General features: G+C 48.8%; 3 protein-coding genes and 1 long non-coding RNA gene across 8 annotated transcripts; 3 read left to right on the top strand and 1 right to left on the bottom strand.

The window, feature by feature from the left end:
- The first annotated feature begins 1,868 nt into the window (after nt 1-1,868).
- DHRS13 (dehydrogenase/reductase 13) lies at nt 1,869-6,990 on the top strand. 2 transcript variants are annotated; one of them, XM_051992286.1, is made up of 5 exons: nt 1,869-2,238; nt 2,422-2,540; nt 3,104-3,227; nt 3,470-3,781; nt 5,082-6,990. In XM_051992286.1, exons 1-5 carry the CDS (start codon nt 2,112-2,114, stop codon nt 5,441-5,443), a joined length of 1,044 nt encoding a protein of 347 aa, XP_051848246.1. In that variant the 5' UTR covers nt 1,869-2,111; the 3' UTR covers nt 5,444-6,990. The 2 variants fall into 2 exon arrangements, with proteins under 2 accessions (XP_051848246.1, XP_051848247.1); XM_051992287.1 differs by having other exon boundaries at nt 2,150-2,238; nt 2,396-2,540.
- Nucleotides 6,991-7,105: 115 nt separating this feature from the next.
- FLOT2 (flotillin 2) lies at nt 7,106-30,929 on the top strand. 4 transcript variants are annotated; one of them, XM_051992283.1, is made up of 11 exons: nt 7,106-7,221; nt 13,704-13,785; nt 16,728-16,818; nt 25,246-25,369; nt 26,921-27,039; nt 27,135-27,248; nt 27,392-27,511; nt 28,612-28,826; nt 29,017-29,200; nt 29,431-29,580; nt 29,704-30,929. In XM_051992283.1, the coding sequence occupies exons 1-11, from the start codon at nt 7,173-7,175 to the stop codon at nt 29,740-29,742; spliced, it is 1,287 nt and encodes a 428-aa protein (XP_051848243.1). In that variant the 5' UTR covers nt 7,106-7,172; the 3' UTR covers nt 29,743-30,929. The 4 variants fall into 4 exon arrangements, with proteins under 4 accessions (XP_051848243.1, XP_051848242.1, XP_051848245.1 ...); XM_051992282.1 differs by lacking the exon at nt 16,728-16,818 and adding an exon at nt 24,111-24,201; XM_051992285.1 differs by lacking the exon at nt 16,728-16,818 and having other exon boundaries at nt 7,107-7,221.
- LOC127558908 (uncharacterized) lies at nt 7,242-12,940 on the top strand. The gene is made up of 2 exons (XR_007953037.1): nt 7,242-8,769; nt 11,776-12,940. It is a non-coding gene; the product is annotated as an uncharacterized LOC127558908 (long non-coding RNA).
- Nucleotides 30,930-52,285: 21,356 nt separating the features above from the next.
- ERAL1 (Era like 12S mitochondrial rRNA chaperone 1) lies at nt 52,286-56,768 on the bottom strand. The gene is made up of 11 exons (XM_051992290.1): nt 56,295-56,768; nt 55,907-56,044; nt 55,498-55,625; nt 55,334-55,411; nt 54,317-54,363; nt 53,937-53,998; nt 53,650-53,762; nt 53,336-53,572; nt 53,040-53,189; nt 52,871-52,951; nt 52,286-52,757 (listed from the first exon to the last, which is right to left on the bottom strand). The coding sequence occupies exons 1-11, from the start codon at nt 56,371-56,373 to the stop codon at nt 52,635-52,637; spliced, it is 1,236 nt and encodes a 411-aa protein (XP_051848250.1). The 5' UTR covers nt 56,374-56,768; the 3' UTR covers nt 52,286-52,634.
- Between the last annotated feature and the right edge of the window lie 202 nt (nt 56,769-56,970).

Here is a 56,970-nt window from a genome sequence, read left to right on the forward strand (position 1 = left end):
GGTGGGATCTGGGCAGGACATTTAAAATCTATCTGAATTTCCTCATCTGTAAAATGGGGTAACGCCTACCTCACAGGGTTGTTGTGAGGATCAAATGAGATAATGTATGTAAAGTTCATTGCGAACCTCAAAAGTGCGATATAAACGTTAGCTTTTATTATTAGATTTCTTAAGGTCCACTGAGATGTCTATAAAGCATTTTCTAAACTGAAACTTGCTATTATTGAATTTGAAAACACCCATCCTAAGTGAGACGGCGATGTTCTCCCCTCAGAATCTTCTGAACTTTTACCAGTCAGTTTCTCTTCAGAGAGGTAGGTTTTTTGAAAGCTGGCAGAAACAGGATTCTCTTCACACCTTCCCTTAGCCAGGGGGTATTCACTGGGTCTCAAGCCCAGAGGTTTTTGAAGTCTTATCTAGGGAATTAGCAGTAGCCCCAGAAACTTACATCTATGACCTAATCCAGCACTCAAAAGGAGAAATGCCAGTTCTCCATTTTATAACTGCCAACACTGAATCCCAGAAAAACGAGGTTGCGTGTTCCAGCAAAGTCTGGGGCAGAGCTGAGACGGGCATCTGTGGGCACTGACGTGTATATTGAGCAATCGCCATACTTGGAACTCAGTGCAGGGTATCGTATAAAATGGTGAAAGAATTTGGAGGAAATGGATAATTTCTACAAATTCTAACAGAGCTGAGATATTCAGGGTATCCCAGATGTCTTAGTATAGTTTTAAGCTACTACAATTTAAATATATACTTGAACAAAAGTATATGTATATACACACACATATATGCATGTCTGTGTAGATAAATGATATACACATCCATATATATACACAGATCAAGATTTATGTATGCACTAAGTATATATGTCAAGGTTGCTTAAAGGGGACAATATATATATGTGTGTATATATATGATTTTTTGGGGGGATAATAGGACTTTTGCATAACTTCACATATGCCTTTTCAAAGGGAGAGAGAATCAAACATTTTTAATGTTAAAAAAAGTTTTACATGTAATGGGTAAAATTTAAATATTAAATATAAACATTAAAGAAAAATGTAGGGAAGGCAATATATAAAGAGATTCTACTAGGAAGAGGGGAATGTATAAACTATAAAATATATATAAAGAAGAGAACTAGTGGGTGATATCTATGTGGAAGGAGGCATTACATATACTGAATGTGAACTACAAAAAAGGGCACATATAAATAAAGGTGAGGTGTCTTTAAGGGAGAGGAGAGGGAATGATCAGGAGTCAGGAAAGGTTCCCTGGAAAAAGTCAGTCTTGAGATGGGGAAGGTGGGCAAGATGCCGGAGACCAGCTGGAGAAATGGGAGAGGCCGCGGTGAGGGAAGCAGAGGAAGATGGGAAGGCCCAGGCCAGGGCTTTCTGAAGGCAAGAGGGGAAGGCATGAACACAACCCGGAGGCCAGGCTCATCAGGACTATTAGCTGAGAATTTCACAAGGGGAGCCTTGAATCCCGAGTCAGGGAAGCTGGGTCTCAGTCCCAAGTTGGCGCTTCCTACCTGCGCGGTCACGACCTCGAGTTCCTGGTCCGTGAAAGGAGGTGCTCCTCCATAATCGCCAAGGGCACCCCGGCCAGTATGCTGAGCTTTCTGTCGGCCAGCTGTCACAAGAGCCCTGTGCTCTGCCCACCACCACCCGTGTAACGCTGGGCACATCGCCTCAGTTTCCTCCTCTGTAAAATGGGTCCCTGCGGGTCTCTCCAAACTGACTCCTCCGTCACGACTTGAGCAGGTGAGCGGGGCGCACTGCCCATCTCTCGCCTGGAGGTGGCACTGCTGCCCCTGCCTGCCAATTTCCTGGCCCTGAGGGGGCGACCCCCCCCCCATTTCCTAAAACCAAACTCTCAAAGTCCCCATCTCCAACGGCCGCGCTGCCCGAACAGACCCAGGGGGCCCCGCCCCGCCCCTCCGAGAGCAGCGGCCCCGGCCGTTCGGGGCCGAGCGGTAGCGACACGGAGCAAGTTTGAGTCCTGAGAGTTGCCATAGTTGGGGGAGGAGCCGGGGAGCTGAATTGAAATCCAGCAGGTTGAAATTGGCCGCTGTTCCTGGCCTCGGACACCCAGACTGGCCGGCCATGGATGGCCTCCTGCTGGGAGCCGGGATGCTCCTGGGCTCCTACGTCCTCGTCTACTATAACTTCATCAAAGCCATGCCTTGTACGAGTCCCATCGGCCTAAAGGGAAAGACGGCCGTGGTCACAGGTAAGGAAGGGCCCCACACCTGAGCGCCGGACTGCCCTGGCCGCCGCCGCCCCCGCCCCCACTCCCTGCGGCTGGGCGCGGGGGCCAGCGCGGAGGTGTCCGCTGCTGGGCCCTGGGCCTCGGGGCGGGGAGGGGCTTCTCCACGCCCCACTCCCAGCTTCTCGGATGGGGGCGGGGTTTCAGGTGGCAACACGGGCATCGGGAAGATGACGGCCCTGGAGCTAGCCCAGCGCGGGGCCCGAGTGGTGTTAGCCTGCCGAAGCAAGGAAAAGGGGGAGGCGGCCGTCTATGACATCCGAAAGGTAACCCTGACCTTGAAGTCTGTCCCGTGGCGCGTTAGACTTTTCCGAAGTTTTATATATATGTATAGTCTTTCCCATAAATACATTTTCTCACTTGCGTCTTCCAAGTTTGGAATGGGAGATAGGGCAGGGAGAGATGGGGGGTGGGAGGGGAGACAAAGTTACTTCCCAGAGGACCTGGATTCAAATCTTTTCTGTACTTTGGGCAATTGACTTATTAACTTCCCTGGGATTGTCTCGTCTTTGGCAAAATAAAAGAATTGCAACTTTGTAGTTCCAGATCTGGGATCCTTTATGTGTGGACTAGGGACTAGTGGGACCAGAATGAGGACCAGGTTTCAAAGTCCTCCTCATTACTTCATATTCAAGGGCTTCCTTGTTCAACCCTTTCATTTTATTAATGAGCAAACTGAGCTTCAAGAAAATTAAGTCACTTGCCCAAAATCCCATAGGTAGTAAGTGGTAGAAGAACACAGGCCCTCTAGGCCAAGAAATAGGGTTCAGGTCTCACAGGGAAAGAGGTGGAAGGCGCCTCACCCCCATCCCTACCCTCTTGTCTCCAGGAGAGTGGCAACAACGAGGTCATCTTCATGATGCTGGATCTGTCCAGCCTAACTTCGGTTCGTTCCTTTGCTACTGCCTTCCTGAGCTCAGAGCCAAGACTGGACTTCCTCATCCACAACGCAGGTGAGAGCAGGGAAATGAGGCCGGGATAAGGGGTGGGCCTGGAAGGTGGCTCAGGGCTAGTCCCTGGCAGTAACTACTCCCAGAAAAGGGAGGTGGTATCAATATGCAAGCTATAGGAATATAAGGCTAGTTCACAGTTACCGTTTTACAGATTGGGACGCTGAGGATCAAGAGGAGCTGGCATTGAGAATAAGAGCTAGGAATTTTCATCTTTCCCCCTCCCAACATTGCTCTTTCCTCAGGGATCAGTTCCTGTGGCAAAGTCAAGGAAACCTTTAATCTAATCCTACGGGTAAACCACGTGGGGCCTTTCCTGTTGACCCACCTGCTGCTTCCCCGGCTGAAGGCTAGTGCTCCGAGTCGTGTGGTGGTGATGGCATCAGCAGCTCACCGCCGTGGGCGTCTGGATTTCTCCCGTCTGGATCGCCCAGTCTATGGCTGGCAGCAAGAGTTACGGGCATATGCAGACAGCAAGCTGGCTAATGTGCTGTTCATTCGAGAACTTGCCACCCAGCTTGAGGGCACTGGAGTCACCTGCTACGCTGCCCATCCAGGTGAGCATGGGTGTCGCAATTCTATTGTTGATTCTTCAGAGTCCTGGCTTCTTCCATTTGGTCGTAGACTCGGGATCTACTTCCCACTTGTAAGCCAAAAAGCATTACATGAGAAACAACTTGGTTTCACTAGTAGTATACTTCCCTTGGGTCCATGAAGCACTGGATTCAAGTCCTGCCTCGGACACTATCTAGCTTTCTGACCTGAACGAGTTACTATCCCTCTCTGAAGGGCGGAGGGCTTCTAATGTTCCTCATAGCTCTAAATCAATAGCCTATGAATGTCTAAGCTAAAAGAGAAAATAGAAACTACTTAATTCTAAATCAACCTCCTTATACCTCAAAGGAACAAACTGGCCAACAGAAGGGACTTGCCCAAAAGAATACAGCTAGCCCGAAGAGCTAGCAATACAACTCTGGCCCGCTGACTCCTCCATGCTTTTCGCTATACTGCCTCCCAATTAGCTGAAGCCCAAAGAGGCAGGAGCTTATAAAGATAAATTATTATTAGCTGACCTTAGCATTTTCAAGACCTGGAGTCAAGTGCTGCCTCTATGAGTCCCCATTCAACCCTGCAACTGTTTATAATCTCCCTAAGGTGACAAAGCACATGCATGCATCAATCGGTTAGTCAGATGACAAGGCACTATTTCCCAGGCACTGGGGTTAACAACTGAGGACTCCCAGGCCAAAAATATCGGATATAGTGCCTGCCCTCCAAATGCTTGCATTCTAATAGAGATGATAGTCAGGGCCAGAGCAAAGAAGGGAGTACCCCAGGGGAGCTGGAGTGGGCAAGGAGCCAAGGCTTCATGGAGAAGGGAAGGCATGAGCTGGTTCTTCAGAGTCTGGTAGGCAGAAAAGGTGGCACTCCAGGAGAGGAAATGGTATAAAATTGGAGTGCCCCAGTCATGTTCAGTGGCAGAGAACACTAGCAAGTCTGGGAGTTCACCTGGGGAAAAAGTGAATGTCAGGCTTAACTTTACTTTTTCCCTCTCTTGTTTTGGAGTCTCATCGTGTAATTTCTCCAAGGCCCCTCTCAAGCCACCTCCTGGATCTGGAGATAGTATGGCCTAAGGGAAAAAATGTTGAGTTTGGAGATGAGATCTAAATTTAAATCCTGAGGCTGCCCATTTAACATCTGCATGATAATGGGCAAGTCACATAATATTATCTTTTTCAGTTTTCAATTTCTTCTGTAAAATGAGGCTCTGGACTTCTAAGATTCCTTCTGCTCTAAATCAGAGCCTCAAACCCCCTAGGTCCTCTGCCAACCTTGTTTTCATTCTCTGGCCCACAGGTCCAGTAAACTCGGATTTGTTTCTCCGCCATGTTCCAGGCTGGCTGCATATGTTGTTATCTCCCCTGGCCTGGCTGGTGCTGAGGACTCCAAGAGGGGGAGCACAGACACCCCTCCACTGTGCCCTACAGGAAGGCATAGAGCCATTTAGTGGTCGATATTTTGCCAACTGCCACGTGGAAGAGGTTCCCACCTCGGCCCGTGATGACCGAGCTGCCCGTCGGCTATGGGAGGCCAGCGAAAAATTGGCCGGACTGACTAAGGAGGAAACACAGAACACTAGCCCACAGCCAGGGTCTCCGCGCAGCCCCTCTGCCCACGTCGCCACAGACCCAGCACTCTCTAGGTTCAGAAATCTCTAAATTCCATTGCCCTCTGCGGGGCACATCGTGTTTGTGTACAGCTGTGTCTTGGGGGGCTAAGGGCCAGAATCATTGAGCTACTCTGAGTGCTTTCTAGGCCTGCAGCAGCAGCGATAAACTGCTGAAAAGCCAGAGGCAGTACTGAGGCACTTCTGTGGGGGAGTGCTCCCTCAGACCTCCTCTCTGAGCCTTGGTTCCCTCATCTGTAGAAGAAAGCAGGTTGGATGAGGTGATCTCAGCAGTCCCATCAAGATCTAAATCTGGGGACACACACACACACGTACACACTTACTCTCACACACACATACACACTCTCACACACACAGGTACACACTCATGTACACACGTACACATTCTCACACACACGTACACACTCACACGTACACATTCTGTACACACTTACACATGTACACACTCACACACATGTACACACTTACTCTCACACACACGTACACACACACTCACATATGTACACACACGTACACACTCACACGTACACATTCTCGTACACACTTACACATGTACACACTCACACACACATGTACACACTTACTCTCACACACATGTACACACTCACACACACATGTACACACTTACTCCCATACACACACATACACACTTACTCTCACACACACATGTACACACTCTCTCACACACGTACACACTCACACACGTATACACACTCACACATACACACACATGTGCACTCACACTCTCACATGCACACTCACACACACAGTGTTCAGCCTAAAAATGATTCCCATTGCTGGGCTGGCCACCTCATGCCCTCTCACCCCATGCCCACCCCCACCCCACCTGTCTCCAGGCCTTTCTCAATCTTCTCAGAGCCTGGACTCTACTTTTTGTTAATGGGGTAGATTGTTGGGGGAGGATGCCAGAAAGGAGGGTGGCATTAGGTGTTGGGAAGAGGTTGGATGGAGGATTAGGGAGAGGTGATCATTGGCTTTGGTTTTGGGGAGAGAGGTGACAGGAGGTGACAGGACATTTCACTTTTCCCCCCAAGGTCCCTAGGGATGGAAGTGATCTTTGTCCCCCAGCGGCCTAGGGGATGGAAGTGACCATCACTATCCTCCTGATGGAGGTGACAGGAGGTGACCCCGGTCCCCAGGGATGGAGGTGACAGGAGGTGACCCCGGTCCCCAGGGATGGAGGTGACAGAAGGTGACCCCGGTCCCCAGGGATGGAGGTGACAGAAGGTGATCCTGGTCCCCAGGGATGGAGGTGACAGGAGGTGACCCTGGTCCCCAGGGATGGAGGTGACAGGAGGTGACCCTGGTCCCCAGGGATGGAGGTGACAGAAGGTGACCCTGGTCCCCAGGGATGGAGGTGACAGGAGGTGATCCTGGCCCCCCGGAGGTGATGTTTCTCTCTTCCCTCCTGGGGAAGAAGTGTGATTTATCCCCTGGGAGCCCAGGTGGAGATTAGCTCCCCTAGTACTCGTTGGGCCCGAGGTGACCTTTGCAAGAGGAGGGGCGGGGAGAAGGGTTTCTGTGTTTGCGGGACCAATAAAGGCTGGGTGTCCACTATCCTCTGCATCTCTTTGACGCCGCCACACTGAACATGGCGGCCCAGCCACGCTTCCGGTGGGGCTAGGCGGGCCCAGTGCGCAAGCGCGCTCGGGGGGCTAGTCAGCCTCCGCCCCGCCCCGCCCGACAGAGGCGCGAGTGCGGCGGTGCGGCCGCTGTCCCGGGCGCTCCCCGCAGCAGCCATGGGCAACTGCTACACGGTGGGACCCAACGAGGCGCTGGTGGTGTCAGGTGAGGGGGCGTGGGGCTTGGAAGGGAGGGGGCGAAGGGGCGGCGGCGGGAGCGGAGACACCGGCGTGGGACGGCTCGGGCAGCCCGGGGGAGGGCTGCGGGAGGGTCGTGCCGGAGGAGGGGGCAGCGGCGGGGGTGGGAGCGGGGAGAGGAGCGGGTGCAGAGGAGGAGGCAGTAGCCCTGGAGCATAGTCGGGGGAGAAGGGGCAGCGGCGGCAGGGCTGGGGGCACAGGTGTAGGAGGTATGGGCTACGGCAGGGGTTGTGGGGAGGGGGCACTGCGGGGCAGAAGGGCCTGCGTGAGGACTCGGGCCCATGGGTGGTGCCCGGGGCAAGGGCTCCCCCCACCCCAGGGTGTGGCACGGCTGGTGTCCGCGCCCCTGCTTGCAGCTCCTCGGCTAGGGCCGGGATGCAGGGGCCGAGCTCTTTAAGCCCCCTGGCCCGGCTCCTCCTGCGCCCCCTCCCCCCGCCCCAGATTCCCGGCAGCTTCTCGGTCTCGGGGGGATGGGCGGACTCGCTGAGCGCCTCTGCAGTGGGTGGTGTTTACCACTCCGCCCCCTCTTTGGGGCAGCGCCCGGGACCCCCTGACCTGTCTGGCGACCCCCGCTCTGGGAAGCAGGGTGCGAGGATTTTCTAGTGAATGAAACTAGCGGTTTGGGGACGTTTAACTGTCCTGGCAGCTTTCCACCCTCTGAGGTTTTGCAACTTGTAGCCCAGGGCTTTGGGAAGCGGGGAGGAGGAGCTTTCCCTGCAGCCCGGACCTCTCCCTCCTAATGATGGGAATCCCCTTCCCCCGCCCCTTCCTCCCCCAGGCTATGGAATTGAGGGCTTCGGATCCGTGGGTTACTTTTTTGGACGGACCCGAGAAAGCTGGGAGTGGAAACCCCTGGGTGGCAGGTATGGGCGGGTGGGCACCACCCTGGCCCGGGGCGAGGGAAGCCTCCTTTCTAAGGGATGGCTGCAGTTGCGGTGATTCCCAATTGCAAAATGCTTCCTTGCAGTGGAGGCTGAGCCGGGGCGAGGAGGAGGTTTACAGGTGGGGGTGGGTAGCAGAAGGTCCCTTCTGGCTCCTTCCCCACGGGCGGCGCCCAGGTGAGGATGGGAGAGCATCCCTAACCCCCACAGGCTTGGTGGGAGGCGGAGTTGGCTGGCAGAGCTTGCTGTGCCAAGTCTGGGACCCGAGCCCGGAGTTCACTCGGTCTGTGGGTGTTCCGTGCACACTCGCGAGCGCTCGCGCTGTTTCTGAGAAATGGAAAATCGCGTTTGGGCTTTTTAAAGCCAGAGGCTCCGGAGCCACCACGGCATGGCCTGTGGCTTTGGGCCCAGCATCGATCCCCAAATCGAAGGCTTTCTCAGTTACCAAGGAAATCCCCAGCCTGCGCACTAGAGTGCTATAATGGTCCTGGCTGCAGCACCGAGCCGGCGCCACAGGTAAAGGGGGAGAGAAGTACCCCCTCCTCTGAGCTGGAAAGGAGACTCTAGACCAGTCCTAGCATGTGAAAGCTGAGCCTGATAACGTCACTTGCCCAAAGTCACACCCTGTGTCAGAGGTGAGATTTAACACCCAAACGACTCCAAAAACAGCCTCTTTCTTTCCACTATTTTCCCCAGTCTTCTTTCCCTGTGGAAATAAAGTTCCCAGAGTCTTTGAGCAGAACTCTCCCCTATCTGTTAAATATTCCCAAGGCTAAGGAGAAAATGGTAGCTCTTAAAGCTGCCTCTTTATAACCCCTTGTCTTCAGACCTTGTTCTGTGAAGATTTCCAGACTGAGGAGAGGAGGGTGGGTAAGTCCTGGGCCTTAGGCAGAGGCCAGAAGGGGGAGTTGGCTGGTCTCCAAAAGTCAGCCCTGTTATCAAGGAAGTCACAATGTTGCCAGGGGCTTAGAGCAGCCAGCAAGAGGGAGGGACTTTGCTCCCATGAACCAAGGCCTGGTTGGAATATAGATTCAGATTTAATTCACACACGTGGTACAGATGAAGAAACTGAGACTCGATGAAGGTGCCAGGTTCGCTGTGACTGCATTGCCTCCTTTAAGCATGTAATATAAGCCTGGGGCAGAGAAAGGGGTTGGGGGAGGGGGCGTCACATAGTAGAGCTAGGGAGGATTGAAGAGATCATTGAGTCCAAATCCTTCATTTTTAAAAAATGAGTTTTATTGAAGCCTTTTGTTTTCATTCTCTCTCCTGATCAAAGGCTCCTTTATTTAAAAGGGAAACTGATTAAGTGGAAAATTCCCCCATCCTGTAACTGCCTGCCACACTGGCCTTGGGTCCTGTTGGCTTCCACCATTCCTCCACTTGTGGGGAGGTGTCTTACCTGTTCTTTGGAAACGTTCTTGATTGTTCTTTACCTGGGATTTGTCCCAACCCTGAGTTCTGGGCTAGGAGCCTGTTCTTCCTTTCCCCACCCCCAGAGTTTCCTTGGAAGATGAATTTAAGTCTTGGAATTGGCTTTGTTATGATCATTTCATATCCATACTCCCCATGTTTCTCTGAGTTTCTCCCTTTCAAAAAAAAAAAACAAAAAACCTCATTTCTTATTGTGTAGTAGTATTCCATTACATTTATAAAGTCCCATTTTCTTCACTCACTTCACACACTCTTAAGAAGTGCTCACTTGTTTCTGAGTGTTTCATATCCCAAAATGTGGGGATAGATCAGTGTTGTTTTCATCTCTGACCTACTTGGCGCATATCCCCGAAGCAGAATCACTAAGCCAAAACACATGAATTCACTTTTCTTGTGCAACACTGAATTGAGATCCGGAATCCAGCTTCTTTATCTCACAGATGAGGAAATAGGCCCACCCAGAATAAAATTTGGGCTTCACTCTGGTGCTTGAAACTGAGGGAGGTTCATCTTCTGGTAGAACTTTAGGGGAAATGGGACAGGTAGACAGACCTATATGCTGAGGAGGTACCACATCCCCTTTCTGTCTGTTCCTAGAGTAAGGGTCCAAAAAAGCCTACTCTTAGTCATTTGAGCCCAACCTTCTTTAAGGTCTACCTCTGAGGGATTCTGTTACTATCTCCTGGACTGGAAAAAGTCCCTAAATTCATGGCCAACTCCTGTCCCTGTCCCTTGGGAACAAATTCCTCCTCTTACTCTTTGCTTAGTCCATTATAATAAAACAGATGTCTGCATAGTGCCTGAGGATTTCCAAAGAACTTTTTGTACATTGCCTAATCTGATCCTCACAGAGCCTTGCGAGATAGTGATGAACAAGCCTTTTTGTTCCTGTTTTACAAAAGTACTAGAGAGTTTAGAGACTTGCCAGACGTTCCTTTAGTATCTTGGGTGAGATTTGTTACAGGACGCTCCTGATCCCAAATCTAGTACTTTCTCTACTATACTGAGAATTTGGGGTTTGAGGATTAAGTCTTGATGTCTCCCTGGCCAGACCTTTCCTCCTCTCCCAAACTCACCCCCACAAACCCTTTGAGTGGCTTGTTTCTTGTCCCCAGGTAATTGGAAAGCCTTGGGCTTCCAGTCAGCTTCTTCCCTTTAGCCATTTTCAGGCCCTTCCCAAGGATCTATTGGAAGATGAGATATTGACCTGTCTTTTGGCCCAGCTCTGAATGTATATGGAGATCGATGCCTGGGAGTCTTGCCTTGGCTAGGAACAGTGAGAAAGTGACAGGCCATTCAGAGGCAAAGTTGGCAGGATACCTGGAGCCTTTGTGGAGGAAGCTGGGAAGCTGGAGAGAAAAGGATTAGGGTAAAGAAGACAAAGGTGGTGGGAAAAAGGAACTGGGAAACCTGTGTGATCCTGCCTTAGCTTCTCCTTCTGTCCAGTAAACAGGCAGGCTCCTTGCTCTCCAAGGTCCCCTGTGTTGTCCACAGACTCATCAAAGAAGTTGGGAGCAGATAGCCAAGGAAAGCAGGGTTTGGAATAAGGGCAGGGGAGTGGAGGAACTGGATTCCTCAAGCCTGCTCCAGGTGGAGGGCCTGCTGAGGCAGCCCAGAGCAGGGCAGGAAGGCCATTCCAGAGAGCACAAGCTTCCTGTTGTTGCTGCTGCTCTGGAGCCCCGCCAGGTTTCCTCAGCCTGGCTTCCTTCTAATTGGCAGATCAGACCCAAAGGTCAGCAGACATAAGACAAGTGGGGTGGTGGGAGCATTCTTAATCTACCCTTACCCAGTCCCTCTGGTTCAGGGGGAGCCTGCCCATCTCTCCCAGGGCTAAATTGGTGCTGAGTCTTAGGGTCACAGATATTAAGTGGGCATATCTGGATCCCCAAGACCTAGCACTTTGTTGTTGTACAGTCCTGTTCTACCGTTGGTGCCCCTTTGGGCCATAAGCCAGTTCTGTCCATGGGGTTTTTTGGCAAGCGTACTGAAGGAGTTGGCCATTTTCTTCTCCAAGGGATTAAACTGAGATTAAGTGACTTGCCCAGTGGCACAGTTAGTAAATATCTGAGTCCATTTTTAAACTCCAGTCTTATCAACTCCTAGCCCAGGGCTCTCTCTGCTGAACCACCTCGCTGCCTCCATCTAGTACATAATAGACACTTAATAAGTGCTTCTTGAATGACTGCTCCAACTCTCTCATTTTATAGATGAAGTTACCTCATATGCCCACTGTAGAACAAGTGGTCAATGGCAGAACTGGATTTGCATTTGGATCCTTTGTTTGAACCAGATGCTCTTTCCACTGTCTCATGGCAGCTAGTCCATGAATAACTCCCCCAGACAATGGTTTGTGGACCCTAATCCGATGTCAGTTCATCCTAAAGAAGATTCTGGATTCTAGTTCTGAGTCTGATTGTTGCCTTTTGTTTGGAAGCCTCAAGCTGCCCCCTTTCCCCCCGGGCACTAAACCCTCCTGTGTAGAATTGGACTAGGGGGCAGCTCCAAAGGAAGGAAAAGCATGTCTACACCACTCTGCGGACAGTTATCCTGTTTCCCTTGTCTTGCAGTTCTGCTGTCCTGGGTGCTGTCAGTGACTCTTGGGCCACTTCTCCTTTCTCAAGCCTTTTCTCATGATATTCTGTAACATTGCAGCCTGTCCTAATGTTCCCCAATGGACAGGAATCCCCTTCGCAGCCACACAAAACACTCCTTCCTAGACTGCACCTGCTGTTTTATTATGTTTGGGCCCCCAGGCTGCCCCGCCTGGCCCAGCGGCCATCTTCATCACTTTTTTTGCCTCGTTCTGAAATGTTTTCCAGAAAAGTTGAACCAACTCCTAAGCTTTTAGATGAAGTCTCTTTCAGAGAAAGGAGAAAAGGACCAAGTCAGGAAGAGCCAAGTTCAAATTTCAACATTTAATAGTTGTGTGACCTTGGACAAGTTACGTAACCCAATTTGCCTCAGTTTCCTCATCTGTCAAATGATTTGAAGAAGGAAATGGTGGACCATTCCGGTATCTTTGCCAAGAAAATGCCTAAAAGGGTCAGGACCGAGGTGGCTGAACCCCAACAAAGTGACATCTACTCCTTGTACTATTGTCCCAAAGCTCTTGAACGTTGCCGAACAGAATGGGTCCACTCCTGCCGGGTAAACTCTTCCCTCTCTTCATTACTACATTAGCAATTGTAACTGCAGGACCCACAGCTGATCTAGACATGACTTCCGCTGCCCTATCAAGGAGGCACATGGGCTTCATCCCTATTGGGCCGGTGGGGAAACCGAGACTCCTTCCTGTCTTATATTTGTGAGATACTTTACCCCTCTCAGATTCACTATCATCTGTAAAATGAGAATAAAAATACCTATGGTGCATGTGTTTGTTTTTGTTTTTTAAAGAAAGTACTTAAAAACCTTACAACCTTGTTAGAAATGTGAGTGATTTTTATCTTCACAGTTTAGCTTTTCTCTCTTCTGACCCAACTTCTTACCATGTGGTTCTCTCTGGATCTGTCTCTGTCCCCTCCACCTTCCCTTCTCTCTCTCTCTCTCTCTCTCTCTCTCTCTCTCCTCTCTCTCTCTCTCTCTCTCTCTCTCCCCCTCCCTCCCTTCCTTTCTCTCCCCCCCCCCCATCCTGTATGTAGTTGTTAATCTTGTAATGTCTTTCTTCCATATCCTGTCTCCCTAAATAAATTAGAGGCTTCCTTAGAACAGTTGAGTTTTATAAATGCTTGTGTCCATTCCCCACACGTAGTAAGCATTTGTTCATGGCGATGACGAGATCCAAAGGGTGTGTCTTGTGATCCAGAGCCTGCATTTCTCCCCACATGATGGGAAGGAAAAATAGATTGGAAGCATCATGGGAGGGGACTGCACACAGACTCTGGGAAGAGTTAAATAAGCACAGGGAATAAGAGTTGCAGTTTGGGTTTAATGGAAGGAAAATTCTCCATAATAAAGGACTCTGCAAGCAGAATGGACCCGGTGGGCTGCCCTGGGCCTCTTGACATTCGGAGGACCACCTATCGGGACTCCTGTAGCAGTGCCCGGAGGCTCTGGTGGAAGCGGCCTGGGCAGTCCCTCGCTCTGAGACCCTGTGCGCTCCAGATTAATGGGGTCTTGCTTTCTTGCCTTGCAGGAGGCTGCTTCAGTCCAGATGCGAAGAAGTACGTGTTTGGAGGCTGGGCATGGGCCTGGTGGTTTGTGTCAGATACCCAGAGGTAAGGGCCTCTCAGGGAAGCGAGGATGTGCCAGGAGGGAGGCCGGGTGAGAGTTTCTCCTCGGGAGCCAGAGCTTGGCCCCTCTAGTTGAGCTGCCCTGGTGGGAACCAAGGTTTGTGTGGGAACAGGTTGCCTTGGCAAGTTGGCAGTGGCAGCCCTTCCTTTTGGGACTGGTGTTGCAGAGAATCCAGGGGCCATATATTGGGAAGATCCCTGTTCTCGATCAGTCTGTTTCTCCATCATATAGCCTTGTTTACAGGCCTGTCCAGGCTGGGGGGGTGTGCCTGTGGATAGGGATAGTAGAAGAGAGATCAAATATTGACATTCTTTGCAGGCTGCAGTTGAAATGTCCTAGGTGGAGAAGGAAGGCCGGGGGGGGGGAGGGGGGGAGGCGGGGAGAGGGAGAAGAGTCAAGTCTTGTGGGAGGTACATAGAGTGAGACTTCAGAGGGCTGAAGTCTGGTCAGCCCCAGACCCAGAGAACAAAGTCATCCCCAGTGGAAGGCATAACATGGGCCTAAAGTCTCCCACCCCTCCAGGAAGAGATTGCCCCATGGGAAAGCAGCTGCCACCTCCTCTGCTTTTACAAATGCTCAGTTCCAAGAATCCTTTGGGAGTATCTTAACCGAAAATTGGGGTGGTAGGGAAAACGGCAAAGAAAGAGGAATTGAAATTTGAATTGCCTCCCTGTCCTAAGTGTCACTTCCCAGGGAAGAGAGCTATTAGAACATACCTAAAAAAATTAGGAAAAAAAATAGTCCTTTTTGAGTACTGGGGGGCAGAGGGAGGTCACTGCCTCTTAGAGGCCCTCGTTTTATTACCCTCCCTTCTTCCTCATCTCTCCTTTCCTTTCCACTGTACACCAAGCCTTTCTTCTTGGATCTTGGGCACTGCAAAGCCTTGACACTATACAAAAGAAAGGAAGAGGTATTCCTCCCCGGGAGTGACCTGCACCCAAGGCTAGCGTGGCAGAGCTGGGGAGCCCCTTAGCATTCTCCCCCTTGGGTTTAGAGGAGCAGAACGGCCGGAGAGGGAACGTGATTTTCCGAGTCACACAGGAAGGCACTGGTGGAGCAAGGCCCAGTGCCCTTTCTCCCCTGCCAGGCTCCCCTCCCTCTCCGATCCAGCTTAGGTGAATGGGACTCCAGGCCAGCTGAGTCTCGGGAGTGGTGCTGAGCAAAGGGGTCCGGACAGGTGGTTCCAGGCCTTGGGGAGCTGAGGTCTCGTGTTCAGTCTGATGATCAGAACCTTCCTTGGCCTGCGAAGGTGGCGGCTCTCTCTTAGTGCCCCACTTCTCTGCTGCTGTGGCTCTGGCGGGCTCATCTCTCGGGCACGGACCCACTTCCCTCTCTCTTCTTCGCCAAGCTGCCCTGAGGGGCGCTGGAGCCTAAACTCCAGCCGAGGCCGAAGGAGCTCTAGCCAGGGACTTCAACCTCCTTGTGCAAGCAGATATTAGGCAGACTCGGGATCCAGGGCCGCCTTCAGTGCTGTCCCTGAGCCGCCGGCTTCTCCTTGTCCCCCAGCCCAGCATATGGGAGGTGTCTCTGATGGATGGTTCTCCTCCGCCTCTTGGCATCTGAGCTGCAGCCTTCCTCTCTTTCCCTCCCTCCTCCTCCTCTCCCTCCTGGCTTCCAGCACAGAGCCCAGCTCTGTGAGCCGGCCTTCCCTACATGAGCCTCCAGAGAGAAGAACCTGGTGGCAGGGACTGACACAAGGAAGACCTGCCCAAGGTGAGCCTCCGGAAGGCTCTTCGGCAGCACCTTCCACATAGCCACAGAGGCAGGGAGGGAGGCAGAGATCCCCCCACGCCAGGGACCTTTGGTCCCCTGGAAGCTCCCAGTCCCAGCCCTGAGTCTCTGAGATGGGGCCGGGCATGGGGGCCCGACCTGGGACAGCAGCTTCTTTCTCACCAAGTCTAGCAATTCTACCTGCTCCCCCTCATCCCACCCTCTCCGGCAGCCTGAGGCCCGCTCCCCGCTAAGCGGAATCTGCAGCACCCCCTTATTTGTGCCTTCTTTGCTTTTCAGATGACTCCTTCTGCTTCTCCCCTTCCCCCTCCTCCTCCCTCCTGCCCCTCAGGGGCTTTCACAAGAGGAACATAGATGCAATCGTTTCCCAGAAGGAAACTGAGCCGTGGCTGCCACCTGCCTCCCACCAAGCAGTGCAATCCCCACATTGTTCCTGCTTGCCCGGGGGGCACGATAGCGATGCTCTGATTGAGTGTCCTAAGGTGTGTTGCCAACATTCAGATGAGGCTTTGTCCCCCGAGTATACACCTGAGCAGCCCAGAAGCTGGTCCAGGAACAGGCCGGGCATATTTATTGTGAATAACCCCGTGGGTAGACGGTCCCTCTGGGCATAACTGCCAAGAAATTGTAGTGTTTTTGTTTAAAAAAAAAAAAAAAAGGATTACATTTTAAAGAAACACGCCATGTTTACTGCTAAGTAAATTTCCCACGGGGTCCCCCACCCCCTAATTGAGGGAAAGGAGTTTCCTGGTCTTTGGCAAGGAATGAGGTGAACTCCCTCCAACTGTTCCAGGCAAGCCTTAGCCAGTGTCACCGGGCTGGACCTACCAGCCATCAAGGTGCCCGCTGCCCCCGATCACATCTCCCGGGCCCTCTCCCTGCCTCTAGAACCTTCATTCTCACAGTAGTTTCCAGGGCAGGGAGGCGGCTCCTCCGGCAGTGTCTGAGCTGGCCCCGCAGGGGAATGGCTGCTGAGCCTCGGCAAAAACTAATCCATGTTCAAAGGCCTGAGCTGGCAGGCGTCTGGGGCGGGGTGCAGAGGGTGAATGAGACTTAGGGTGCCCGGCCCCGCTCTGGGCAGGGAGGATCAGTGCCTGTCTGGTAACCACTGTGTGTATTTGCTGTGTCCCCTTCCCCCTTCCCATCTCCCCTCCTTTTCCTCTCCCCCACCTCCCACTCCCTGGCTGCCGCTCAGACTGACTCTGGAGGTAATGACCATCCTGTGTCGCTGTGAGAATATTGAGACGTCGGAGGGGGTCCCGTTATTCGTAACAGGGGTTGCACAGGTAATAACCCGCCTGCTTCCTCCATCTGTGTCTTAACTGTTCCTTCTGCCCCTGTGGGGCCCGGCAGACAGCAGCTAGAGGACCAGATCTTCCAAGAGGGACCCTCTCTGTGTGCTCCGCCCCCCTGCAGCTTGGGTCGCCTAGGTGGCTTCAGCTGAGATGTCCGCGGTGCACCCTCTCCCCCCAGCCCACCCCCCAAGCTAAACCCCGCAGCCGGGGCTGGCTTTCCCCCACTTTGGGGGAGACCGAGAGCAAGGGATGCTAGGACTCTGTCCTGGCTACAAGATGGGACCTTGTCCGGGATAGGGAGCCGTGAAAGCCGCTGAACTCCCTGCCGAGCTCCCTGGGAGTCTCTCTCCTGACGGCAAACATACTCCTGGCCTCTGCTTCCTACGCTGGTCCCCAGCCCCTTCCCACCTGCCATGTACCCTCACAACCCGCCTCTCTGTGTGAAGAGGAGAGATTCAAGCCTTGCAGAGGAGAACTGCCCTGCCCGGAATCGGGGCACGGCAGAAATGGCGCCCACCTGGGTGAGCCCCGCCAGGGGCAGAGGAAGGGTCCACTGCTAATCCTCCAGGGTGAGCCTCTTCTGGATGGGCCGGGGGCTAGAGCAGGAGCAGGTGCCTTCCCACCCAGCCCCCCTTCTCCCAAAGAAACTGAGTCCCACTGGTCATTTTACTCATTCACCTTCAAAGCACCTTTGAGATAGCTCTTCCAGAGCTCTGGCCAGAGACTCAGGGGCTGGGGTGAGTTCCCTAACTCAGTGCGTGATCCTGGACAAGTTACTTCCACTAAAAGGGCCTCAGTCTTCCTATGTATGAAATGGGGAGAATAACTCCCTTCTTCCTCACAGGAATCCTGCGACAACAATGAGAGCAGTATAGGCAGTCTTTATAAAAGAGGATTGTTTCTTTTTTAAAACGTGGGTGAATCTGGTATGGCCCCATCTCAACAGGGTTGCTCTCACTGGCTGAGTCACTTAGCTATTGTGGAGATGGAGATAGGGACCTCCTGGTGACAGAAGCTAGAAGTGTTCCTTTCGGTCTCCACCGCTGCCCTCCCCCTGGACCCAGCCGGGCCTCCCTTGCCCTTCAGACGGGCAGAGACTCTTTGGTTTTCCCAAAGTGATTCCCCTTCCCTTGCCTTGGCCTCTGGCCTCTGCTCCATCTCACCCTGTGGAGGTCTGGGGACAGGAGCATTATGTGGCATCTCTTGTAGGGGCCGCCCGCCCCTCTGGAAGTGTTCTTTCTGGCACGCTGGCTCTCCCCCCTCTCTGCTTTCCCTCCCTCATCTTTGACCCTGCATTTCTCCCTCCTCAGCTGAACTTATTGAGAAAGCCCGAGATGCTTCCTCTTCTCTCTCATTTTCTGTAATCTGACCTCAGCCTCATCATGGAAGCGAAATCGCCCTCTCCAAAGTTACCAATGACCTCCACTTACAAATCCCTTTTTATGGCTTTATTTTATTTAATGTTATTTTATCTCATTATCCATTATGTTCATTACTATACTATCAGTATATAAATATATCCCATAGTCTATTGTTTATTATTAGTGTGACATGTGACATAATTATTTTGTTTGGCTTATTTGATGCTTTAAGTATTAATTAGATGTTAATATTAATATATTAACAATAGGTTACTAGGTGTTAGTAATATATTAATATGGTGGTTGTTTTATTAGATTTTTTAATATTTTCAATTTTTCTCTATTCCATGTAGAGGTCAGTTTGAACGTTCATTTTTTAATAATTTTTGAGTTCCAAATTCCCTCCATTCCTCCTGCCCTTCTTGAAAAGTCAAATAATTTGGTGCCAAGTAGACCCGTACAGCCATGCAGCAGTATTCCATGCTTGCTATAGACTTGACGGCCTGGCTGGGACCTCCTCCTTCTCAACCTCGGCGCAGCATCCGACACCATCGCTCACGCCCTTTCCCTCCGGCTTTTCTGGTCCTTGCTCTCCCTTCTCCTCCTCTGCCCTCGGCCCATTCCTTCCCTGCAGCTTCATCCACCACATACGTCCGTCCCTCCTCTCCTAGCTCGCCCTCTTCTGCTTTTGCCCAGTACTTTCCCCTTGGTGACCTCTTCAGCCAAACGCCCGGATTCAGTGATTCCCAGATCGATGTGTCTAGCCCTAGTCACCCTCCTGAGCGCCAGTTCCTCATCACCAACTAGTTGAACTAGATGTCCCACAGGCATCTTTTGTTTGTTTCCTTCATTCAGTTTAAGCGACTTGTCCAGGATCACACAGATAGTGTCTGAGGTTGGATTTGAACTCGGGTCCTCCTGGCCCTGGGGCTGTTTTCTCTGGGCCACCTAGCTGCCCCCTGCACCTGGCCAGTCCACAGCCTCTCCTGGGCTCTCACTCTGACCTGTCCTCCCCTGAGCTGCCCTTGTGACTATTCTAAAGAGCAGATCTAACCATGTCACTCCCCTGGCTCCCCATGACTTCTGGGGACAGCTTTTAGACAAACTCCTCTGTTTGGCTTTTAATTCCCTCAATCACCAGCTCGGCTCCTTCCTGCCTTTCCAGTCTTTTTTGCCCCAAATTTCTCCACCTACTCTATGATAAAGCTGCACTGGCCTCCTTACAGTTCCTCAAGCTTACCTCATCTCTCATCTCCATGCCTTTGCTTGGGCTGATCCAGATTCCTGAAGTCCTTCACCTCTTAGTTTCCCTGCATCCCTTTAATATTCCCTACAGATTCTCCTGCAGGAGACCTCTTAGATTGCCTCCCACTCTGTAGCTATCTTGTACGTTCCCAGTTATTCCATCCTCTCTCCCCCGTTATTCTGTGAGTTCATTGAGGGCAGGGTCTGTTTGGGGCTGTTCTTTGTCTCCTCAGTGACAGAGCAAATGTTCCATCAGTTGTGGTCACCTGCCCAGACAATCCTGAGCAATGTCTCCCATTGGAGTAAACCAATTTGAGAACTAATGACTGGGAGAAGTGGGCAGACTGGCTGTTCCCCTCCTTCCAGGCAAGAGTAGATGGTCTTGGATCAAGCTCAGCCCTTACCCAGCAGCCTCTTAAGTTTCTTGCCCCTTATTCGATGTAAAGCCATGGCTACCAGTGATGTTACAGCCCTTAGTTGACCTTTATGGTAGCCCGACCTCCCAAAGTCATCTCAGTGGTAGAGGGTCCCCCAACTCAACCCCGGATCGGAGCTTTGGAAGCCTTCTTTGAGCCCAGGGACTGTCAGGGAACCTGGTAGGAAAGATCCAGCTTATTTTGTGTGTGTGTGTTCCAACCACAGAGACAGCTGGAGGTGAGAAGTGCCCTCCCCCACCTTCATTCTGGTGTCCTTAATGAACCCACGCTCAGAGCCAGAAGAATTTGAGAAGGGGCCAGAGCCAACATTTCAGGGGGGTGGGGGTGTCCTTCCATCCAGATTCCCCAGGGCTTGATGACTTCCCCTGGTGTGTCACTCGTGGTGATTGGGACTTGGGGTCAGAGGGAGAATGCCCCGGAATAGGGTAGAATTCTGGCCTGGAGTTTAGCTGACACAGCTCCCATGTACAAATGCAGCATTGAACGGGGGCATAGAGCACAATTATACAGCATGACCCGAAGTCCTGGGACACACGTGCACTAGGAGCTAGCAATCCAAAGCCAAAAACAAAATACTCCCCTTGAGAGCTTATGTTTTACTGGAGGAAAACAACGTGCATGTAGCAAATTATATACAGAGTGAATGCAAGAGTAAATTATTATGGGGTGGAAAGCACTAACCTCGGAGGGACTCAGGAAAGGCTTCAGGTACAAGGGGACACAGAAGCCAGGCTCTGAAGGACAGTGGGTGTGTGAGGATAAAGGGCCCTCTAAGCGTGGAGCTCAGTCTGTGCAGAGGGCCAGTGGTGGGAACTGAGCTGCCTGGTTAGGATTGGTGGGTCTAGATGGCTCCTTTCTAACCTTGATCAAAGGAACAAAAACAGGATCACCCCAAGACAGGGAGGCCGCTGGGGAGTCGGACCAACTGGGTGATTGGGGACAGTGAGTTGCTGAGCAGGAGAGAGTGGTCACTTCTCTCCAGTGAGGGTCTGCTGACCCCGATTCTCTGAGTCCTTCACCTGGTACTCTCAAAGTCTGTTTCTCTTCACATTCTGTGCACAGCCACCCCTATATTCCAGGAAGATCAACAACCATTCCTTTATCATTTCTTACAACTGGGGGAGAGGGGTAGAATAGGAGGCATTTTACCCTAGAACTCTTTCTGAGCACTCTAAGCCAATCATCAAACATTTATTATCCCCCAAAAGTTACTGTTTCCTTCTGACTATCTTTTAAAATAATTTGTTTCAAACTTAAATACAAAATAAGAAAGCAAAAACATTGTCATTTACCTACCAGAACCTGAGAGGATTCAAAATGTAAAGCAACAAGTTGCCATTTTAAGAAAGAAAGTTATATCCTGTAACAAATGTTACACATTGTATTTCAGAGTTGCCCAATCTTTGCTTCCTTGTAGGTATTCTTTTGTTTTCTTCTACATACTTTTATTTTTTCTTTTTCCCTCCCCAAGAAGATTACAATATACACTTTTATATATACCCACATACCAACACATATATTTATAATCATATTCATATGTGTATATATAAGACCCTACTCTATTTATTTCCAATTGCCCTCTGTCTCTGGATAGCATTTTCCTTCATAAATCCAAGCCTTTCCACTTTTTTCTCAATGTACCAACTCATCTTTTCCTACATCACAGCAATATCCCAACCTTATGCTATCTAATTATCTTAAATTGTCTATAACCATATTGATTAATATGGCAGACATACCATTTTTCTGTTTTGATGAAATCTGTTTTAGCTTTAACTTTAAGATCATGATGACTACTGCTGCTGTTTTTCATGATAAATTCTATTCCTGATCTTTAAAATAAAAATAAAATATGCATGTATCTCTCATTTTTATAACATTTCCTGAAAGCAACATTTTTTAAATTCAAATTTTATTCTACTATTTTTATTTTATGGGTGAATTCATCCATTCACATTCTAAACTATAATTACTTGTCTGTTTTCTCCCTTCCTGTTTTCTTAACTGCCCTCACACAAGTTTTTAATCTGCTATTGGTCTATTTTATGGGTAAATTCATCCCATTCACATTCTGTTATAATGATTGTTGTATATTTTTCTCTTTTTCCTCATTATCCTCTTCACCTTATTCCCATCCCTCCTCACTTCTCTACTTTTTACTTGTACCTATTACTTTGCCCTTCTTATTCTTTAATCTGTCCACTCCTTCAAGAATTCCTCCCTAATCTTCCCCCCATCGTATTCCTTTGCCCTCTTAATTTCTTTCTGAACTTAGATTTTTATGCCCTTCTAGATAAACATATTCTCTCTCTAACCCATTCCCAATGAGAGCAAGGTTCCAGTACTACCCACCCTCCCCACTACTAAATTCTCTACACAGTTTTTTTTATTTTGTTTTTTTTAGAATCATCCCATCACACTCAACTTAGCCCAAGTCTTTCTTTCAGACTACCCCAAGAAAAATGATAGGTATAAGAGAACTGATATTTTCACATAAAAGAAGTAAACGATATGAGCTTATTGAGTCATTTATAATTGCTCCTTCATATTTCTCATAGATGTTATATGTCACATTTTCCCCTTAAGTTCTGCTGTTTTTGTCACACAAACCCCAAGTTTTTCATTTCTTTAAATGTCTGTTTTTCCTGATTCAGGATTATACTGAACTTTGCTGGGTTAGTTACCCTTGGTCATAACCCCAGCTCTTTGGCTTTTCGAAATATAGTATTCCAGGAACTAAATGCCCCTTCATTGTAGTAGTTCTAATTCTTTTGTTATCCATATTGTAGCTCCACAATATTTAAATTGGCTTTTTCTTGCCATTTCCAATATTTTCTCCTATCCTGGAAGCTTTGAAACTTGGCTGTGATATTCCTGTAACTTTTCCCTCTGGAATCTCTTTCATGTGGTGATTGATACATCTTTTCTATTTCTGCTCTGTCTTCTTCTCAAAGTCCAGGGCAATTTTCCTGGATAATTTCTTGTACCGTTGTTATCGATTCTTTTTTTTTTAATTCAACATTTTCAGACAATCCAGCTATTATTATCTCTCCTCAATTTGTTCTAGATCAGTTATTTTTTTGATGAGATGTTTCACATTCTTTTCTCTTTTTTCATCCTTTTGATTTTGTTTCCTTATTTCTTTGTTTGAGGATGTCATTAGTTTCTCTTTGCCCAATTCTAGTTTTCAAGAAATTATTTTCTTCCTTAAAGTTTTGGTTCTCTCCTTCAAATTGGTTGGCTTTCTTTTCATAATTTTCTTGATTTCTCACACTGCTTATTTTCTTTTTAAATAATTTTTCCTCAGTTGCTCTTATTTGATTTTTAAAGTCCTGCAGACATTTGCACTTCACTTAGGCAGAACCTCTGCTCAGGCTGTCTTAGAACAACTGCTTTAGCCTGACTTTGGTTTATTCCCACTGCTCTATATTCCCTCTGAAGCAATGTTTTGTCTTTTTCTGTGGAGAAAATTTGAAGACCCCAAAATTTTCTGACCTACTTCATCTTCCCAGATCCTCTCTTGCTTCTTCTGTAAGAATCTTTTCAAAGAGGCTGTTTGCCAGGGATGCAGTCTCCAGATATCTTGTTTGTGTTTCTTTCCTGTGTGACCTGAGGCAGGAACCCCAAGGGTTCAAGGCCAGAAGCCCCTTTCGCTCACCACTCTCTTCTTCAGAGACATCACCTCCAGAGCACCAACCATGCTCTGTAAATCTCCTTTTTGTGGTGTTAGCTAAGTTGTCTGGGCCCTGTCTGCCCACTCTAGACTCAGAGCCACTGCCAGCCTATAGTGAGCTGAGCATTTAGTTCCATTTCCACTCAGTGAACTTGACCCTGACATGGGTGCCTTGATTGGACAAAGCCACCCCTGAGCTTTCCAATCCAGCAAACGTTTGTGACACTTTGCCCCTTTAGGCTGCCCCTAGTACAGCTTTTCTTTCCTGTGGTCTTCCATCTGGGCCGTTCTGAGTAATAGTGGGGGGACGTGCCCATCCCTGCCAGGGCATGGGCCAAGAATCTGGCTTGTTTTCATTCTCTTTCCTGAAACTTGTTCTGCGTCCCACCTTCGTCCCCTGACCACTTTGGCCCTGAGACCTCAGAGATTCGCCCAGCTCGGGGCACCCGTTTGCCCGCCCCACGACCCTTCTGCCCAGTCGGAGTGATCAAGGCTCCTGAAGCTGCCCCCGACGCCCTCGGAGCTCTCACTCTTAGAGACATGCACATGTTTTACGTTTCTTGACAGGATTTCACTAGAGATAATGACGTTGCAGCCCCGTTGTGAGGACGTAGAGACGGCCGAGGGGGTAGCTTTAACTGTGACGGGTGTCGCCCAGGTATAGTAACTCTGGGTATAGCCTCTGGCACCGGGGGGAGGGGGAGAGGGCGAGAGGACAGGACAGGAGGCCTGCTCCGTTCCTGGGCAGTTGGGGACGTTCTCTCCACTGCTGCCTCCTCCCCAGTGGGGGCTCAGAATCAGGTGAGGGCCCTCTGTGCCCCAGTCACTCTCCAAGGCCTGCCTGGCTTTAACCTCTCCTGCTTTGCCATCTCCATCCCCAAACAGAACTGCTCCCACCCACGTTGTCTCCTCAGGCTGGCCATGTCAGCCATCCCCTCCCCAGAGGCCTCTGCTGCTCTAACCTCCAGAGCTTCATAGGTGTGGGAGGCTCTGCCAGAGGGCTGGGATTCCCAGGGGCTGGGGGGAGGGGGGGGCTTGGTTACGAACCCACAGAGAACAGTCAACAAGGAAGAAAGACACATACACACACGTGTACACACACACACACACACACACACACACACACACACACACACACACACACACACACACACACACACATCCTCTCTGGCTCTGGTCCCTGATCTGTTGAGACACTTAAGTCTGTCTCTCCCTTTCTCTGTCTCTCTGGTATCAGTGTCCCTCCTTAGCAGCCAGAAAGTCCCCTTGTTGAGGAGATGAGACAAGGTGCTGATACGGGGCTCCGGTTGGGGTACAGAACAGGGCCCAGGGGCAGGGCCTGTGAGTGCAGGGACACAGCTCAGCTAGGATCAGCTGCTGGAGCCGCCACTGTTCTCCCGAAGCGGGAAGCTCTGAGCCTTTAGCCGAGACCTGGGCATTGGGAAGGTTCCCAAACAGCATGTTGATGGGGCCTGCAGAGTTCCTTACTGAAAGCAGAAGTCCTCTGCACTCCTGGCCACCAGAGCCTTGGGACAGATGTCCCCTTCTTTGGGAGGGGGCGGGAACAGAAGCAGTCTGTGATGGTTGGAGTCCAGCCACCCCCCAGGCTTAGGGGGCTCACAGCTGTCCCCGCTTTTTGCTTTTTTTAAGCAACTTTTTTTCCAGCTAATTGTCTCTTCCGGGGCTTCTCCCTTCTCTGCAGGTGAAAATCATGACGGAGAATGAGCTGTTGGCTGTGGCCTGCGAGCAGTTCCTGGGGAAAAATGTTCATGACATCAAGAATGTGGTTCTGCAGACCCTGGAGGGCCACCTCCGGTCCATCTTAGGTGGAGTGCGGCTCCTGCTCCCCTTAGTTCCGGGGTTGGCTGGGCTCAGAGGCCGCCCAGTCTCACCTGTACCTGTATCCCCCCTTCCCCCAATTCTTGAGTAACAATAATCGGCCTCCTCTTTGAAGACCTGCTGGTCAGGGAGACCACTAGCTCCTGAAAGGGCCGTTTTTTCACTTAAAGCACTGGGCCTGGAGTCCGAGGAGTTCACATCCAGCCTCAGATACTCACTAGCTGTGGGATATTCAGTCATATCACTCAACCTGCCTCAGTTTCCTCATCTGTCCAATGATCTGGAGAAGGAAATGGCTCCAGGGACAGCATTGTGGTGCTGGGGTCCATGGAGTCACAGTGTCGGGAAGCAAGAGCCCCGCTCTGTAACTCCCTCATGCCCCACACTTGAAGGCTGGGCCTTAGCAGGTCCTCCCGTGCCCAGCGCCACTCTGCTGTCCCCCGGATGTTTCCCTGTTCCACGGGGGTCTGAGATCCGATCTCTTCCCTTAGAAGCCCGCCAGCTTGTCCCAGGCCCTGCTGTCTGGCCCCAGCTGAGGTCGTCTTGGTCGCCTTCCTTGCTCTGGGGTCCGTACTTTTCAGGCTGCCAAAGAGGCCTATAGCCTTCTGTCCTCCCAGTTACGGCACTGACACGCATTGGTCCCAGTGTCCCCTGAAAGCCCAGGACAGTTTTTACCTGGTCCTGCTCCCCCACAGAGACGCATCTGTCCTCTGTAGCAGGGAAGGACAAAGTCCCCGGGCCGGCCACGAGGTCCAGCTCTGAAGTGGAGGCTGCAGTTGGGCCCTGGGCAGGAAACCCAGTAAGAGTCTGGGCTTAGAGTGGGCAATCCTGCAGCCCAGAGGATGCACTCAGACCCTGAGGAACACCAGCATTCTGAACCGAAAGAGCGAAAAGGAGAAACCAATCCCCGACTCCCCACCTCCACACCTAGAGCCAGGCAGCAGATGGGGAGACTAGATCTGGGTCCCACAGGGAGCAAGAAGCAGAGCTGAGATTTGAACCCAGATCCTCGTGGCCCTAAATACACTATACTACAACAACCCAGGGAAGATCCCAAGGTTTTCAGCCCATCTCCTCCCCTGCTGCCCCCTTCGTATGCCATCCCTCTTGAACAGTCAGAAATTTGATTTGTACAGGGACTAATTTGGCAGAACAGGTGGGAGGGAGGAAGGTGGGAGGAGTGCTGGGGCCTGGGTACATGCTTGTAGCATTAATGGAGTCCAGTTCTCCTTTTCTTCATCTGTTAAATGAGCCAGTAAGACTTGTACCACAGCAAGGCTGGGGTGGGGAGGGCGCTGCCCCCCCCCACTCTTCCCTGTGGAGAGGAGGACCAGGCTAGCTTTTTCTCATGGGGGAAGGGGTGTAACTGTGGTTAGCGCCCCCAGGGTCAGTGCCAGGTAGCCTGGGCTACCACCAGCCCCTCGAGCCTTCTCTGCCTTGGTCCTTGGGCTCCCCAGGCTTGGTCCACATGGACCTGCGGTCGTGGGTGAGGAGCCAGGGTCTGATCCAGGTCATGTCTATTTTTGCCCTGCCCCCAGGGACCCTGACTGTGGAGCAGATCTACCAGGACCGGGACCAGTTTGCCAAGCTGGTGAGGGAAGTGGCCGCCCCCGACGTGGGTCGCATGGGGATCGAGATCCTCAGCTTTACCATCAAGGTACAGTCCTGGGGTAGGGGAGGGCTCTTCAGGCTGGTCCTGGGGCCCCAACTCTGTCCTCTCGGGGCTGACGTCCCTTCCTCACACTCCTGCAGGATGTGTACGACAAAGTGAATTACCTGAGCTCCCTGGGAAAGTCGCAGACGGCCCAGGTCCAGAGAGACGCCGACATTGGAGTGGCCGAGGCGGAACGGGACGCGGGCATCAGGGTGAGAGGGGTCCCGGCCCAGGGAGGGGAGTCCATGGTCTGGCGCAGGGCTTCCTGCCACCACCTTCACAAGGTGCCCACGTAACCCACTAACTTCCAACCCAAGGCTTCCCCCCAACCTCTGTTGCCTCCTCTCTCCCCCAGGAAGCTGAGTGCAAGAAGGAAATGTTGGATATGAAGTTCCTGGCGGACACGTACATCGCCGACTCCAAACGCTCCTTTGAGCTGAAGAAGTCGGCCTTCACCGAGGAAGTCAGCATCAAGGTGAGGGTGGGGCCGGGGAGAGGGGTGCAGTGGGGGGGGGGAGGTTCAGGGGCAGGGAGGGGTTACAACAGGCCTGGGGGGGGGGAGGAGTGCAGGAGCAGGCAGGGGTACAACCGGCAGGGTGGGGGGAGAGGAGTGCAGGGGTAGGGAGGGGTACAATGGGCAGGGTGGGGGGAGAGGGATGCGGGGGCAGGGAGGGGTACAACAGGCAGGGTGGGGGGAGAGGGATGCGGGGGCAGGCAGGGGTACAACGGGCAGGATGGGGAGAGAGGAGTGCAGGGGCAGGGAGGGGTACAACGGGCAGGGTGGGGGGAGAGGGGTGCAGTAGGCAGGGGGTGGGGAGAGGTTCAGGGGCAGGGAGGGGTTACAACAGGCAGGGTGGGGGGAGAGGAGTGCAGGGGCAGGGAGGGGTACAACAGGCAGGGTGGGGGGAGAGGAGTGCAGGGGCAGGGAGGGGTACAACAGGCAGGGTGGGGGGAGAGGGGTGCAGGGGCAGGGAGGGGTACAACGGGCTGGGTGGGGGGAGAGGGATGCGGGGGCAGGGAGGGGTACAACAGGCAGGGTGGGGGGAGAGGGATGCGGGGGCAGGCAGGGGTACAACAGGCAGGGTGGGGGGAGAGGAGTGCAGGGGCAGGGAGGGGTACAACGGGCAGGGTGGGGGGAGAGGGGTGCAGTAGGCAGGGGGTGGGGAGAGGTTCAGGGGCAGGGAGGGGTTACAACAGGCAGGGTGGGGGGAGAGGAGTGCAGGGGCAGGGAGGGGTACAACAGGCAGGGTGGGGGGAGAGGGGTGCAGGGGCAGGGAGGGGTACAACGGGCTGGGTGGGGGGAGAGGGATGCGGGGGCAGGCAGGGGTACAACAGGCAGGGTGGGGGGAGAGGGATGCGGGGGCAGGCAGGGGTACAACAGGCAGGGTGGGGGGAGAGGGATGTGGGGGCAGGCAGGGGTACAACGGGCAGGGTGGGGGGAGAGGAGTGCGGGGGCAGGGAGGGGTACAACGGGCAGAGTGGGGGGAGAGGGGTGCAGGGGCAGGGAGGGGTACAACGGGCTGGGGGGGGGGAGAAGGGTGCAGCGGCGCAGGCTGGCAATTTCTGGTCTGGCAGACCGCGGAGGCCCAACTGGCCTACGAGCTGCAAGCCGCCAAGGAGCAGCAGAAGATCCGGCAGGAGGAGCTGGAGATCGAGGTCGTGCAGAGGAAGAAGCAGATCGACGTGGAGGAGCAGGAGATCCTGCGCACCACCAAGGAGCTCGTGTCCACCATCCGGCAGCCCTCGGAGGCCGAGGCCCACCGCATACAGCAGATCGCCGAGGGAGAGAAGTGAGGGCCGAGGCTGAGGGCGGAGGGGCGGGATCCCCGGAGACGAGCTTGGCTGGCCCAGGTCTGCTCCGGGAGGGAGGGAGCGCTCTCGGGTACCTGCTGTGCGCCCGGCGCGTGGAGAAGGGGGACCGGGAGAGCCTCTTGGGCCGTCGGGGGCCTGATGCCTTTTCTCCTCCCCACCCCCCCCCAGGGTGAAGAAGGTGCTCCTGGCCCAGGCAGAGGCCGAGAAGATTCGCAAGATCGGGGAGGCCGAGGCGATGGTGATCGAGGCCCTGGGCAAGGCCGAGGCCGAGCGCATGAAGCTCAAGGCCGAGGCCTACCAGCTGTACGGCCACGCCGCCAAGCTGGCGCTGGTGCTCGACGCCCTCCCCGCGGTGAGAGGCCCCGGCTGCTCCCACCGATCCGGGGCCTGGGGGTGGGGGGCTTCCGGGCACCTGGCGGGAAGGGTAGGGGTCAGGGACTCCCCCTCCCCCCGAGGGTCCCCGGCTCCCGTACCATTCCCGAGCCCCTTAAAGAGCCCGACCAGCCCCGGAGGCTGCAGGCCGTAAAGGGAGCGTCCGCCCCGAGGGCCCTCTCCCCACTAACCCCAGCCCTCCTGGCCTAGATCGCTGCCAAAGTGTCCGCCCCTCTGACCAAAGTCGACGAGGTCGTGGTGCTCAGTGGGGACAACAGCAAGGTGACCGGCGAAGTGACTCGCCTGCTGGCAGAGCTGCCGGCTTCCGTGCACGCCCTCACTGGGGTGGACTTGTCCAAGGTGAGTCTGGGCCGCCCGTGGGGGATGGGGGGCGAGGGGGCGGGGGAATGGGGCAGGGGCGGGGCAGGGGCGGGGGCACAGGGGGCGGGCTCCCTGAAGGGCCGGTCGTCCTCTCTGCCGCAGATCCCTCTGGTCCAGAAAGCCACCGGCACACAGGGGTGAAGGAGGCCGCGCCCGGCCCCCAGCCTCCGACAGCGAGCCCGGGGGGAGCGCAAGCGTTACCGACTCTGGTGCCTGGTGTCGTGGGGACCAGGAGAGCTGCCGGCCTGTCTCCTCCTCCTCCCATTCTTCCGTCGTGTGTGCGCGCTCTTCCCTCACCTCCACCAATCATAGCGTAAGCTAAGGACGTTTGCAATCACTGTTTGTCTCGGAGGAGCGGCCGCCGCTCCTCAGAACCCGGTGCCTTGAAGTTCCTCGGCCGTCAGTCCGCAGTCCTGGATGCTGGCCGGAGCGCGGCCTGAGGGAGCGCCGAGCTGTTGTTCCGAGGCCCGCGGGGAAGCCGGGCCTCCGGGGACGCGGCTCTGTACGAGCCCTGCTCTTCCCCAGGAAGATGCCTCTGGTTTCTCGGGCGCCAGAGCCCGTGATGGGATGGGGTTGTCTGCAAGCGGGGGGCCCGGGAGCGTCAGGCGGCCCCTTCCTCTGCAGGGCTTCTCCTTGCCCAGCGCAGTGCCAGGAGGAGTGAGAGAATATCTGGGCCGGTGGGCGTGCCCTCCCTCCTAACTCAGGGCTGCCTCCTGCTTGGGCACGACCCTGGGCAGGGAGCAGGAGGGAGGAAGAGGCTCCCCACCGGCTGAAGGTGGGTGCAGGGTAGCCACGTTCAGCTCTGGGGCCAGGCCCGGGCGCGGTAGAGGGAGCAGGCTAAGTTGCCCACCTTTGCCGCCATGGCCCTCGGTGCTGCCCTTTGCCCAGGCCCCTGAGTGCCCCATGCCACGTGTCCCCGGCTCTACCTTCTTGTTCCTTCTGCCTCCACTAGAAAAACCTGTCCGTTCCTCCCAGCGTGTGTTCACCCCCGGGCGAGCGGCTGCCCCTCCTCTCCCTAGCTTGGCTGTCCCCGGATCCCCGGGCCCTTGGTCTCAGCTAGAAGAGAGAAGGTGGAAAGGTGGCTGGGCGGCCAGGCACGTCCTGGGCTGTTGGGGTGGAGACTGGCCCGAGGAGGCCCCTGGGAGCACGGAAGAAGCCGGGCTGGGGCCTGGAGGGTCGTGGGGCTGGACAGGGCTCAGCCCTGCGGGGATGGGGGCCCACAGCGCTGCCTCTGCATGTGAATGCTGCATGTCGGGCCTAGGGTTTGGTCGCAGCCCTGGGCCCTGCCGCCTTCCCTCTGGTATAATAAACTTCTTGCACCCACGCGATTGGCTGGCGGTGTCCTCTGTGGCAGGGAGGGATGGAGGAGGGGCCCGGTCAGAACCAGCTTCTGGGGTTGCTGCCCACTGTGTCCACCAGAGGGCAAGAGCGGGAAAGGCAAGATGCCGAGGGTAGGGCCTGGCTGCCTTGACATTCCCTCTGGGGAATGGGCGCTTTCAGAGGAGAGTAATACTCCCTTCTACTGCAGGCATTATGGGATACCTACAGAGCAAGATTTCCATAGACTGAAGATTTGGAGTAGATAATAGACATTTAAAAATTAAAATCATTAAGAAGCTATAACTATGGCTAGAAGAGGGAGGAGATGTGGTAGTGACGGGAAGTTAAAAGCCTCACATAAAGCATCTGTAGCTGGGATAAAAGCAAAGCTGATGATTAAAAAAAAACAAAAAAACAATGAGATCCATTCCACTAGAGATAAGTGGCCAAAACATGGCCGATTAATTTTCTTTTTCTTTTTTTTTTTCCACTGAGGCAATTGGGGTTAAGTAACTTGCCCAGGGTCACACAGCCAGGAAGTGTTAGCGTCTGAGATGAGATTTGAACTCGGGTCCTCCAGACCACCAGGGCTGGTGCTCTATCAACTGCACCGCCTAGCTACACCCTCCCCCCCAACACACACACACATTAATTTTCAAAAGAATGGCAAACTTTAAGCTTTCAGAAATATTCCAAATTATTTAAATTGCAAATCAGGTTTCTGCTCATAGCAAAGTGGCAAAAATAACACTTCAGAAATCTGTTTTGGAGAGACTGTAGCAGGCCTGCCAAAAAATTGGAACCATGGAACCATTCTGGAACTATTTGAAGACTATTTTTTTAAACCAAAATACTTAGAGATTTTTGTTATGTCAAAGAACTGAGACAGTGGAAAGGGAAATATATCTATCCACCGGGAAATGGCTAAACAATAGTATGTGGAAATGTGGTCCACAGAATTTTGCTGTAGGTTGAGAAATACAGAGAAACATGAAAAACTTAGACCAGTCACAAAAACCATGGCAATAAACAGAATTTTAAGAAAACCAAAATGTGTTTTGTAATAATCATGAAAACATGGGCCTGGAGAATAGATTAGAAAATAAATTTCCCTCCCTCCTTTGACAAGAAGGAAGACAATGATGCTGGGTTTGCCATATTACATCTATTATCCGACTCAGTTGATGGATTTTGGGGCTCATTTTTATTTTTTGTTACATGGTATAATTTACAGGGGGAAGAGGTGAGGCAAAATATATTTTGAAATGAAGGTTATGTTAAACAAAAAAAAAAGTCAAAAGCAATTTTTATAAGTCAGCAGTGGAAGCTCAAAACATCTCGACTATTCTAGGATGTAGAAACAGAAACACATGGGGAGAAGGGAGGGCAATATGTCCCCTGTATTTTCTGTGTTCCCATCACATATATATTATTGTGTTCAATTCTGAGTGCCGTACTCAGGAGAGAGAGTGCCGTGAGTCAACCCAACAGAAAGTGCTGACTGGAGATGCCTGTCTGTGCAAAAAGACGACTTACAGGGGTTGTCATATGGAAAAAAAGAGTTAAGTATATTCTGGCCACAAAGGGCAAAGCTAGAAATAATAGATGGAAGTTGAAGAAAGGCAGATTTAAGTTCACATAAGGAAAAATGTTATAAAAATGAGAGCTGCACAAAAGTGCAATTGGTTTTCTTGGACACTGAGTTTTTCCACCATCGAAGGTCCAGTGGGACATGACCATGTATCTTAAGTTATTGTAGAGTGGGTTTTTATATAGATTGGACCAGGAAGCCTCCAAAACCTCTTTCTACTTGGGTATTCTGTGAAAACCTCGGGCTTATAGAATCCTTTACAGATCATAAAGCATTTTCTACATGACAGCTTTGTGAAGTAAACAGGGCAGGTTTTATTATACCCATTTTGCAAATGAGGAAATGGGTTCAGTGAGATCAACTCTACTTGAAGTCACATTGCTAAAGGAACCCAAGTCTTTTGACTCCAGATACAGCACCCAGCTACTTCTAAGATGAGAAAAGACTGTCTGTCGGTGGAGAAATGAGGGAACAAATTATGCTATACGAATGTAATGAAATATTGTCCGTGGTTATTCAGCTCCCGAGAGTTAGAGAGAGAATCTGAGCCTGGGTCTCTTGATTCCAAGACCATTTCCAGCACACCAGACTGATGAGGTCCTGCATGGTGGTTTGGACCAAAAGAAACTAAAGAATTGATCCCTGAGGCAAGCAGACAGAAGACTCTAATAGAGAGCGGTTTCATTCCACGATCCCACTCTTTAGGGAAGTGATCCAGTCTGAAATCTAAGTTCTGTCAAACTCCTGAGACTCACCCTCTGTAGAAATCCCAGTCATGTCTCCGAGGTTAAATTCTCCCTAAAAAATCTGCCTGTGAGCCATCCCATGGCTGCTACCCTCCGTGGTTCAGTTCACCTCCACACTCTGCCTCATGGTGTCCCTCCTTACCTCTCCTCTCCCATGCCATGAGCTATCTCCCCTAACTCCACTAGGCTTCTCAGCCCCACTTTTCCTCCTGACAGCTAACTAACTCTTTCAGGCTGCTAAGTCCCTTTCAGGATTTAGCCTGCCAGCTAAGGGCATACCCCAACTTCTCAGGGTGCTTCTTTTCTACTGGGTAATTATAAGGTCCACTGAGGAACTTGTCTTTCATAGCCTCAACCACTCTATCTCATATTTACCCTTCCCAGTGTCTATTGTATCCTTTCATTTTGTCTGTAACCTATTCCCCTAAATAATGGCCATTATGAATTCTTCCCATGACTGAACCCTGTCATCGTCTGGTGATTACCTACATTATCTACATCATTTGGAAGAGCAGAGAGGAGTTGGGATCAGAAGTTATCCTTGCAAAGGACAATGGGATGGGAAAAGAGGCAGGGACTGATGGGACCTTCAAAGGAAAGAAACAGTAGAATTTAAGCCCTTTGAGGGCAGGGACAGAGCTGTACCCCCAGCAATTCCACTGGCTTTTAATACCCTTAAACATTTTTTTAAAATTTGTTGAGGCATCAAAAAGTTATCAAACTGTGCATACCCTTTGATCCATCAGTGTTACTTCTGGGCTTATACAGAGATACTAAAGAAGGGAAAGGGACCTGTATGTGCCAAAATGTTTGTGGCAGCCCTGTTTGTAGTGGCTAGAAACTGGAAATTGAATGGATGCCCATCAATTGGAGAATGACTGGGTAAATTGTGGTATATGAATGTTATGGAATATTATTGTTCTGTAAGGAATGACCAGCAGGATGAATACAGAGAGGACTGGTGAGACTGACATGAACTGATGCTGAGTGAAATGAGCAGAACCAGGAGATCATTATATATCTCAACAATGATACTGTATGAGAATGTATTCTGATGGAAGTAGATTTCTTTGACAAAGAGACTTAACTCGGTTTCAATTGATCAATGATGTACAGAAGCAGCTACACCCAAAGAAAGAACACTGGAAATGAATGTAAATTATTTGCATTTTTTTTCTTCCCAGGTTATTTATACCTTCTGAATTCAATTCTCCCTGTGCAACAAGAGAACTGTTCGGTTCTGCACACATATATTGTATCTAGGATATACTGCAACATATCTAACATATATAGGATGGCTTGCCATCTAGGGGAGGGGGTGGAGGGAAGAGGGAAAAATCGGAACAGAAGAGAGTGCAAGGGATAATGCTGTAAAAAATTACCCTGGCATGGATTCTGTCAATAAAAAGTTATTATAAAATAAAAATTTTAAAAATAATAATTTGTTGAGGCATTTGGGATTAAGTGACTTGCTCAGAGTCACACAAGTAGGAAGTGTTAAGTGTCTGAGGTCAGATTTGAACTCAGGTCCTCCTGACTTCAGGGATGGTACTCTATCCACTGAGCCACCTAGCTGCCCCTCCTTGAACATCTTTTTCTACTGCCCTTAGGTCACCAAGATGGTGAACAACTCCCAAATTTATGGGAACTTAGTGCACAAGAGAATGTGGTTTCTAAACCACCAAATCTCATAATGTAACTCAGAAACACAAAGGCAAGGACTTCCCATATGTTCAGGAGAAAAGGCTCTACAGCCAGTTGGATGGTCATATCTAATGTTATCCCTCCCCCATCCCCAAAGAAAGCCAAGATGACAAAAGATTACTTTGAGGCTTGAATGTGTTAAGTCCAAATGTTGATTTAAGAGAATTCTGGCCATCTAAAAATGTGGGCATGGTAAACTGGGAGACAAAAAGAAAAAGGCTGAGTGAATCAACTCTAAGCTTTGTGTGTGTGTGTGTGTGTGTGTGTGTGTGTGTGTGTGTATACCATTATTCTGTTCTGTTTTAAAAGTAAAAATAATTGAAATGCGAAGCTAAACAAAAACAAAAACTCACCTACTTTTGCCGATAGGGTGAGGACCCAAACAGATGTTCCAGGCTAAAGTAGTCTAATCTCATTAGGGAGCCTCTAATGGGTTGAATTTTTCACAACAGATAAGTGGTTAAAAGATATGAACAGGCAATTTTCAAAAGAAGAAATTCACATTATCGACAGCCATATGCAAATATATATATTCGCAATCGTTAATAGGAAGAGAAATGCAAATTAAACAAACTTCATGAGCAGAACAAGGAGAACATTGTACATAGTAAAAGCAACATTGCACAATGAGCAACTATATACTTAGTCTTCTCTGTGACACAATGATCCAATACAATTTCAAAGAACTTATGATGGAAAATGTTATCCACATTCAGAGAACTATAGAGTCTGAATGCAAATCAAAGCATACTATGTCCACTTTTTTTTTCTTTCTTGTGCCTTTTCCCTTTTGTTCTGATTCTTTTTTCACAACATGATTAATGTGGAAATATGTCTAATATGATTGTACATTATACTCTATATCAAGTTTTTTTTGCTGTCTTGGCTGGGGAAGGGAAGGAAAGAAGGAAGGAGAAAAAATTTGGAACTCAAGATCTTAAAAAAGTGAATATTGATAAGAAGAAAAAAATACTATGTTAAACAATAGGGGGACAAACCAAAAAAAAAAAATGCAACAATCTTCATTTCTTGCCTCATACACATCAGACACAAAGATGGCAAAAGATAAAAATGGCTAACATAGGAAGAAGACAAGCATATGAAGTCAGTAGATCTGGGAAGTGATAGAGCCATTCATTGTGGAAAATAACCTGAAATCACACAGAATGCTCACTGAAATAATCCAGCTACAGCACTAAAAAGATCAAAGATGAAGAAAAAAAGCCCATGTATATAAAAATATTTATAATAGCACTTTTTTGCCCATCAGTTGAACGATGGCTGAACAAATTAAGGCATATGAATGAAGGAAATATTTTTGAGCGATAAAGAATGATAATGATGTAAGAAATCAGAGGAACTTCAAAAGTCATAATTACATGAATTAATACAGAGAAAAGTAAACAGAATCAAGAGAATAATTTACATGATGACCATAATATTGTAAAAGAAAATAATGAAAGACTTCGGAAGTCCAATCAATGCAGCCAGAAGCACTGAAAAAATATATATGCGGATAAGACCAATATGTTCATTTGTTTTACTTACCTACAATAATTTGTTACAGGGGATAGCCTTCCAGTCCCCAGGGCATCATCCTCAATATCTTACTCCCCCTTATTCAATCAATTGCCAAATCTAATCAACTGCTCCTCAATGCAGCCTCTTGTTCTCCACCAACAACTATCTCTTTAGTTCAGGCCCTTATCACTCTTTCCCAACTAGAGTATTTCAACAACCTCACTGGACTCAAGTCTTAACACTATTCACAAGTGATTTTTCTTGAGCATATATCTTGTCTTCCCTCCTCAATCAACTCCTTTGGTTCCCTATTACCCCTAGTATAAAATATAATCTTTTGTTTAGTTTTTTAAACCTTTCATGATACTTGATACCAAGCTACTTTTCCAGCCTTGCACTATCCTTCACAGACCCACCCAACCACAGTCAAACTGGCCTTCTCTGTGTTCCTCTTCTACAACATTTCATCTCATATTTTCCTGCCTTTGTTCTCCATCCCTCCTGCTTGAAATGCATTCCCTCCTCTTCTCTGAGAGTACCATCTCTTCCCTTTAAGATTTAAGACCCAGCTTCTGCATGAAATCTTTTATAGTCCCCCGGAGGCTAGTGAGGTCTCTTCCAAACTATCTTGTACTTGACTATTCCATCTATATTTGTGTGTATTCACTTTATTTTTATGCTGGATATATTTATACATGTGCTTGTCTCCTCCATTAGCTTGTAAGCTTCTGCCTTCTGGCTTGTTTCAAGACTCAAATCCTGTGTTCTCCTGAAAGATTTTCCCAGTCCTCTCTTCCCTTACCCCACAGTGGAAGCCTCACCTCCCAGATTACTTTCTCTTTATATTCAATACAGTTCTTCCCCTTTGTCTTGCCTGTTAGAATCAGAGTTCCCAAAGGATCTGGACTGTGTCTTGCTACATTCTTGACCTTCTCTGTATGCACTAAAGAAAGATTTGTTGACTGATTTGTAAGTGGGATAGTTTTATTCTTTGTATCTGTACCTGTACCTTTGTACCTGTAAGTCCAGAGCCTAGCATCCTGCCTGGCACATAGTAGGAACTTAATAAATATTTGTGGATTGGTTAATATAAAAGAAAGGGAGGAAGGGAAAAGTGGAAAGAGAAAGAGAGAAAGAGAAGGGAGAAATAGAAGGGAGGAGAGAGAGAAGAGAGAAAAAGAAAGAGAACAAAAGAGAAAAAAGGAGAGACAATAGAAAAAGCAAAAGAGAGAAAAGAGAAAAGGGAGAAAGGAGAAAAAAGGAGAGAGAAAAAAGAAAGGGGAGAAAGGAAAAAGAGAGGAGGAAGAGAGAGGGAGAAGATAGATAGAGACAGAGAGAAACAAAGGAGGAAAGGAGAATGAGAGAGAGAGAGCACTCATTAATAAAACACTTTTTAAAAACTCCCTATATAGCTGTATCATGCAAAGATCCCTGTAAGACTATGGTGTGCTGTAGAAAATCATCTGTGAATTCTGGTGGATGTGGTTCTTTTCAGCAACAAGGTGATTCACCAGTTCTGATGGTTTTGTGGTGGGGAGAGCCATCTGCACCTAAGGAGAAGCTAGGGGGACTGAGTGTGGATCACAACATAGCATTTTCACCTTTTTTGTCGTTTGCTTGCATTTGGTTTTTTCTTATCTTTCCTTTTTGATCTGATTTTTCTTGTGCAGCATGATGGCGGTGGAGATATGTATAGAAGAATTGCATGTTTAACATATATTGAATCGCTTGTCCTCTGGGGGAGGGGGTGGAAGAAGCAAGGGAGGGGGGATTTGGAGTGCAGGGTTTTGCAGGCGTGGATGTTGAAGATTATCTGTGCATGTGTTTTGAAAATAAAAAGCTTTAATTAAAAAAAACTTCTTATTCATTTTCCATAATCATACAGGTGGATGATAATAGTAGTGTTATTGAAGCCTTTGGGGATGTATAAAACACTTTACACACTTAACTCATCTGGATCAACTGTTGACAGACTTGGCTCTTTTCAACAATAAGGTGATTCAAGGCAATTCCAATTGACTTGTGAGGGAGAGAGCCATCTGCATCCAGAGAAAGAACTATGGAGACTGAGTGTGGATCAAAGCAGAGTCATTTTCACTTTTGTTGTTGTTGTTGTTGTTGTTGTTTGTTTGTTTGTTTTTTTCCCTCATTTTTTCTTTCACCTTTTGATCTATTTTTCTTATGCAGCTTGATGAATGTGGAAATATATTTAGAAGAATTGCATATGTTTAATCTGTATTGGATTGCTTGCTTCTATGGAGGGGGTGGGAGGGAAGGAGGCAGAAAAATTTGGAACACAAGATTTTGCAAAGGTGAATGTGATTAAAGCTTTTTTATTTTCAAAGCATAGATAATTTTCAACTCTTGCAAAACCTCCAAATTTGTTCTTTCCTCTCTTCCCCTCCCCATAGGTAGCAAATAATCAAATATATGTCAAACCTGTGTGATTCTTCTATCCATAGTTCCACAATTTCATGCTACACAAGAAAAATCAGATCAAAAAGGGAAAAACATAAGAATGAGAACAAAATGGAAATAACAACAAAAAAGGTGAAAATACTATGTTGTGATCCACATTAAGTCCGCCCCAGTCCTCTCTCTGAATGTAGATGGCTCTCTCCCTCACAAGACCATTGGAATTGCCCTGAATCACCTCATTTTTGAAAAGAGCCATGTTTGTCAGAATTGATCATCATAATAATCTTCCTGTTGCTATGTATAATGTTCTAGTTCTGCTCATTTCACTTAGCATCAGTTCATGTAAGTGTCTCCAAGCCTTTCTGAAATCATCCTACTCATCATTTCTTATAGAACAATAATATTTACCTAACATTCATATGCTATACTTATTCATCCATTCTCCAACTGATGGAAGCATCCACTCAGTTTCCAGGTTTTTGCCACTACATAAAGGGCTGTCACAAACATTTTTTGCAAAAGTGAATGTTGAAAACTACCTTTGTAGGTATTTTTAAAAATAAAAAAATTAAAAATGATAATAATAAAAGAAAAAATTATCTCATTTAATCTTTGTGACAATCCTGGGAGGCAAATGATATTATTGCCCCCATTTTACAGATGAGGAAATAAGCTGACCAGAGGCTCCCACAGACAGTAAATGTCTGAAGACAGTTTTGAGCCCAGATCCTAACCAGCCAAATGTACCATCTAGTCACCTAGATGTCTGTAGTTAATTAATCACTTAAAAAAAATAAAAACAGTAATTTTCTAAAAGTCTTCAGAATTCAATCACGAAGCTAACAGACTATTCCCAACATATTGGATCAATGCCAGGATCACTTGGGATATTAGAGGCCTGATGGGAAATCCCAACCACAAAGACTCCATTAGTTTCCCCACTTAATAGAGGTCCCCCAAACATAGACTGGATGCCTTCCTGTCGAAGATAGTAAAAAGGAATTCTTGTTAGATATTTGTTGAATTAGATTTTGAGTTTTTAACCTACTTTGTATCATGGATTACTTTGGCTATCTGGTGAATACTGTGGACCCCTTTTCAGATTGTAAATCTGAATTGTAAATTCAGAAAATTGTAAATGTAGAAAATAAAACACATATAATTACAAAGGGAAAAAAAAAAAAAAAAAAGACTCCATTAGACTGACAGGGCTTATGATTGTCTTTCTTTGTATCCCAGAACTTAGCACAATTCCTGGTATATTGTAGATGCTAATTGAATGTTTAATATCTGACGTCCTACCTCCCACCCTCCATCTTATCCATTGACTGAGAGATGGTGAATTGTCGGTATGAAGTAAGTCATATGTTTTCAGGAGTGGTCAAGTGGTCAAGCTTGGCTAGACTTCAGGAGATAGAAGGGCCTGAGTTGCTAGGATCCAAGGAGTCACAAAGAGTTGGACACAACTGAACGTGTGAGCAACATTTGTTACAAGGGAAGTTTTAGTAGGGGTTTGGGGCAAGGGAAAGAAGAGGCAGCAGGAAGCAACAGATTAAAAAAAAAACAGTATTTTAAAAAGAGTTAGAAGCACAGTGACATGCTCTTTCATGAGGTATTTGGAAAGAAGGAAAGGGAATTAGGGCTTGGACTGAGTGGTACAGAGGCCACAGGCATGGGAGAGCAATAGAAGAAGTAGGGAGGTAATGAATGGTAGAATGTTACTTAGAAGTAGAGGAAAGAAGCAGGGGAAAAGAGGGGAGAGACAGACAAAAAGACAGAGAGACAGAAAGACAGAGACACAGAGACAGAGTCAGAAACAGAGACAGATACAGAAAGAGAGAGTCAGAGACAGAGAGAGACAGATGGAGACAGAGAGAGACAGAGACAGAGACAGAGACAGAGACAGAGACAGAGACACACAGAGAGAAACAGAGAGAGAGACAGAAAGAGACAGAGAAAGAAATGGGGGAAGGGGAGAAAAGAAAAAAGCTTTACAACACATTGCCTGCTTTTGTATTTGTATCCCCAATCAATGTGTCTGGAGCATAGTCAACTTGTTGATTAATAAACTGATGAAAAATAAGAAAGAAAAGAGGTTCCTGACACATGTTCTGATTTACCCAGAAAAACAAAACAAAACAAAACAAAAGACCCAAAGAAACCACAGATGAGTAGGTTAATGATAAAGAATGGTTGTGATATATAACCTTAGTTTTTGTTCTTTCATATGCAGGGAATGCCTATTTCAGATCCTGTTGGCTAAGTTCAGAAATTCTTAAATGGAGTGGGGGGAGATGGGGAAAAAAAAGGAATGAGGAAACTCTGGGGACAGAGGGACAAAGTAGAATTTGAAAGGGACCTTGCAGGAGGAAATGAATTTGGGGGAAGATGATCCTTATTAGACTATTTGGTCTTCGCTCTAGTCTAATTCTGAAATCAAGAGACGTCAACTCAGAAATGTCTAATTTAGAAAAGCCTAGAAAGATTTACATAAACTGATGCTGAGTGAAGCAAACAGAACCAAGAGAACATTTTGCACGGTAACAACAAGATTATGTGATGATCAACTATGACAGACTTGATTCTTCTCAACAATGAGGTGATTCAATGCAATTCCAGTAAATATGGGATGGAAAGAGCCATTCACATCCAGAGAGAGAACTATAGAGACTGAATGTGGATCAATACATAGTATTTTCACTTTTTATTTGTCTGTTTTTTTTCCTACTTTTTTCCCCTTTTGGTCTGATTTTTCTTGACAACCTGATGAATATAGAAATATGTTTAAAAGGATTGCGCATAATTAACCTATATCAGATTGCTGGCTATCTTGGGAAGGGAGGAGGGAAGGGAGGAAAAAAAAATTTAACACAAAGTTTTTGTGTTTTTTCCCTTAATTTATTTTCCCCAGTCACATGTGAAAAGAAAACCAAACATTTTGGGGGTTATTCATGTATTTTTTTAAAAGTATTTCTTTATGTCCACCTGCATTTTTGATTTCCTTCATAGGCTAATTGTACACTATTTCAAAGTCCGATTCTTTTTGTGCAGCAAAATAACTGTATGGACATGTATACATGTATTGTATTTAACATATACTTTAACATATTTAACATGTATTGGTCTACCTGTCATCTAAGGGAAGGGGTGGGGGGAAGAAGGAGAAAAGTTGGAACAAAAGGTTTTGCAACTGTCAATGCTGAAAAATTACCCATGCAGATATAAAATAAATAAAAAGCTAAAATAAAAAATTTTCCTTATGAATCATATTGGGAGAAAAAAATCAGAACAAAAGAGAAAAAATCATGAGAGAGAAAAAAACAGAAGAAAAAGAAAAAAAAACAAATGAACATAGCATGTGTTGATTTACATTCAGTCTCCATAGTTCTTTCTCTGGATGCAGATGGCGTTTTCCATCCAAAGTTTATTGGATTGCCTTGGATCAGTGAACTGCTGAGAAAGAACCAAGTCTGTTATAGTTGATCATGGCACAAACTTGCTGTTGCTGTGTATAATGTTTTCCTGGAAACACAAAGTCTTACAAAAATGAATGTTAAAATGTTAAAAAAAATCTTCACATGTATTTGGAAAAATAAAATACTATTGAGGAACAAAAAGAATCAAGTTAAAATGTAATTAGAAAATGTTTAACATAACAAGCCAAAATATGATAAAACATAATGTTTAAAAAAAAAAAAAAAAAAAGAAGAATGCACTCAAGAAGGAGCTTCCTGGAAGCTCCTTCGGGAGGCTGGTGGGGAGGCATCAGGAGTGATCAGGTGTATCTTGTTTCCATCAGTTTTGTAGGCGCTTTAGAGTTGATGAGCAGTAACTTGTCTTAGGAAGAGCACAGGTCCTCCTCAGAGCCTGGTATGGTTCTCCGGGTGAAGTCTCTAGCTGGGGCCTGGAGTAATGTCCTAACCTATTTAGGACTGGAGGGCCAGGGCAGAGCAGGGGTTAACACTCCCTGGCACCTTCTTTGTTGGGCTGGGCTGGCAGAGCAGGGAGGACACTTTGTCTGGCCAGATAACGCCACTCCCTTATCTCCCCACCAACAGCTGGAGAGGCCTGATCTGCCCCAAAACATGTGGGGCCACGGTTGATGGAGGTTGGAGGAGGGCTTCTCAGCCCTGCTACTCCCTGTCCTGGATGCTTTTGTGGTCAGGCCACCTAGGAGTATGGACAACAGGCTCCCTTTGGGCCAAGTGAGCCCATCCTGACAGAATAGAAGAGGTCCCAACCCCATTTCCAAACAGCTTCAGGACCTGGATCTGGGAAGCTGCTTATTTTAGGAAAGTGAGTCTTTCTAAGTCCTAGGATCAGGGAGCTAACCAACAGAGGAGGCAGCTCTGGACCAATATCTAAATTCATTTCAACAGCAATTATTCTACTGTACCACTGTATCACTCTGTGTGCAAGAACTTGTATATGTGTGTTTTTTGGCTGACTTTGCCTCAAATTAATCGTACAAAAAGAAAAAAAAATCTTTCCTTTTTTCCTTTCTATCTCATTTAGCTAATAATTAGTACTTTTGACTGACTATGCCCTGAACTAATTCTAAAAAAAAGAGAGAAAAAAGCATTCTTTTTTCCCCTTTTATCCCATTAACTAATAACACATAGTATAATATTATATAATATAATATAGATAATATTTATGTTATATTATATAACATTTATTATATATTATATTATATATAACAACCTGTAATATAATATAGATTGTAATATAATTACATGTTGCAATATGTAATATGTGACAAAATAATATAATATATACAATATTATATCGCTACATTATAGCACTTACTATGTGCCAGGCACCACACTAAACACTTTACAAATGTTTCATTTGATCCTCACATCAATCCTGGGATGTAAGTGCTGTTCTTCACTCTATTATTACAGTCAAAGAAACCAAGGCAAGCAGAAGTTAACAGAAAATTGCCCAAATTCACTGAGCTAGTAAGTGTCTGAGACTATATCTGAACTCAAGTTTTCTAGAATCCAGGTCTAGGGCTCTATAACACTTAGGAATACTGTCTACAGCAGGAACTGCAAAGAACACTCTGGTTGGTGCTCAGAATTCAAAGAAAAACAAAGCAGTCCCTGCCCCTCAAGGGACTTAAATTCTGAAGGACCTTGTGGGGGGGGGGGAGAGGGGAACACCAATCTTTCCCACAACACCTTTGCTCAAGCTGTGCCCTCTGCCTGGAATGCTTTTCTTTCCTCTTGTTACATCCCTCCCTATTCATGGTTTTTTGGTTTGGGTCTTTGAGTTTTTAGTTTATATATCTCTCTATAGAGAGATAGGTATATCTATCTATATATTATTTATACCTATATATAGATGAATATAGATATAGATATATCCAGGTACTGGCTGAAATTTTCTCATTTGTAGAATGTTATTTTATTTTGTTTTCCATTTTTAAAGTTAATTTTCAAGAGAGAAGTTATAGAAATAAAATCTTTTACAAAAAATAAAAAAATTAAGCCCAACTCAAATGCTCTCTCCTCCATGAAGCCTTCCTTGACAATGATCTTCTTCCAGTCTCTTTATTTGATAACTTTTGTCACTTGTTATAGCTCTTTTGTACCTGTATCATGGATAATACAGTCTATGAGAACTATAGCATCCATGCTGGTGTCATGCCCTATTAGTAAGCTCTTGGTCTCTCCTCTAAACTCTGGGATCTGCTCCTTTGCCTAGAACAAGGCTGTACATATAGTAGTTGACTGTGTGTATGTAGTAGAGCAGGAAGGCAAGCTCTACTTGAAATTGGAAACTGGAAAGCCATTTGGGGTTTTCATGACAAAGACACTGGAGAAGTTTGCCATTTCCTTTTACTCCCCCTCCCCCCAACTCATCTTACAGATGAAAAAGCTGAGGTAAATGGGGTTAAGTGACTCACTCAGGGTCATACAGCTAGTAAGTATCTGAGGCCAGATTTGAACTTCCAGATCTTCTGACTCCAGAACCTCTCTGTCTCCTGTACCACTCAGCCATCCTTTGGAAATGGACCACTAGGACTCTATTGCTGGCTGGTTATATTACTTACTAGTAGCATGAACTTAGACAAATCACCTCCCATTCTAGACCTTAATTCCTTCATCTTATTAGTCAATAAGCTTTTATTGAAGACCTGCTATTACACGAATGATTAAATTAGAAGAGAGCTCTTTTACCTTTTCTTGTGTCCTGAACCTTTCTAGCAGCAATCTGGGGAAGTCTGTGGACCCAGTATCAGAATTATATTTATAAGTAATTGGAAGAAAATGTTCAATTTCTGTTATAAGTTAGTGAAAATAAAAAATGTGATTCTCCCCCCCCCCCCATTTTGGATGATTTCCAGGTCCTTTTAGTTTCTAACATTCTGTACCTGGAGAGGGGGCATTTTCTGGGTTTGGGTGTTCTGACAGAAATATCTGACTTGTTCCCATTTATGCAATACTTTACAATTCAGTAAGCTTTTTTTCATTGACATCTTTCCTTTTTACATTATTTTAATTTCGGACTACCTGCCATCTAGGGGAGGGAGTGGGGGGAAAGAGGGAAAATTTTGGAACAGAAGGTTTTGGAAGGGTCAGTGTTGAAAAATTACCCATGCATATGTTTTATCTTTTAAAAGCTATAATAAAATAAATTTTTAAAAAATTATCTTAATTTCCCAGTGTATCCTTTACTATCGCACATCTAGCAACCCATTTTTATAATAAAGATTTTTAATAGATTAATAAAACTAGTCAACACATAAATTATGTCTGAAAGTGTATGCAATATTCCATACCCACAATTCCCTACCTCTGTAATTGGGAGGGAGGTGATATAATGCAAAGAGTGGTTTTTAGAGTAGTTCTTTTTATAGGAACCACAAGCTGGAAAGTAAAGGGGTGTTCACCTTTTGGGCAATGGCTAACCAAATAGTGATATGTGATGGAATATATATGCACCATAAGAAATGATGATATGAACAATTTTTAAAAAATTTAATAATGTTTTTTTTTATTTTCAAAATACATGCAAACATAGTTTCCAGTAGTCACCCTTGCAAGACCTTGTGTTTCAAATTTTTCTCTCTCCTTTCTCTCCACCCCTCTCCTAGTCAGCAAGGAATCCACTATAGGTTAAACATGTTCAATTCTTCTAAACATATTTCCACTAAATGGACAATGTAAGAGGAGTAAAGGGAGAAGAACAAAGTCTGTCTGCTTGTAAAAACTTAAGAATTCTGATCAATGCACTAACCGACTACAACTCCAGAGTGGATATGGTTTTACAATTCAGAACAAAACATACTTTTTTTGGACATGGCCACTGTGCTGTTATTTTCTTTGACAGCGCATATTATTGTAAATTTTTAAGGTTTATTTTTTACTCAATAGTATTTTATTTTTCTAATACAATTAAAGATAGTTTTCATGTAAGATTTTGAGTTTAAATTTTTTTCCTCCCTCCCTTTCTTACCTCCCTCTTCCCCAAGACAGTAAGCAATCTGATATAGGTTATACATGTACAATCATTTTATTTTATTTTATTTTATGTACAATCATTTTAAACATATTTCCACATGAGTGATGTTAAGAAAGAAAAATCAGAATAAAAGAGAAAAATCAAGAGAAAGAAAAAGCAAACAAACAAACAAAAAAATTTGATACACACAGTAAGTCTCCATGATTGTCTGTCAAGGCAGATGGCATTTGTTATCCCAAGTCTATAGAATTATCTTGCATCAATGTATTGTTGAAAAAATCTAAGTCTATCATACTTGATCATTATATAATCTAGAACAAGTAATCTGATATAGGTTATACATGTACAATCCTTTTAAATTTATATCCATATTTAGCATGTTGTACAAGAAAAATCAAACCAACAAGCCATTCTCCAGTTTATAAATGGTCAAAGGATACAGACAATTTTCAGATGCAGAATGTGAAAGTGTTCTAAATCATTATTAATCAGAGAAATGCAAATTAAGACTACTCTTAGATATCACTAAGCACCTCTCAGATTGGCTAAAATGACAGAAAAAGTTAATGATAAATCTTGGAGGGATGTGGGAAAACTGGGACACTAATGCATTGTTGGTGGAGTTGTGAAATGATCCAACCATTCTGGAGAACAATATGGAAATATGTCCAAAGGACATGATCCAGCAGTTTATACTGGGTTTATATCCCAAAGAGATCTTAAAGGAGGGAAAGGGACCCACATGTACAAAAATGTTTGTGGCAGTCCTTTTTGTGGTGGCTAGAAACTGGAAACTGAGTGGATGCCCAATCAGGTGGGGAATGGCTGAATAAATTGTGGTATATGAATGTGATGGAATATTATTGTTCTATAAGAAATGATCAGCAGGAGTATTTCAGAGAGTCCTGGAGAAACTTACATGAACTGATGCTGAGTGAAGTGAGTAGAACCAAGAGAACATTGTACACCGCAGCAACAAGATTATATGATGATCAACTCTGATGGATGTGGCTCCTTTTAACAATGAGATGATTCAGGCCACTTCCAATAGTCTTGTGATGGAGAGAGCCATCTGCATCCAAGAGAGAAAACTATGGGGACTGAATGTGAATGAAAAGTATTTTCATCTCTTTTTTGTTGTTGTTTGTTTGCTTTTCTTTCTGCTTTGATCTGATTTTTCTTGTGTAGCATGATAAATATGGAAATATGTATAGAAGAACTGAACATGTTTAACATATTTTTGATTACTTGCTGTCTAGAAGGAAGGGAAGGGAGAGAGGAAAAAAAATTTGGAACACAAGGTTTTACAAGGGTCAATGTTAAAAACTACTTTTGCATATATTTTTTAAAAGCTATTATTTAGATTAAAAAAAGAAAAGAAAAATCAGACCAGAGGGAATGAAACCAAAAAGGGGAAATAAACATTAGGAAGAAAAAGAGCAAGCAAACAAACAAAAAGGTGAAAATAGTATGTTAAATCTGCATACAGTCTCCATAGTTCTCTTTCTGGGTGCGGATGGCATTTTCTATCCCATGTCTATTGGAATTGTCTTGGATCGCTGAATTGCTGAGAACTAAGTTGATCCTAGTTGATTGTTGCACAATATTGCTGTTACTGTGTACATTATTCTGGTTCTGCTCACTTCATTCAGAATCAGTCCATGTAAGTCTTTCCAAGCTTTTCTGAAATCATCCTACTCATCATTTCTTATAGAATAATAATATTTGATTATATTCATATGCCATGACTTGAAATATTCAGCCATTCTCTAATTGATGAGTAGCCACTCAATTTCCAAATCCACTCAAAATCCAAATACAGCTACTAAAAAAAGAGCTGTATTTTTTCTTTGAACATTTTTAATCTAGTTTAATCATTTCATTTCTTTTAATCATTCTATAAAGATCTCTAAAACACTTTACTGTGTATAAGGCACTATAAAAATGGTGGATATAATAACTATAAATAATGGTGGATAAAAAGTCGAAATCCACATCCAGAGAAAGCAGCACAGAGATAGAATATGGACTGAAGCATATCATTCCCTCCCTTTTTGTTTGTTTTTTCCCACTCATGTCTTTCCCCCCCCCTTAATTCTACCTCTATTTCACATGACAAACATGGAAATATGCCCAAAATGATTGTTCCTGTATATATTTTTTAAAAAGATGACCTGGATATAAATAAATATAATATAAACCAGAGGAGATGTTCATGAAAGCTATGAAAAATTGCTGTGAAATTTCAGAGGAAGAGATTTGGCATAGACCAAGAATATTGGAAGACTTCATGGAACAGGCAATATTTGAGTTTAGAAAGATAAGCATTTTAAATAAGCAAGGACTGGAAGTTAGGGAAAGGAAGCATTTTCAGGAATAGGAAACAGGATGAGCATGAATGGAAGAGCATATTCCTGAGATGTGCATATTTTTTAATGGAAATTTTCTTTTTCTTTCTTTTGTTATTGATCTGATGGGCTTAATTATTTTATGTGGAAGAACCAAGCTTAGACTTTGGTTCATGGCCAATCCGAGGGCAGATCTCCCTAGACTCAGCCACGAACCTGTTCCTTTGGGGCAAAGATACCTTAGTCTCTTTAGTGGGTGACACAGCCCCAGGTGTCCCCAGGAAGGTAGGATTCTGACTATTAGAGGTTTTATTTTTGAGGGGGAAATTTGACTCACAGATCTTTTCCGACACCCACCCTGCTCTTTTTCTGTTCCATTGGGATGCAGAATCACTTTCTGCTTGAGAAGAGGTAGATGAGGTGAATGACCCCACAGGAATCAGCCCTGGGTGGGGGATACTAACCAGCCCCAGCCTGGATCTTGCAGGCTCCTGATAAGCCGAGGGTCCTGACAACCCTCCCTGATAGCAGACTGGCTGTTTATCAGGGTCCCTAGCTGGCCAGCCAGCTCCACCCCGGGCTAGTCTCCAGCCTCCTAATCTTGGATCTAGCAAGTCTTTCTGAGTCCCGATGGGACTTAGATGGAGGCAAACACAAACTCACTCTTCTCCACTGTCCAGTTCCCAATCTGGCTCTCGATCTTAATTGTTCCCTGAACTTTTGTGGTGATAGAAAACCCCAAGAAATGAACAATGTGCCCAGGCAGAAAGTGGGTTGAAGCTGGGGGCACCTGTCCCCAGGCTAAGGTAGGCAACACTAAGAAACAAGGACCAAGGATGAATCAATCGATCAGTAAACACATACTAAGCTCCTACAATGTGCCAGGCACTGCGCTATGAATGGGAATGAAATGGAACTTTGCCCAAGAGATTTGGTGTCTGTATCTGGTTCCCCTCAGGCCAGGATGAGACCTCGGGTGTGTGTGTGGGGGTCTCCAAGAGCCTTAACTGGACCCTTAAGATCTCACTTAACTCTGGGCCTCAGTTTCTATAGAATGGAGGAGGGTTTGGCTCTGACAGCTTGCAGTTGCAAACCTCTTTATTTACATCCGTCATCTCCCCTGCGCCTCAGAGCTGGCCAAGTCAGGTAGGGGCATTATCCTTCTCAGCTCCCCTAGTTCTTTTAGGCCACCATCATCTTCCTCACCAGCAGACCATCCCCAACCCCCCTCCTCCACCATCCCCCACATCCAATGGACCAATATCACTGCTCTGTCCAGAAATTTCCACTTTTGGGTGGGGGGACTGGAGTAAGGTGACTCGCTCAGGCTCACACAGCTAAAAAGTGTCTGAAGCTGCTTTGGAACTTAGGTCCTCCTGACCCCAGAGCCTGTGTTCTATCTGCTGTGCCTCCTTGCTGTCTCCAGCTTCCACATTTTCCTTCACTTCTGGGATAAAATACAAATTCCTCAGCAATTTTTAAAGTCCTTCACAGTCTAGTTCCCCCCATTCCTCATGTCATGTTCTTGATCCAAAGCATTATTTGCTGCTCCCCTTATGAGACATTTCCAGGTGGTACAGCACAGAGTAACAGTCAGGGAAATGGGAGTTCAAATCCAACCTCAGAGGGACAAATGGCAAAGTGGATAATTGGGTACCAGTCCCCAACTCAGGTGGATCTGAGTTTGAAACAACTTCAGACGCCTTCAGAGCTGTGAGGCTCTGAGCAAGTTATTTAACCCTAATTGCCTCTCAAAAAACAAAACAAAGAACAACCAAGAACTGACTGAATGGAAATGAACACATGCTATGTTCACTTTTTTTTTTTTTTTTTATTTCTCCCATGGCTTTTCCTGTTTGCTCTGATTTTTCTCTCCCAACATAATAAAACAATGTGAATTAAAAATAAATACACTAAAAAAAAGAGTTAAACATTAAAAAAAAAAATCCAACCTCAGACTAGCTATGGGACCCTGGACATTTGTGTCTTCTTGCCTCAGTTCTCTGTCTCATAAATGGGATGATCACAGGAGCTCCTTCCCAGGAGAGGATCCAAGGAAACGTGACCTGTAGAGCTTAGCGAACTAAAGCCCGTTGCTTCCATCCCAGCCGGGGCCCACCAAGAACCGTCTGCCCACTTTTTATCCAAGCTGCTCCCGGCCCCCCAGTAGAATAGAAGCCCCTTGTGTTATTCATTAGGGTTTTCTTGCTTGGCCATTCCTTTCTCCAGCTCATTTGACAGATGAGGAAACTGAGGGAAACAGGGTGGAAGTGATGGGGCCGAGGTCACCCCGCGCCGCCTGAGGCGGCATTTGGGCCCAGGTTTCGGAGAACGAGTCACCTCATGGCCCGGCAGGAGACAGGCCCCGCCACGTGCTGAGCTCGGACGCGGGGGCTGAGGAGCCGAGGGCCCGCCATAGGCGGCTGGGGGAGGGGGGAGACAAAGCCCCCGCTCGGCCCGATGGAGGAGGGGGCCTGGGACAAGGCAGAGGCTTCGGACCCCCACCTTCCCGGCATTCTGAGCGCGCTGGGGACCCTCCCTGCCGGCGGAGAAGGGAGGTGGAGACTAGGGGGCAACCTCCAGGCCCAAGTGGGCATCCCCAAAGAAGCCCCTCCAGAAGAGGGCACAGAGCCCCGCCCCGGCCCAGGAAGGGTTAAGGACTGGGGCCCGCCAGGGCGGCCCTCCCCACCCTTTGCGGGCGGAGGACCCCGCCCAAGGGGAGGGGCCAACGGCTTATAAGGAGGCCGGGCCGAGGCGGCCAGCGGAGACGGGGTGCCCGCCCCCCAGAAGGCCCGGCAGCAGCTCCCGGTGCCAGGTAAGTGGCTCGACAGGCCCAGCCATCTGCTGTCCTTTGGCCCGCTCTGACCTCTGTTGCCCGAGCTTCCTGGGCTGTTCTGGCTCCGGACCCTAAGGCCCAGAAGGCCTTTACTCGGCCAGCTCTCCTTCCTTCCTCCTGGGTGCCCATGTCGGAGCTTCTCCCCCTGGCCTCCATCCTGAATTATGGCCTACTTTCCAATGGTCGGAGCCTGCTGGAAGCTGCTGACCTCTGGAGTCGGGGAGAGATGGAGGCAAAAGGGAGCTCTATAGGGGCAGCAGAGCCTGGCCCCTGCCCCTGCCCGTCCCTGACCCCTGCCTGGCCCTGACCCCTGACCCCCAGCCCTCCTCCTCCTCCTCAGCCTTGCTTTCTCTATAGCTTCTCCAGGGGGCTCCTCAGGGAGAGGACGTGGCTGTGCCCCCATGGGACCCTGGCCAGGATATCATCATATACTGTAAGTTTGCAATGAGACACTACAGTATAGATGATGTACTGGGACGGGCCGCCCCGCGCTCCGGACCCAGGCCAGCGGGAGCTGGAAGATGGCGCACTGAGCTCAGGCCAGGAGGGCACACGAGGAGTGTGGCGAGGAAACCGTTACCATTACTGTGCTTAGTAATGGTAAGGGTTCTCTTGCTGCGCTCAGTGACCGTGCCCGCCAGCTGAGACCGGAGGACCCGGGGGCTGCACGGGTGGGGGGGAGGGAAGCTCTGCTGCACTGTGTAGAAATAAAAGTGAGAAGCCAGACTCTTTTTTATGTCACTTTATTATTGCAACAAACCGGAGATGGGCGGGTGACAAGGCGTGGCCATCTCTCTCAATGCGAGGGCACCAGGGCTTGCTTGGGCTGGAGAGGGGGCACCTGTCCCAGCTGGGGGCAGAGGCTTGGAGTAGGAGAATGGAGCCCCCGCTGTCCCGGCGCTCCCGAGAGGAGGGCGGGTTCTGAGCAGCTCTCCCTCACTGCCGGGCACAAGGGCCATCTGGCTCTTGCCTGACCACTCTTCTCAGGGCTGAGCACCAGGACTGTTGCACCAATGATAAACCGCCGGCTCCAGGAACCCAACCAGGCCCAGGAGGCCTTGGGGGGTAGGGGACAGTCACCTTTGCAGCTTAACTGAGAGGCGGAGCTGCACTTCGCACAGGAACACGTTTCTGAGGTCCTGAGTGGCTTCTTGGGCCAGCAGGCTGATCAGCTGCCCACTCTGACCAATCAATAGCCTCTGCGGGCAGGACAGAGAACAAGGGCTGAATGTGTTCATTGGGGATGGAAGGGGTAAAGGGGAGGGGAGCTCTAGTTCCCGGCCCTCGCCCCAGTCCCTGAGCTGTCACTCACCAAGTGGGACTCCTTGGACACTATCAAATCCTGCAGGATCACAAGCTCCCCACGGAGACCCTGTTCCCACAACCTTGTCTCCTGCAAAGAGGAGACACTTCAGGTGGCTCTGCCCAGCCCGCAGCCCCGCGGCCCTCCCCTTCCTCCTCCCTGTAGCCAAGCCCTGTACCTGCTGCACGCTGTAAGGCACCTCCTGAGGCAGGTGCTCCAACAGCTTTTCCCGAATTATGTTGGCACAGACCTCCTGCGGCGTCTGGCTGGTGAGCACTTCACTGTGGAACTCCCAGGGCCCTGGTTGGGCCTGTGCCAGGAGATATTGCTGTGGGCACCACAAGAAACATGGGTGGCATCAGGGCCTCCTCTTTCATGCCCCCCTTACTGCCAAGACAGTCCAGGGCTTCGCTTCCCACTTAAAGGCCATGCCCAAGGCCGAAGACTCCCTGGGGTGGGGAGCAGGGGACTGACCTTCAAGGTCTCCACATCTTCCTGATTCAGGGCAGAGAGCATGAAGATCTCCTGGAAGTGGGGCCAGCCCACCCTCTCAGGGCCTCCCGGGGACTCTGGCTCTGGCTTGGCTGTGGCTTTCTGGGTCTTAGAATCCGGCAGAGTCGACTTGACCCGCAACAATTTGCCATTGACGACACCTTCTGTGAGGGCCGTGGTCAGCTCCAGAAGGACAGCCTTCTGCTTCAGGCAGTCCACCTGGGGAGAAGGCTCACAATCAGCACGGCCTGGAGCCCCGAAGGGAGGCTGGGGGTCCTCCTCAGCACCCGGCTCACCTTATTCATAACCAGGATGCTGGGGACTTGGGGGAACTGAGACAAGCACTTGAGAACCTGGCGGTTAAGCTGGCCTCGGGTCCACTTGTCCGAGACGTCCACCAGAACCACAACTGGGAGGCAAACAGCAACATCACGGCCCTGCCTCTGCAAATCTCCCAATGCTCCCCATTCCCAGCAGCCATGTGGTTAGGACCCCCTGGGAGTTTAGCAAATAGGAATTCCTCACGCCCTCCGTTGATTCTCTTCCTCCCTCCCAGGCCCCTTCAGGACAGGAGGGGCCCTACCCAGGTCTGCGATCTCCATGCTTTTCCAGGGATCCTTCAGCAGGGACTGTTCTAGGTTATGCCTAGAGAATAGAGGCAAGATATTAAAACAATTCAGCCCAGGGGCTCCTGGGAGGAAGTGAAGGGAATCATGACGCTTCTGGCTCCCTCAGGAAGTAAACGGCCCAAGGACAGAGTGAGTGACTGGGAGCCAGGAAGACAGAGACCCAGGCCCTCACTAGCTGTGTGACTTGTAGGCTAAACAGGGGCAATCACAGCACCTCCCTCACAGGATCGGGGGACGACCAAGTGAGCCTGTGAGAAGAGCCAGGCCTCCGGAAGGCTACCGGCTCTTTCATCATTCTCCCCCCAGAGCAGGCGGGTCTCCTCAGGGTTATTACCTCTTCTGCTTAGCAGGGCTGATGAGGCCAGGGGTGTCTAGGAGCACCTGCGGGGAAGAAAGATGTGTCTGAGAGAAGGGAAGGAAGTGTCAGGCATGTCAGGCCCCCCTTGGCGGCAGCCTGGCTCCTGTGACTGTGAGGGGGAGGGAGGCCATCGGGGGGACCCAAACACTGCCTCCCAGCCCACCCATGCCAGAAACTCTCTCAGGTCCCTTCTCTCACCTCGGTGCCCCCTCACACCGGCCTGCCTCAGCCCTTCTCCTCTCTCCAAACCCAGCCCCCAGCTCTCTCCTGACTGCAGCCCCACATCATCCAGCATCTCAAACACGCCCCAAAGGGCATTCACACGCCTTCCTCTTCCTCTCCGTCACTGAGCCCCAGTTCCAATCAGCAGCGGGGCTCAACAGCTCTCCCTTCGGACCCTTCCCCCACTTCTCTCCATGAAGCAGAGACTGTCCAAGGGAATCCCTGCTCAAAGTTTTTCAGTGGTTCCTTGAGAATAAGGGTGGCACCCGGTGCCCTCTGCCATACAGCTCCAAGCTTCCTTTTCCACTCACATTTCACCCCCAAGCTAACCCATCCACGGTGCCCCAAACCAGGCTGTCCATACACCCCCTGCCTGCCTTTCCAGGCTGGAATGGAGCATCTGCTCCTCACTTTTGCAGCACCCACACCTCCAGCAGCTTGTGTTACTGCTCTGGACACATTGCATCTTCCAGGATAAGGCTCCCTGAGGGCAGTGCGCCCAGTGCCCCACATGCTGCCTGGCCAGTTTAATACAAGTGTGGCGAGTAGGGTTCTGGTTGACGCCCTCTTTATCCAGGTGCTGCCCCCCTTTATTCAGGGACTGAAGGAGGGGGCAGACAGGAGGCTCTTGTGTAAGATGCCTGATGAAGGCTGAGTGAAGTTCAGGCCTTGAGTGAGGAGTGCACTGGGTGAAAGGTCCCTGACCTCATCGGTCTCCATGATCAGGGCCACCAGGTTAAAGCTCCCAGTGCCAGACCCTGCAGACCTTACCAGCTGAGTCTCCTCCTCCGTGAGAACCCCCAGGGCCTGGCAGCGAGTGGTATGGACCTTCTTGGAGACCGGGAACACCTGCAAGGATCCACGTGGTGAGTCAGGGCTCAGCCCCCCAGAGCTGGCCCTGAGGGCACAGAAAGGGGGTGCAGAGGGTGGCGTACTTTGCGGCCCAGCAGCTGGTTGGAAAGCGTTGATTTCCCAGCATTCGGGGCTCCGAGGATGGCGACTCGCAGGATCCGAGAGTTCTCCGGCATGTTGGGAGGAAGGGCCACGAGAAGAGCCTGCTTATCTGGGGAGGGAGGGGCACAACGGACAGCACGGTCACTCCAAAAAGACCCCCTGCAGGCAGAAGGGGGCCTGGGAAAGAGGAGCCTGGGACCCGGGTGGGCCGGCCAGCCGCCCCCCATCCCTGGGCCCCACCTCCCCCTTGGCAGGCTGGAGAAGCCCAGGGTTCCCCTCTCAGAACGCTTTTAGAAATGCAAAATGAAGCAGAATCACAAAGGGACGGAAACGTGGGCAGCGCCCCAGCATCGGTAACCGGGAGAAGCACCCGCGGCGCGGGTCACTTACCCTCGTGCAGAGCCACCGTGGGAGATGGCTGGGGCAGCTCACAGCCCTGCTTGGCGACCCCCAGGAAGTGGTCCAAGGCTGAGCCCCGTCCGTAGCAGCAGCGGAAGGGAAGAGCCGCGCGGGAACCTCCGGACACAGCTGCCACACAGGCGAGAAGGAGCCCCCGAGTGGGCACGGGGCTTGGGGGAGGGGGGAGCGCAGAGGGGGCGGGGCCAGACCCGAGAGGGGGCGGGACCGGGGCGACACGAAAACAAGGAGGCGGGGCACGGGAAACCACGAAAGCGGGGGTCCTCCCTCTCTCCCACCGCGCCTACCAGAATCCCGGCGCTTTGCTCTTCTCCTGACTTCTAATTCAGAAGCCTCCCCCGTCCCCCCTATAGCTTCTCACCCGCGCTTCGTTGGCTCGACCGCCAGATCCTAAGAGCCGTCCGCACCCACCCAACGGCGTTTCGACTGGGGGCCGCCATCTCTGCTAGCAGAGAGCGCCGGAAGCGTCCGGAAGAAACTGTAGGGAGCTGCCTCCACGCGCCTGGTCGCAGAGGATTCTGGGATGCTGGAGGACTGCTAGGTGGGCGGGAAAGGAAAAGCACCTTCTGGCTTGGGGGAATAGAGTGAACCCTCCCCAGTGCCTCTCGCTCCCTCCCCCTACCCGGAAAAGACTTATTTTTAGCCTTCTTCCTAAAGGCTACAGTGACCCCGAGGCCTAGGTCCGTCCCTCTTGTCTCCGGAGCGCCCCCTGCAGCAGAGGAGAGGAAGGGCAGGCAGAGGCTCTTCCCACATCACTGGGAGTTCCTTTTACGGCGGCCTGGAGAGCAATTTCCCAAAGTCCCCCGCTGTGCTCTCCCCCTCCCCTCTCTCGTTGTCTCTGGCTCTGTCGCTGCCTCTGTCTCTCTCTGCGCGGTATATATGTGTGTTAAGTGTATATTACATAGAATGCGTTAGCCCTGTGACACTGGGCAGGAAATTTAACCCTGCCTACCTCCATTTGCTCACCTGCAAGAGGAGCCGGGGAAGGCGCAGGCAAACGCGCCACAATCTCTGCCCAGAAGCCCCGGATTCGGTTT

Source organism: Antechinus flavipes, chromosome 4 (assembly GCF_016432865.1).
Source record: "Antechinus flavipes isolate AdamAnt ecotype Samford, QLD, Australia chromosome 4, AdamAnt_v2, whole genome shotgun sequence".
Lineage (NCBI taxonomy): Eukaryota > Metazoa > Chordata > Mammalia > Dasyuromorphia > Dasyuridae > Antechinus > Antechinus flavipes.

Coding starts and splice junctions, on each gene's coding strand:
- DHRS13 (XM_051992286.1), top strand. CDS start 2,112: ATGGATGGCCTCCTGCTGGGAGCCGGGATGCTCCTGGGCTCCTACGTC. Junction 2,239..2,421: donor AAAGACGGCCGTGGTCACAG/GTAAGGAAGGGC, acceptor GCGGGGTTTCAG/GTGGCAACACGGGCATCGGG. Junction 3,228..3,469: donor CTTCCTCATCCACAACGCAG/GTGAGAGCAGGG, acceptor CTCTTTCCTCAG/GGATCAGTTCCTGTGGCAAA.
- FLOT2 (XM_051992283.1), top strand. CDS start 7,173: ATGGGCAACTGCTACACGGTGGGACCCAACGAGGCGCTGGTGGTGTCA. Junction 7,222..13,703: donor CGAGGCGCTGGTGGTGTCAG/GTGAGGGGGCGT, acceptor CTTGCCTTGCAG/GAGGCTGCTTCAGTCCAGAT. Junction 28,827..29,016: donor CAGATCGCCGAGGGAGAGAA/GTGAGGGCCGAG, acceptor ACCCCCCCCCAG/GGTGAAGAAGGTGCTCCTGG.
- ERAL1 (XM_051992290.1), bottom strand. CDS start 56,373: ATGGCGGCCCCCAGTCGAAACGCCGTTGGGTGGGTGCGGACGGCTCTT. Junction 56,045..56,294: donor GTCGAGCCAACGAAGCGCGG/GTGAGAAGCTAT, acceptor CCTGTGTGGCAG/CTGTGTCCGGAGGTTCCCGC. Junction 53,190..53,335: donor AAGATGTGGAGACCTTGAAG/GTCAGTCCCCTG, acceptor TGGTGCCCACAG/CAATATCTCCTGGCACAGGC.